The sequence below is a fragment of the Oncorhynchus gorbuscha genome, linkage group LG11, assembly GCF_021184085.1.
Source record: "Oncorhynchus gorbuscha isolate QuinsamMale2020 ecotype Even-year linkage group LG11, OgorEven_v1.0, whole genome shotgun sequence".
NCBI lineage: Eukaryota > Metazoa > Chordata > Actinopteri > Salmoniformes > Salmonidae > Oncorhynchus > Oncorhynchus gorbuscha.
In genome coordinates, this window is record NC_060183.1 from 8459442 (window position 1) to 8531530 (window position 72089).

A 72089-nucleotide genomic window follows, 5' to 3' on the forward strand; every position below is an offset into this window, starting at 1 on the left:
TGTCTGTTCAGCACCATGGAGTGCACTGGTATTACAGTCTGTCTGTTCAGCACCATGGAGTGCACTGGTATTACAGTCTGTCTGTTCAGCTCCATGGAGTGCACAGGTATTACGGTCTCTGTCTGTTCAGCACCATGGAGTGCACTGGTATTACAGTCTGTCTGTTCAGCACCATGGAGTGCACTGGTATTACAGTCTGTCTGTTCAGCTCCATGGAGTGCACTGGTATTACGGTCTCTGTCTGTTCAGCTCCATGGAGTGCACTGGTATTACGGTCTCTGTCTGTTCAGCTCCATGGAGTGCACTGGTATTACAGTCTGTCTGTTCAGCTCCATGGAGTGCACTGGTATTACGGTCTCTGTCTGTTCAGCTCCATGGAGTGCACTGGTATTACGGTCTCTGTCTGTTCAGCTCCATGGAGTGCACTGGTATTACGGTCTCTGTCTGTTCAGCTCCATGGAGTGCACTGGTATTACGGTCTCTGTCTGTTCAGCAACATGGAGTGCACTGGTATTACGGTCTCTGTCTGTTCAGCACCATGGAGTGCACTGGTATTACGGTCTCTGTCTGTTCAGCAACATGGAGTGCACTGGTATTACGGTCTCTGTCTGTTCAGCACCATGGAGTGCACTGGTATTACGGTCTCTGTCTGTTCAGCAACATGGAGTGCACTGGTATTACGGTCTCTGTCTGTTCAGCAACATGGAGTGCACTGGTATTACGGTCTCTGTCTGTTCAGCAACATGGAGTGCACTGGTATTACGGTCTCTGTCTGTTCAGCACCATGGAGTGCACTGGTATTACAGTCTGTCTGTTCAGCACCATGGAGTGCACTGGTATTACAGTCTCTGTCTGTTCAGCAACATGGAGTGCACTGGTATTACGGTCTCTGTCTGTTCAGCAACATGGAGTGCACTGGTATTACGGTCTCTGTCTGTTCAGCACCATGGAGTGCACTGGTATTACGGTCTCTGTCTGTTCAGCAACATGGAGTGCACTGGTATTACAGTCTCTGTCTGTTCAGCACCATGGAGTGCACTGGTATTACGGTCTCTGTCTGTTCAGCACCATGGAGTGCACTGGTATTACAGTCTGTCTGTTCAGCACCATGGAGTGCACTGGTATTACAGTCTCTGTCTGTTCAGCACCATGGAGTGCACTGGTATTACGGTCTCTGTCTGTTCAGCTCCATGGAGTGCACTGGTATTACGGTCTCTGTCTGTTCAGCTCCATGGAGTGCACTGGTATTACAGTCTGTCTGTTCAGCACCATGGAGTGCACTGGTATTACGGTCTCTGTCTGTTCAGCACCATGGAGTGCACTGGTATTACGGTCTCTGTCTGTTCAGCACCATGGAGTGCACTGGTATTACAGTCTCTGTCTGTTCTCCATGGAGTGCACTGGTATTACAGTCTCTGTCTGTTCAGCACCATGGAGTGCACTGGTATTACAGTCTCTGTCTGTTCAGCACCATGGAGTGCACTGGTATTACAGTCTCTGTCTGTTCAGCACCATGGAGTGCACTGGTATTACAGTCTCTGTCTGTTCAGCACCATGGAGTGCACTGGTATTACGGTCTCTGTCTGTTCAGCACCATGGAGTGCACTGGTATTACAGTCTCTGTCTGTTCAGCACCATGGAGTGCACTGGTATTACAGTCTCTGTCTGTTCAGCACCATGGAGTGCACAGGTATTACAGTCTCTGTCTGTTCAGCACCATGGAGTGCACTGGTATTACAGTCTGTCTGTTCAGCACCATGGAGTGCACTGGTATTACAGTCTCTGTCTGTTCAGCACCATGGAGTGCACTGGTATTACGGTCTCTGTCTGTTCAGCAACATGGAGTGCACTGGTATTACGGTCTCTGTCTGTTCAGCAACATGGAGTGCACTGGTATTACGGTCTCTGTCTGTTCAGCAACATGGAGTGCACTGGTATTACGGTCTCTGTCTGTTCAGTTCAGCAACATGGAGTGCACTGGTATGGAGTGCACTGGTATTACGGTCTCTGTCTGTTCAGCACCATGGAGTGCACTGGTATTACAGTCTGTCTGTTCAGCACCATGGAGTGCACTGGTATTACAGTCTCTGTCTGTTCAGCAACATGGAGTGCACTGGTATTACGGTCTCTGTCTGTTCAGCAACATGGAGTGCACTGGTATTACGGTCTCTGTCTGTTCAGCACCATGGAGTGCACTGGTATTACAGTCTGTCTGTTCAGCACCATGGAGTGCACTGGTATTACAGTCTCTGTCTGTTCAGCTCCATGGAGTGCACTGGTATTACGGTCTCTGTCTGTTCAGCACCATGGAGTGCACTGGTATTACGTCTCTGTCTCTGTGCTGGTATCAGTCACCATGGAGTGCACTGGTATTACAGTCTCTGTCTGTTCAGCACCATGGAGTGCACTGGTATTACGGTCTCTGTCTGTTCAGCACCATGGAGTGCACTGGTATTACAGTCTGTCTGTTCAGCACCATGGAGTGCACTGGTATTACAGTCTCTGTCTGTTCAGCACCATGGAGTGCACTGGTATTACAGTCTGTCTGTTCAGCACCATGGAGTGCACTGGTATTACAGTCTCTGTCTGTTCAGCACCATGGAGTGCACTGGTATTACGGTCTCTGTCTGTTCAGCACCATGGAGTGCACTGGTATTACAGTCTGTCTGTTCAGCACCATGGAGTGCACTGGTATTACAGTCTCTGTTCAGCTCCATGGAGTGCACTGGTATTACAGTCTCTGTCTGTTCAGCACCATGGAGTGCACAGGTATTACAGTCTCTGTCTGTTCAGCACCATGGAGTGCACTGGTATTACGGTCTCTGTCTGTTCAGCAACATGGAGTGCACTGGTATTACAGTCTGTCTGTTCAGCACCATGGAGTGCACTGGTATTACGGTCTCTGTCTGTTCAGCAACATGGAGTGCACTGGTATTACGGTCTCTGTCTGTTCAGCAACATGGAGTGCACTGGTATTACAGTCTGTCTGTTCAGCACCATGGAGTGCACTGGTATTACAGTCTGTCTGTTCAGCACCATGGAGTGCACTGGTATTACGGTCTCTGTCTGTTCAGCACCATGGAGTGCACTGGTATTACAGTCTGTCTGTTCAGCACCATGGAGTGCACTGGTATTACAGTCTCTGTCTGTTCAGCACCATGGAGTGCACTGGTATTACGGTCTCTGTCTGTTCAGCACCATGGAGTGCACTGGTATTACGGTCTCTGTCTGTTCAGCAACATGGAGTGCACTGGTATTACAGTCTCTGTTCAGCTCCATGGAGTGCACAGGTATTACAGTCTCTGTCTGTTCAGCACCATGGAGTGCACTGGTATTACGGTCTCTGTCTGTTCAGCACCATGGAGTGCACTGGTATTACGGTCTCTGTCTGTTCAGCAACATGGAGTGCACTGGTATTACAGTCTCTGTTCAGCTCCATGGAGTGCACTGGTATTACAGTCTCTGTCTGTTCAGCACCATGGAGTGCACTGGTATTACAGTCTCTGTCTGTTCAGCACCATGGAGTGCACTGGTATTACAGTCTCTGTCTGTTCAGCACCATGGAGTGCACTGGTATTACAGTCTCTGTCTGTTCAGCACCATGGAGTGCACTGGTATTACAGTCTCTGTCTGTTCAGCACCATGGAGTGCACTGGTATTACGGTCTCTGTCTGTTCAGCACCATGGAGTGCACTGGTATTACAGTCTCTGTCTGTTCAGCACCATGGAGTGCACTGGTATTACAGTCTCTGTCTGTTCAGCACCATCCATGGAGTGCACTGGTATTACAGTCTGTCTGTTCAGCACCATGTCTGTTCTGTCTGTTCAGCACCATGGAGTGCACTGGTATTACAGTCTCTGTCTGTTCAGCACCATGGAGTGCACTGGTATTAGTCTGTCTGTTCAGCACCATGGAGTGCACTGGTATTACGGTCTCTGTCTGTTCAGCACCATGGAGTGCACTGGTATTACAGTCTCTGTTCAGCTCCATGGAGTGCACTGGTATTACGGTCTCTGTCTGTTCAGCACCATGGAGTGCACTGGTATTACAGTCTCTGTCTGTTCAGCACCATGGAGTGCACAGGTATTACAGTCTCTGTCTGTTCAGCACCATGGAGTGCACTGGTATTACAGTCTCTGTCTGTTCAGCACCATGGAGTGCACAGGTATTACAGTCTGTCTGTTCAGCACCATGGAGTGCACTGGTATTACAGTCTGTCTGTTCAGTACCATGGAGTGCACTGGTATTACGGTCTCTGTCTGTTCAGCACCATGGAGTGCACTGGTATTACGGTCTCTGTCTGTTCAGCAACATGGAGTGCACTGGTATTACGGTCTCTGTTCAGCACCATGGAGTGCACTGGTATTACGGTCTCTGTTCAGCACCATGGAGTGCACTGGTATTACAGTCTGTCTGTTCAGCACCATGGAGTGCACTGGTATTACAGTCTGTCTGTTCAGTACCATGGAGTGCACTGGTATTACAGTCTGTCTGTTCAGCACCATGAGCCTGTCACCTTTGATATGACACCGGTGTTGTAGATATTTGTGACAGTTGCGTTAGACTATCATGGGTTGTGTAAACACAGTGTGTTTTTTTGTTTTGCTGGTTGCACTATTTTATGCTGTGTGTCACATGTTGTGTCAATAGGGGCGGCAGCGTAGCCTAGTGGTTAGAGCGTTGGACTAGTAACCGGAAGGTTGCGAGTTCAAACCCCCGAGGTGACAAGGTACAAATCTGTCGTTCTGCCCCTGAACAGGCAGTTAACCCACTGTTCCCAGGCCGTCATTGAAAATAAGAATATGTTCTTAACAGACTTGCCTGGTTAAATAAAGGTAAAATAAAATTTAAAAAATACAATTAAAATACGGGTTCTGTCTCTGTGTGTACGGCAGCCCGAAGAGCAGCCAGGCCTGTTTGAACTGTTCGAACACATTAAAAAGTGATGTTATGTAGATGATTTAGTTTGAGACAATGTGTTTAGTAGAGTCCTGTGTACCAGTACACCCGCTGGACAGGACACTATTCTGTCACAGGCCCTTACCCACAATCCATCTCCTTAATGCTGAGTGCCAAGCTGAGAGGTATCGGGTTCCATTTCTTTTGTTGAGTCTTTGGTATGACTTGTATCTTGTGATATGTTTATCTGACAGCTCAACTCTGGATTCTTAGATAACAAACTAAAACCCAACAAACCTGTTCCACCATCAGCGATTCAACCCAACACATTACTGCACAGCATGTCCTGAACTATAGAAACACTATACCACAATGAATCCTAGAAAGCTGCCCATTGTGTCTAGGACAGTGAGCGCATGGGGCCACATGTTTGGTCTGTGATCCCTGCGGGAAGTGAACCTACGACCTTGGTGTTTGTTAGTGTCATGCTCTTACCTACTGAACCACACAGGACTACTACACGAAGCTCAATAGGGAAACCCGTCCGCCGTGCTTCTGTTCTGTCTCAACATCTAGAACAACTACTGCATAGTAGGGCAGACCAACCAAGGGGTCTTACTGACACCTGAACCATAGAAATAGAATCACTAGAACCAGATCTCATTCTAATTACATAACTTGGAACACACCCTCGACAACGAACTCAATGGACACTAGGGCAGCGACCGACCGACCGACCGACCGACCGACCGCTACTGACTGACTGCTACTGACTGCTACTGACTGCTACTGACTGACTGACTGACTGCTACTGACTGCTACTGACTGACTGACTGCTGACTGACTGACTGACTGACTGACTGACTGACTGCTACTGACTGACTGACTGACTGACTGACTGACTGACTGACTGACTGACTGCTACTGACTGACTGACTGCTACTGACTGACTGCTGCTACTGACTGACTGACTGACTGACTGCTACTGACTGACTGCTACTGACTGACTGCTACTGACTGACTGCTACTGACTGACTGACTGACTGACGGACTGCTACTGACTGACTGACTGACTGCTACTGACTGACTGACTGACTGCTACTGACTGACTGCTACTGACTGACTGACTGACTGCTACTGACTGACTGACTGCTACTGACTGACTGACTGACTGCTACTGACTGACTGACTGCTACTGACTGACTGACTGACTGCTACTGACTGACTGACTGACTGACTGACTGACTGCTACTGACTGCTACTGACTGACTGCTACTGACTGACTGCTACTGACTGACTGCTACTGACTGACTGCTACTGACTGACTGCTACTGACTGACTGCTACTGACTGACTGCTACTGACTGACTCACTCCTACTGCCTGCCTGCTACTGACTGACTGACTGACTGCTACTGAATGACTGACTGACTGCTACTGACTGACTGACTGACTGCTACTGACTGACTGACTGACTGACTGCTACTGCCTGCCTGCTACTGACTGACTGACTGACGGCTACTGACTGACTGCTACTGACTGACTGCTACTGACTGACTGACTGCTACTGACTGACTGACTGCTACTGACTGACTGATACTGACTGACTGACTGACTGATTGACTGCTACTGCCTGCCTGCTACTGACTGACTGACGGCTACTGACTGACTGACTGACTGCTACTGACTGACTGACTGACTGCTACTGACTGACTGACTGACTGACTGACTGCTACTGACTGACTGACTGCTACTGACTGACTGACTGACTGACTGCTACTGACTGACTGACTGACTGACTCCTACTGCCTGCCTGCTACTGACTAACTGCCTGCCTGCTACTGACTGACTGACTGCCTGCTACTGACTGACTGCTACTGACTGACTGCTACTGACTGACTGATACTGACTGACTGATACTGACTGACTGACTGACTGACTGACTGACTGACTGACTGACTGACTGACTGACTGCTACTGACTGACTGCTACTGACTGACTGACTGACTGCTACTGCCTGCCTGCTACTGACTAACTGCCTGCCTGCTACTGACTGACTGACGGCTACTGACTGACTGACTGACTGACTGCTACTGACTGACTGACTGACTGCTACTGACTGACTGACTGACTGCTACTGCCTGCCTGCTACTGACTGCTACTGACTGACTGCTACTGACTGACTGCTACTGACTGACTGCTACTGACTGCTACTGACTGACTGCTACTGACTGACTGACTGCTACTGACTGACTGACTGCTACTGACTGACTGACTGCCTGCCTGCTACTGCCTGCCTGCTACTGACTAACTGCCTGCCTGCTACTGACTGACTGACGGCTACTGACTGACTGACTGACTGACTGCTACTGACTGACTGACTGACTCCTACTGCCTGCCTGCTACTGACTAACTGCCTGCCTGCTACTGACTGACTGCCTGCCTGCTACTGACTGACTGCCTGCCTGCTACTGACTGACTGCCTGCCTGCTACTGACTGACTGCTACTGACTGACTGCTACTGACTGACTCCTACTGACTGACTGACTGACTGACTGACTCCTACTGACTGACTGACTGACTCCTACTGACTCCTACTGACTGACTGACTGACTCCTACTGACTGACTGACTGACTCCTACTGACTGACTGACTGACTGACTGACTGACTGACTGACTGACTCCTGACTGACTGACTGACTCCTACTGACTGACTGACTCCTACTGACTGACTGACTCCTACTGACTGACTGACTCCTACTGACTGACTGACTCCTACTGACTGACTGACTCCTACTGACTGACTGACTCCTACTGACTCCTACTGACTGCATTCCAAATAGGTGATGGGACAGGCAGATTAATAATTGTTCAAGTCTGGCATCCTAAAGTCCTACTGACTCCTACTGAGTCTGGCATCCTAAAGTCCTACTGACTCCTACTGAGTCTGGCATCCTAAAGTCCTACTGACTCCTACTGAGTCTGGCATCCTAAAGTCCTACTGACTCCTACTGAGTCTGGCATCCTAAAGTCCTACTGACTCCTACTGAGTCTGGCATCCTAAAGTCCTACTGACTCCTACTGAGTCTGGCATCCTAAAGTCCTACTGACTCCTACTGAGTCTGGCATCCTAAAGTCCTACTGACTCCTACTGAGTCTGGCATCCTAAAGTCCTACTGACTCCTACTGAGTCTGGCATCCTAAAGTCCTACTGACTCCTACTGAGTCTGGCATCCTAAAGTCCTACTGACTCCTACTGACTCCTACTGTCTGGCATCCTAGAGTCCTACTGACTCCTACTGTCTGGCATCCTAGATTCCTACTGACTCCTACTGTCTGGCATCCTAGAGTCCTACTGACTCCTACTGTCTGGCATCCTAAAGTCCTACTGACTCCTACTGTCTGGCATCCTAGAGTCCTACTGACTCCTACTGTCTGGCATCCTAGAGTCCTACTGACTCCTACTGTCTGGCATCCTAGAGTCCTACTGACTCCTACTGTCTGGCATCCTAGAGTCCTACTGACTCCTACTGTCTGGCATCCTAGAGTCCTACTGACTCCTACTGTCTGACATCCTAGAGTCCTACTGACTCCTACTGTCTGACATCCTAGAGTCCTACTGACTCCTACTGTCTGGCATCCTAGAGTCCTACTGACTCCTACTGTCTGGCATCCTAGAGTCCTACTGACTCCTACTGTCTGGCATCCTAGAGTCCTACTGACTCCTACTGTCTGGCATCCTAGAGTCCTACTGACTCCTACTGTCTGGCATCCTAGAGTCCTACTGACTCCTACTGTCTGGCATCCTAGAGTCCTACTGACTCCTACTGTCTGGCATCCTAGAGTCCTACTGACTCCTACTGTCTGGCATCCTAGAGTCCTACTGACTCCTACTGTCTGGCATCCTAGAGTCCTACTGACTCCTACTGTCTGGCATCCTAGAGTCCTACTGACTCCTACTGAGTCTGGCATCCTAGAGTCCTACTGACTCCTACTGAGTCTGGCATCCTAAAGTCCTACTGACTCCTACTGAGTCTGGCATCCTAAAGTCCTACTGACTCCTACTGAGTCTGGCATCCTAGAGTCCTACTGACTCCTACTGAGTCTGGCATCCTAGAGTCCTACTGACTCCTACTGTCTGGCATCCTAGAGTCCTACTGACTCCTACTGTCTGGCATCCTAGAGTCCTACTGACTCCTACTGTCTGGCATCCTAGAGTCCTACTGACTCCTACTGTCTGGCATCCTAGAGTCCTACTGACTCCTACTGTCTGGCATCCTAGAGTCCTACTGACTCCTACTGTCTGGCATCCTAGAGTCCTACTGACTCCTACTGTCTGGCATCCTAGAGTCCTACTGACTCCTACTGTCTGGCATCCTAGAGTCCTACTGACTCCTACTGTCTGGCATCCTAGAGTCCTACTGACTCCTACTGTCTGGCATCCTAGAGTCCTACTGACTCCTACTGTCTGGCATCCTAGAGTCCTACTGACTCCTACTGTCTGGCATCCTAGAGTCCTACTGACTCCTACTGTCTGGCATCCTAGAGTCCTACTGACTCCTACTGTCTGGCATCCTAGAGTCCTACTGACTCCTACTGTCTGGCATCCTAGAGTCCTACTGACTCCTACTGTCTGGCATCCTAGAGTCCTACTGACTCCTACTGTCTGGCATCCTAGAGTCCTACTGACTCCTACTGTCTGGCATCCTAGAGTCCTACTGACTCCTACTGTCTGGCATCCTAGAGTCCTACTGACTCCTACTGTCTGGCATCCTAGAGTCCTACTGACTCCTACTGTCTGGCATCCTAGAGTCCTACTGACTCCTACTGTCTGGCATCCTAGAGTCCTACTGACTCCTACTGTCTGGCATCCTAAAGTCCTACTGACTCCTACTGTCTGGCATCCTAAAGTCCTACTGACTCCTACTGTCTGGCATCCTAAAGTCCTACTGACTCCTATTGTCTGGCATCCTAGAGTCCTACTGACTCCTACTGTCTGGCATCCTAGAGTCCTACTGACTCCTACTGTCTGGCATCCTAGAGTCCTACTGACTCCTACTGTCTGGCATCCTAGAGTCCTACTGACTCCTACTGTCTGGCATCCTAGAGTCCTACTGACTCCTACTGTCTGGCATCCTAGAGTCCTACTGACTCCTACTGTCTGGCATCCTAGAGTCCTACTGACTCCTACTGTCTGGCATCCTAGAGTCCTACTGACTCCTACTGTCTGGCATCCTAGAGTCCTACTGACTCCTACTGTCTGGCATCCTAGAGTCAAGTTAGATGGATAGGATGTAACTTCCAGTTACATTTGAATTGAAGACATTTCCTTTCTAAGCATAATCTCTTGAAATGTAATTGTAACAAGTATATGCATTATACATTAAGTGAAGCTTAATGGAAAAAGCTTTTGTCTTTAGCTCTGGAAAATCATGAATGAATGAATAACTCACCTGGAGAGTGCAGCAAGGTTACCTAGTGTGTAGAACACAGCAAATAGCTTGGTGCCGTTGGGTAAGAACAGCAGTGCAGTGCCCTGGATGAAACACACACACACAACATGAAATCATAACCATGTCCCCCTAGGCATCATCCTACCATCAGTCTGTATACCAGTCTGATCTGAACCAATCAGATCGTTTCCACTGTCTATAAAACTCCTGGAAGACAAGAGGAGAGGTAAGATAGATCTATGTAACCTGGAATTAGGCTATTTGGTAAATATCAGGTCGTTCAAATGTTTAAAATTGCTAATCATTGTATTGCTTTTGTATTGCATTTTCGACTTAAATTGCACGGTTCCCTGAAATAATGTGACACTATCGCCACCTAGTGGTAAAACCCCATATCAATCTCCACACTGACTTCCTGGTTCACAAAAACAGGATCCTTGACTCATTTAGGTTTCTTTTTTGTTGTTGATCATATAGGCTAGGGCTCTCCAACCCTGTTCCTAGAGAGCTACCCTCCTGTGGGTTTTAACTCCAACCCTGTTCCTAGAGAGCTACCCTCCTGTGGGTTTTAATTCCAACCCTGTTCCTAGAGAGCTACCCTCCTGTGGGTTTTAATTCCAACCCTGTTCCTGGAGAGCTACCCTCCTGTAGGTTTTAACTCCAACCCTGTTCCTAGAGAAAGACCCTCCTGTAGGTTTTAACTCCAACCCCGTTCCTGGAGAGACCCTCCTGTAGGTTTTAACTCCAACCCTGTTCCTGGAGAGCTACCCTCCTGTAGGTTTTAACTCCAACCCTGTTCCTGGAGAGACACCCTCCTGTAGGTTAACTCCAACCCTAATCTAGCCCCCTAAAATGAATCAGCTTAGTCCCAACCGGGGTTGGAGTGAAACCCTACAGTAGGGGTATCTCCCCGGGAACAGGGTTTGGAGAGCAGTGATATAGGCTATTAGATCAAGTGTGTCTCCTTGTGGAAGACACCATTGTAGTCAACACCAACCTTACCTCCTGTGATCCAGCTCCTTATGAAAGCATGTAAAGAGTAATGGAGAATAAAAATGCAGGATTAATGATTTAACACATTCCCCAACTTATCTTGTCTTATGTCCACACAACTTCACTTACAGCCTGCAGGCTTCATAACCTGTTACAAACATTCATGAACCTTAATAAATAAAAATATAAAAATGGTGTTATTCAAAATAGAACATTCTGTTGACTCATGAGTTGAGGTCTTCCGTTGTTAATGGCTCTCAGTGTTAAGAACATGGTGTGAATAATCAGTAGAGCTGTTATCAGGACAACTGTTCTGTCAGCAGGCCAGCCCATAACCACACTAACAGAGGAGACAACTGTTCTGTAGACAGGCCAGCCCATAACCACACTAACAGAGGGGACAACTGTTCTGTACCTGGTATCACATCGTGTTCTATTGTAGTTTAGAGCCATCAATGGTCTATTGTAGTGTACAGCCATCACCGGTATCATGCTGTGGACAGAGACTCGTTCATTGAGGTCTATAGCAGAAGGGAATATACTGTACACTGTAGATGAGGAAATGACTCCTATGAGAAAGTGTGGATGGAAACAGCTGTGGGCATTGGAAGGGAAGGCAGAATGTGCAAACGCATATGAAAACAGACAGAGATAATAAGTCCTTCCTGTATACTACATTACCTAAAGTATGTGGACACCTGCTCGTCCAACATCTCATTCCAAAACGATAGGCATTAATATGGAGTCCCCCCCTCACTTTGATGCTATAACAGCGTCAACTCTTCTGGGAAGGCTTTCCACTAGATGTTGGAACATTGCTGCGGGGACTTGCTTTCATTCAGCCACAAGAGCATTAGTGAGGTCTGGCAGTGATGTTGGGCGATTAGGCCTGGCTCGCAGTCAGCGTTTCCAATTCATCCCAAAAGGTCAAGTTCTTCCACAACGATCTCGACAAACCATTTCTGTATGGACCTCGCTTTGTGTACAGGGTCACTGTCATGATGAAACAGGAAAGGGCCTTCCTCAAACTGTTGCCACAAAGTTGGAAGCACAGAATCATCTAGAATGTCATTGTATGCTGTAACGTTAAGATTTCCCTTCACTGGATCTAAGGGGCCCGAACAATGAAATACAGCCCCAGACCATTATTCCTCCTCCACCAAACTTTACAGTGGGCACTATGCATTTGGGGAAGGTCGCGTTCTCCTGGCATCCGCAAAACTCAGATTAGTCCATCGGACTGCCAGATGGTAAAGAGTGATTAGTCACTCCAGCCGACGCTTGGCATTGCGAATGGAGATCTTAAGCTTGTGTGCCGCTGCATGGCCATGGAAACCCGTTTCACGAAGGTCCCCGACGAACAGTTGTTGTGCTGACGTTGCTTCCAGAGGCAGTTTGGAACTCGGTAGTGAGTGTTGCAACCGGGGACATACAACTTTGACACACCATGCGCTTCAGCACTTGGTGGTCCTGTTCTGTGAGCTTGTGTGGCCTACCACTTCAGGGCTGAGACGTTGTTGCTCCTAGACCTTTCCACTTCACAATAACAGCACTTACAGTTGACCGGGGCAGCTCTAACATGGCAGAAATTTCACAAACTGACTTGTTGGAAAGGTGGCATCCTACGTTGAAAGTCACTGAGCTCTTCAGTACGGGCCATTCTACTGGCAATGTTTGTCTATGGAGATTGCATGGCCATGTGCTTGGTTTTATTAACCTGTCAGCAATGGGTGTGGATGAAGTAGCCAAATCCACTCATTTGAAGGGGTGTTCACACACTTTTGTATTTGTATATATATATATATATATATATATAGTGTATAACAAGAGTTGCTTTACTGAAATGTCAACAACGCATAAACTCTCATGAAACTGTCTGAGTGGTCCAGACAGTGCTGGTACCACAGTAAATATAAATAAGAAATATGCCTGAAATAGACACAGGTAAAAGGCCTAAATAGGCCAGGGCCCGTATTCATAGTCTCTCAAAGTAGTGCTGATCTAGGATCAGTGTCACCTACTAAAGTACATGAACAGTGTGGGACATGTTCCTAGATTAGCAGCACTCGTATATAGAGTGTATGGGAACTCCCAAGTATAGAGCTAAAACAGCGGGATAGAGGTAGAGTCAACTTTAGTGACCTGTCAAAACAGGCTCATGAAGACTGCCAGTCTGTTTTAGGGGCTAGGACCAAACAGGAAGTACAAGGCATCATGCTGAGACAGTTTCTTAATAGCCTAGAGTAGCCTAGAGGCCCTTGCCTGTCTCAGAGTAGTACTGATCTCAGATCACTTTTGCCTTATAGATTATAATGAATTAGATTACATGGACAGGGGAGACCTGGTTCTATCCCATATGTAGAGTACAGCCAGGGTCAAAAGTAGTGAGGGAAAAGGGAGTCATTTCAGACTCACTATAATGCTGAAATAGGGCGAAATCTCACCAGTATGGAGCACAGGATCCCTGAAACGAAGCATATGACGAACCACTTCAGCCGGGTGCTGTAGCTGAGGGTCGAGGCATCCAGGACCTGAGGAGAGAACAATGGTAGGATGTCTCACAAGACAGCCGGGCAACGACCCAACGCAAGCACAGACCCAGGGACCCTTCCTACTGATGCTTCTACCATGCTGACCAGTGGCAAAGGGGAGAGAAAAATATAAACGTTTGACCTATTTGAACACACACAAAAACAAGACAACTAATATAACGTATCTTTAGAACTTCTATGACAGCAGCACTAATCAATCTTTGCTTCTGATGCCACATGACGGGAAAAAGAAAGCCATGGTTGTAGTGTAAATCAGCTGAGCGGCACTGAACTGGTTTGAACCAATGCACTGTTTTGAAGTGTAGCTAGTCTGGGAAATTACCACACGTGAATTCATTAGATAAAGGCGGACTTGTTGTGGGACAAAACCATGGTGTCCTTATGAAGGCATACAAAGAGCAGTGTTGCATACAAATACACAGGATTAAATGATAAGACATTGTTAGCTATCACAGCCATACAATTACATATATGATCAATGTACTCGCGAGCTAGCACGTGTGTCGTGAACAACAGCGTCAGCAACAACAGTAGAATCGATGGTTCGCCTTCAAAATAAAAGTCCTCCATTGAAACTGACGCAAACGGATAGAAATAGTGGAATCATACCACAATTGGAATAGACAACGCTAAACAAGGTTTGAATGTTGTTATATACATTTAACAAAATACAATTATTAGTTAGTTTGACCCAAAAAAACGTTTTAAAGACATGTTTTCACTCTGTCATGATAAAGAGTATTGTGTTTATATGGGTGAGAACTGTTTTTATTTAATCCATTTTGAATTCAGGCTCCAACAACAAAATGTGGAATAAGTTAAGGGGTATGAATGTTTTCTGAATGCAGCGTATGCACTGTACTGCCTAACCTATGAAATGGGGTTTCAGCCTACTCCGTGACACCCACAGAACACGACAATGCAGAGTTTACACAAATATTAGCGTCTCAGCTCTTATTGCAAGACATTCATATTGCACGGAATAGTGAGGTGACTGCCCACAGTCAAAGTCCTGCAATAAGAGCTAAGAGGCTAATAGTTGTTTAAATGCTACATAGTTGTGTTCTGTGGGTGTCATGGAGTAGGCTGAAAACCCATTTCATCAGTGCCCAATCCAAAGGTTAAGCAGTCCAGTGCATATTTATTTTATTTAACCTGTACTTATTATTGGTAGGGGGGTTATATAAGTATGCCTCCAATGCAACTGTCAATTCAAATACATCCCCAGTCTGATTTCAACTGACTTTCACACATTTTTTTCCGCCAAATGAAGTAACTGTCTTTTGTTGAATTGATTTAACATTCCAACCTTATGTTAGCATTATCTAGTCCAACTGTGGCATGTTTTCACAAATGGTATCCGTTTTCATCCGTTTCAATTGAGGACTTTTATTTTGACGACAAAAACCGCCGAGTCAAATGTTGTTCACGACACACTGGTCTAGCGACCAAACTATCTCAGCACAGTCGACACATATGTGAGGTGTATCAATGACAATAAGGTGCAAAGTGGTAGCTGAAATACTGGTGACGAACAACATTTAAATTATGCTTTTGATGTGATTAACGGAAATGCACCGTCACTCAAAACAAAACAAAAAAGATATATATATATAACCACTCGATTCGTCATGTGTCAAGCCAAGGTTTTGCGTTGGCAAGCTATCCGGGATCCTTGGGACGTCCCTATGCCAAATTAAAGTTGCAATGTACACAGGGTAGGGTTTAAGTAAGGGTCACGGGGTTAAGTTTAAGGTAGGGACATCTTAAGGTTTCATCATAGCACTAACTGATAAAGTACGTGGTTCTTGCTGTGTTACCTGCGCCGTGAGACCCGTTTCCTCGTTGTCTTCTCGCCCCCCCATCATACTACGAAGCTTGTCCATCGTCGATAATAACTATTTACGTGGATTATTATTTGTTTGTAGCTAAATGAGATAGCTAGACAGCTAAACTAAAATGCAATGCTCGATTGTCTAGTTTGCTAACTTCCTCCGACTTCACAGATGGGCGTATCTATGTCAAACGACGTATGCTTCCCAGGCAGCGCGACATAGAGTTTAAAACTAGATGTTCACTTCCATGAAAAATATTGGTGGTGTTCTTTACAAATATTTTTGTTTTAGTGGAAGAAGTTTTAAATGTTTTACTTAAGCCAATTAGTTCCATTTAATCCAAGTTACATTTAATAAAATATTGTATTTATTTGATATACTACACTATCGACCTTATTACTTTAGATTGTTGGGCAGTTAGAGCACATTATTTAATCACCAATAACTACACTCAGACTACTAAACTTGTGTACACTCTCCTACTAGATTACCACGGTATATGCAAACTGTAATAACAAAGTACAGAAGACAAGGAGGCATTGTTGAAGTAGTGTTCTGATATCAGATTTGAATATCAGAGAATTAGACCAAGGTGTTAATGAACCCTTTACCTTTTTATCTACAACACCTTGTTGAGAAAAGTGGTCCAGGTAGCTGATTTGTATCAAAAGTCACATTGTTTACTCATTATTTAATGCTTAGAATGTGCTCCCCATTGTTATAATTTGACAGTTCTGAAAAGTTGAATTACAGTTTAACTGTGGAAAGTTATCTGAACTAGGGTGTGTTTGTAAATTCAGAGCTTTGTCTGTTTTTTTAAAAACATTTCGCTCTAGGATAATTCAGAGCAGACACTGGAAGAGTCGGGTTGATCAGAGCGATCCGACCTCACAACCGCACCCAAGCCAACTGGCTAAAATTGGCCACCTTGCTAGCTCCTTCCAGACACAAATGAGAGAACACCTGACTCTGACCATTTTACTCGCCCTAGCAGAATTGGTCTGGCTTTTTTTTCATGTTATCTAGAGCATTGGTGACTGTAACTGTGCTGCTGGCAACAATTACGTTTTTGTCCTGTTTCCTATTGATTGGTGGTAGATATTTCTGTTATTCTGATTTGAATAGCAGAGAAGTAGACCAAGGTGTTCATACTCTTTAAGAGCTAGTCCAGGTTAGCCTAGAATCCTACTCTAGCCGCAAGTTTTCTGTCCAAAAACGTTCATTTAATAGCAACTGGTTCATATGAAGAGAGTGGCCGGGAATACTCTTGTTACTGCAGATGCTGCATTTTGGTTTTCCTATGTTCTGTATTGGATACAAAGCTAACACCCAAGGCAGCTATTCTAACTGGGAGCATGCTATCGATAGAACCAAAGGATTTGCTAGGGACACATCAAGCAAGGAGCATTTGTAATGCACTGCACTGTGGAAAGAAAACTGTGATTTATTCAGTTGCATTCATATAGGCTGATTGTAATAGGTGAATTACCCTATCTCTCTTGTAGCCTATATTCATGACCACATAGGCCTTGCTTTACTGTGTCGGACGCTGTCCATTATGCTGTTACAGTGGAGATGGGATACAGATTTCACTTCAAAAGCACTTAATGGAAACGGAAATTAAACTAATGTTTATTGTGGTATAGCGTGCAGGGGGTCTGTGGAGCCATATTAACCTGGCGACACTTATGGAAGGGGGGTAGACTCGGCACACGGAGCTAGCTGGAGCTCGGCAGCATCATCGCTGCTGGGCTTGGTGGCGGCCTCGGTGGTGTAATGTCATATCCAGATTAGCTGGTTAGCGCTAAATAGGCTAATAACAATAATGCCTTTTACTGCTAGCTCAGAAGCTAACTGAACTCTGTAGTGGTGGGGCATGAGGCAGAGTTGAGTGAAGCAGCTTCAACTGTAAACTTGAACCGTCCTTATAAATCTAAATCAAATATTACAGACGGGAAGCATATCTTTATTCATGTAGCCTTCCACGTTATTCACATAGCCTACCACAGATAATTTGTTTATATATATATACATACACACACTACTGTTCAAAAGTTTGGGGTCACATAGAAATGTCCTTGTTTTTGGAAGAAAAGCACATTTGTTGTCACCGGCTTATCATTTATCGCGCAGCCCAATCAGCCACCTAAAACGGTCTTGAGTTGCAACAAATCTTCCCAATGAGCAGATTCGCTTTCCATACACCCACTTCTTTCGTCACAGACACTTGCACTGAGGCTAGGTAACACTGTCACCACCGATAAATCCATGATTATCGAAAACTTCAATAAGCATTTCTCAACGGCTGGCCATGCCTTCCGCCTGGCTACTCCAACCTCGGCCAACAGCTCCGCCCCCCCCCCCGTAGCTCCTCGCCCAGGCCTCTCCAGGTTCTCCTTTACCCAAATCCAGATAGCAGATGTTCTGAAAGAGCTGCAAAACCTGGACCCGTACAAATCAGCTGGGCTTGACAATCTGAACCCTCTATTTCTGAAACTATCCCCCGCCATTGTCGCAACCCCTATTACCAGCCTGTTCAATCTCTCTTTCATATCGTCTGAGATCCCCAAGGATTGGAAAGCTGCCGCAGTCATCCCCCTCTTCAAAGGGGGAGACACCCTGGACCCAAACTGTTATAGACCTATACTTTGCAGACAGAGTTCAGTGTGTCAAATCGGAGGGCATGCTGTCCGGTCCTCTGGCAGTCTCTATGGGGGTGCCACAGGGTTCAATTCTCGGGCCGACTCTTTTCCCTGTATATATTAATGATGTTGCTCTTGCTGCGGGCGATTCCCTGATCCACCTCTACTCAGACGACACCATTCTATATACTTTCGGCCCGTCATTGGACACTGTGCTATCTAACCTCCAAACGAGCTTCAATGCCATACAACACTTCTTCTGTGGCCTCCAACTGCTCTTAAACGCTAGTAAAACCAAATGCATGCTTTTCAACCGATCGCTGCCTGCACCCGCATGCCCGACTAGCATCACCACCCTGGATGGTTCCGACCTTGAATATGTGGACATCTATAAGTACCTAGGTGTCTGGCTAGACTGCAAACTCTCCTTCCAGACTCATATCAAACATCTCCAATCGAAAATCAAATCCAGAGTCTGCTTTCTATTCCGCAACAAAGCCTCCTTCACTCACGCCGCCAAGCTTACCCTAGTAAAACTGACTATAGGTAGCCATGTATGTTACATTACGTTTTTCGTCAATGTTAACGCTAGCTAACGTTAGCTACCTTAACTTATAGAAAATACATTATTTTTTACAATGTACTTAACTTATTGTTGAATATTTGACATAATAATAATACGTGAAATATCAAGTCATGGCGTTTGTAAACTCAGCAAAAAAAAGAAGTGTCCTCTCACTGTCAACTGCGTTTATTTTCATTAAAGTTAACGTGTAAATATTTGTATGAACATAACAAGATTCAACAACTGAGACAAAACTGAACAAGTTCCACAGACTAACAGAAATGGAATAATGTGTCCCTGAACAAAGGGGGGGAGGGTCAAAACCAAAAGTAACAGTCAGTATCTGGTGTGGCCACCAGCTGCATTAAGTACTGCAGTGCATCTCCTCCTCGTGGACTGCATCAGATTTGACAGTTCTTGCTGTGAGATGTTACCCAACTCTTCCACCAAGGCACCTGCAAGTTCCCAAACATTTCTGGGGGGAATGGCCCTAGCCCTCACCCTCTGATCCATCTGGTCCCAGATGTGCTCAATTGGATTGAAATCCGGGCTCTTCGCTGGCCATGGCAGAACACTGACATTCCTGTCTTGCAGGAAATCACGCACAGAACGAGCAGTATGGCTGGTGGCATTGTCATGCTGGAGGGTCATGTCAGGATGAGCCTGCAGGAAGGTTACCACATGAGGGAGGAGGATGTCTTCCCTGCAACCCACAGAATTGAGATTGTCTGCAATGACAACAACAAGCTCAGTCCGATGATGCTGTGACACACCGCCCCAGACCATGACGGACCCTCCACCTCCAAATCGATCCCGCTCCAGAGTACAGGCCTCAGTATAACGCTCATTCCATCGACGATATATGTGAATCCAGCCATCACCTCTGGTGAGACAAAACCGCAACTCTTCAGTGAATTGCACTTTTTGCCAGTCCTGTCTGGTCCAGCAACCGTGGGTTTGTGCCCATAGGCGACGTTGTTGCCGGTGATGTCTGGTGAGGACCTGCCTTTCAACAGGTCTATAAGCCCTCAGTCCAGCCTCTCTCAGCCTATTGCAGACAGTCTGAGCACTGATGGAGGGATTGTGCATTCCTGGTGTAACTCTGGCAGTTGTTGTTGCCATCCTGTACCTGTCCCGCAGGTGTGATGTTCGGATGTACCGATCCTGTGCAGGTGTGGTTACATTTGGTCTGTCACTGCGAGGACGATCAGCTGTCCGGCCTGTCTCCCTGTAGCTCTGTCTAAGGCGTTTCACAGTACATACATTGCAATTTATTGCTCTGGCCACATCTGCAGTCCTCATGCATCCTTGCTGCATGTGCCAAAGGCACATTAACACAGATGATCAGGGACCCTGAGCATCTTTCATTTGGTGTTTTTCAAGGTCAGTAGAAAGGCCTCTTTAGAGTCCTAAGTTTTCATAATTGTGACCTCAATTGCCTACCGTCTGTAAGCTGTTAGTGTCTTAATGACCGTTCCACAGGTGCATGTTCCTTAATTGTTTATGGTTCATTGAACAAGCATGGGAAACAGTGTTTAAACCCTTTACAATGAAGATCTGTGAAGTTATTTGGATTTTTACAAATTATCTTTGAAAGACAGGGTCCTGAAAGAGGGACATTTTATTTTATGCTGCGTTTAGTAGTTATTGAATTCCAGCGCGTGTAGTGGTTCCTTTCGATACCCCCACTTTTCCTGAGAGATGCGCTGAGAGATGACATTTCAGTGGGTGGCAGCATAGAGACTGAGGGATGACGTCACTTTATTCGCCCCAATGAACTCTTCCGGTAAAAAAATAAATAAATAATCCCTCTCTCCCGATTGGTCGAATTTAAAAATAAAACCGGGACAGTTTGGGTTGAAGAAGGATTTTTGATGCGATCAATATTTTGGGAATCCGTTCTCTCACGTAAGTAGAAAATAAAAAGCCTGATGTCAATTACATTTTTTAATTGTATTTTTATCATTCAGACAGAGTAGCGTTATGCATGTTTCTTTATTCTGTTAGCGTTGCCATCTTCTGGATGTTGGTTTAGCCAAATTGACTTTGTCTCTTCCTCTCTCTGTTTTAGCTCATGTTAGCTGTAACACAGAGCTGTCAGTGCACATACCAAACAGTTTAAATTAATGCCAATATTTTTCTACTACCAACGCCACATGTTTTATTGTGCTGTTTATTAGCATTAGTGTTGTGATCTGCTTAGTTCCATGTGGGTGGTGCGCTTGCTGAACATTTAACTGTCTCTCTCCCACAACATTTATTTGACACAGGATGATGGAATCGTGTTTTTACAACAAATTGGAAAGCGTGGAGCGGGAAGTTAACTTCGACGACTTGAAGAAAAACCTATTTTCTGAGTTTAATTCCATAGACTCCCAGGAGTCTTGCCTTGAAGAGCATGAACACTTGCAGGTGTACCTTCGCATTCGACCATTCACAACAACTGAGAGTGAAAATGGCGAATCGCAGGTAATTGAACTCAACACACACAACCCTTTAGCTTGAAATCCAGGCAGGGGTGTATTCATTAACCTTAGCACACAGAATAATCGATCATTTATAGATCGTGCCAAACACTTCGCAGGCTATTCGGAATGGCGATGGTTTACATATCGGGATTTAAATCGATAGTTGCATATCGGGATTTAAATCGATAGTTGCATATCGGGATTTAAATCGATAGTTGCATATCGGGATTTAAATCGATAGTTGCATATCGGGATTTAAATCGATAGTTGCATATCGGGATATACATTTTTACATGTATCGTTTTTACTGTCGCAATATTATGTTTGCGCTATTTGGCTGTACCAGCACCAAAACTCCAGTAATTCCCTTCATAGCTTGTTCTCCATATTTTTAAATAGGGAGCCAATTTGTTTTCAGCGCTAATTTCCATTACGGATCAAAATGTGTTTCCTGATTGCTCTCTCTCTTGTCCCTCTGCAGTAGACATATGGCGAGCAATATGTTTGGAACAGCAAAACGAAATACACATTGAAACGTGAGAATTGTAATACATATCCTATTGGCACCAAGTGTCATGATAATATATCTTCAGGTCCCTGACAATTCCCAGCCCTCGTGGAAACCATACAATTAAAATGAACTACGACTTCCGTTTAAGAACCCAACAGCTGAGACAAACTGGGCAAGTTCATGTTGAAGAGTGTTTGAAATATATATCTGTTGCAAAATGTTTTTCGGCGTAATGAGTACACCCCGGTTTGTCACATAAACCATCTATATTGACCAAAAATATAAACGCAACATGCAATAATTTCAAAGATTTTACTTAGTTAAAGTTTATATAAGGAAATCTGTCAATTTGAAATGAATTCATTAGCCCGACTCTATGGATTTCACATGATTGCAAGTGGCCACCATGGGTGGGAATAGACTAACCCACTGGGGAGCCAGCCCAGCCAATCAGAATATTATTTTTCCAGCCCAGCCAATCAGAATATTATTTTTCCAGAGCTTTATTACAGACAGGAATACTCTGCAGCACCCTCCTCAGATGATCCTGCAGGTGAGGAAGACCGATGTGTCGGTCCTGGGTTGGCGTGGTTAAACATGGTCTGCAGTTGTGAGGCCGGTTGGCCATACTGCCAAATTCCCTTAAAATGACATTGGAGACGGCTTATGGTAGAGAAATAAACTAATTCTCTGGCAACAACTCTGGTGGACATTCCCTGCAGTCATCATGCACACTCCCTCAACTTGAGACGTCTGTGGCGTTGTGACAAAACCGCACATTTTTAGCGGCCTTTTATTGTCCCCAGCACAAGGTGCATCTGTAATGATCATGCTGTTTTAATCAGCTTCTTGATAATCCAACCACCTGACAGGTGTGGCATTTTAATCAGCTTCTTGATAATCCAGCCACCTGACAGGTGTGGCATGGGTGAAATGCTCACTAACAGGGATATAAACAAATTAGTGCTCTATTTGAGAGTTTTTTTAAAATGTGTATGGAAAATGTCTGCCGTCTTTTATTTCAGCTCATGAAACATGGGACCAACATTTTTGTTGAATATAGATAGCCGTTACCTCACCACCGCGCGCACACTTCCCGATTTTTACAATAGACTTGGAAACATAATAACTGTTGAGCTTTGACTATGACTTGCTGTCTTTTCCCTGTACACATCCAAGGACTGCGTTTCCATCGAGCTCCCGGACACTGTCCTCCTGAAGGCTCCAAGGACTTCGCTCTCAGCACGGCTCCATGACAAATCGGCTCAACGGTTTCAATTCTCACAGGTCAGTCAGCAGGGTTTGTTGGAGACACCCATGACTCTTTTGCTAGGAACCAAAAAAAAAAAAAATGAAGGTTCTTCCTACATTATTGTTTTTTTTTGTTGTCCTCAGGTCTTAGGGCCAGAAACCACTCAGAGGGAGATGTTTGACAGCACAGTGAGAGGCCTCGTCAAGGAGGTTCTGGAAGGAGGAAATTCTCTCGTGTTTACGTATGGAGTTACCAATGCGGGGAAGACATTCACTTTTCTAGGTTTGATTTCTTGATTATTTGCAGAGTTGGACAGATGCAAAATGATGTGTTGATGTAATATCCAACTCCAACCTGAATTAACACAGATTCACTGTTAGGATTTTCACATTGCTGATATTCTATGTTCAGACTTAAATCCTCTGATGGTGCTTCTAGGTTTCTATCGCAATCAAAAACCTGTTGTCGGTATGAGCTGATAATGCTCTTTATGGTGAACACCTGCTAACAAACCACTGAGACAAAGAGATTGAGAAATGAAGAGATCCTCAACACCTGTTGGGTTTTTTTTAGGTCCAGAGGCCAATGGAGGGATCCTCCCCAGGTCTTTGAATGTCATCTTCAACAGCATTGAGGGCCGTGTTTACGACCAGATGACTATCAAGCCACAGCGATGCAGAGAGTTCATCAGACTGACTAAAGACCAGCAGAGGGAAGAGGCCACTAACAAGAGAAATCTCTTCAGGCTCATCAAGGAGGTACTGGGTTGGTTCATTGACCTGATAAAAGCCATTGCATTACTCAGCAGGTTCTTTGTTTCTAGTCATGTATATTAAATTATGTCCCTTATTGCTCTTCTCCCATAGAGTGATAACCAGAAAAGCTTCACCAACAAGACAACCTTGGAAGGCAAGGAAATGTATTCTTTTATATACCATTCAGCAGATGCTTTTTATCCAAAGCGACTTAGTCAAGAGTTCATACATTTTTACATATTTTTTGTTTTTATTTCACCTTTATTTAACCAGGTAGGCTAGTTGAAAACAAGTTCTCATTTACAACTGCGACCTGGCCAGTTGGTCGGTCCTGGGAATTGAACCCACTATCCTGGCATTGCAGGGTTCTACTTTGTGATAATTTTACTCTAACATGCGCCTAAATATTTTGCTATGAAATCTGTATTTTTATTTAGCACTAGTGCTAAAGGATTCTAACTTTATTACTTCCAAATATTTTTCATTGTGATCCTACATTTCTTTATGCACTCCTATGTTTATCAACTTGGTCGCATACTGGCTCCTTTAAAAAAAAAAAAAGGTTGCTGTAGAGACCCCTGCGTTGTGAACACCAAGCTCCCGGTGTAGGGTGCAGTCTTTCGGCTGGGACGTTAAACTGGTTTCCTGACTTCCTGGGGTCATTAAAAGATCCCATGGCACTTATCATATGAGTAGGGAGGGGTGTTAACCCCTGGTGTCCTGTCTAAATTCCCAATCTGTCCATCAAACCATTACGGTCAACTAATAATCCCCAGTTTACAATTGGCTCATTCACCCTCCCTCCTCTCCCCTGTAACTATTCCCCAGGTCGTTGCTGTAAATGAGAATGAGTTCTCAGTCAACTTACCTGGTAAAATAACAGAAAAATAAATAATTGACATGAGACCAAATGATTTATGTTATCGTTCCATGTAGTCCTGACCTGCATTTAGACATGATTGTCACATCCCACATGTCCATCTCTCCGGTACTTTGGCGTATCATTAGCCATTTACAATGGCCTTCTATCCAACCAGAGGTTTGTAACAGGTTAACACCACCACCACCTGTTTCTCTGACAGGGTCCACACTAAATGACATCGAGGGGACTGTGACAGAACAACGTTTCAGTCTGGTTGTTGAAGCACACACCAAGTTCTCTGTCTGGGTGTCCTTCTGCGAAATCTACAACGAGAACATTCACGACCTGCTGGAGCCCGTTCCGATCGGAGCCCAGAAGAGAACCACGCTGCGGCTGTCGCAGGATGTCAAAGGCAACTCCTTTGTAAAAGGTAACGGCTGCAGATTGTGTACTTTTTTTAAATATATGTTTTTTTATTTATCCAGTGAGACTTAGTCAGGTGTGTGTTTGACGTCCGGGTGGTCCCAGGAATCGAACCCACAATCTTGTCGTTGTAAGCACCACGCTCTACCGACTGAACTGGAGATGACCAAATGTTCCTGCGTGTAATTTCAGATCTGAAGTGGATGCAAGTGAACAACGCGGAGGAAGCCTACAAGGTGATGAAGCTAGGAAAGAAGAACCAGAGCTTCGCCAGCACAAAGCTCAACCTCCTCTCGAGCCGGAGGTGATTATTAAGCACGTCAATCATTCCCTTTTTTTGGGGGGGGGCTGGTAATAACTTGCATGAGCGGAGTTCACACAGTAGCTTGACCGCTGTGCTCTTATAGAAATCTGTTCCTATGCTCAGCCACAGCATATTTTCTGTTCGTATCCTGCGGCTGGAAGATGCTAGGATTCCTCGTGTTAACTCTATCAGCGAGTAAGTGAAATTGATTTTTTTATTTTATTCATTTGGACAAAAACAATATCCTTAGAAGACCTATGCAGTATGTGTGTGTGTGTGTGTGTGTGTGTGTGTATTAAGGCAGGGTTTGTTTATGTTCAGGCTGTCCTTGTGTGACCTGGCTGGGTCTGAGAGGTGCGCTAAAACTCAGAATAAAGGGGAGCGTTTGAAAGAGGCTGGAAACATCAACACTTCCCTGATGACACTGGGCAAGTGCATCAACACGTTACGGCAAAGCCAGCAATCCAAGTGAGCCTTGAATGTCTGCTTTCAGAAAATATTTGATGGTTATGCAAATATACATTTTACAAAGTGGGGGGGGGGGTTTACAAATCTGTAGCTTGGAATTGTTGATGTTCTGACCTGATGAGGACCACAGTGGAAATAAGTCAAACTTCTTATTCTGCCAGTCATGTTTTTCGGTGTACTGGATGTATAGATCATATTATTATTTTTTTTTTTTACTGACAAATGTTATCAATCAAACCCTTGTTGCTAGGCTACCACAGCACGTCCCCTTCAGGGAGAGCAAGCTGACCCACTACCTACAGGGCTTCTTCTGTGGCCGGGGCAAAGCCTGCATGATAGTCAACATCAACCAGTGTGCCTCCATGTACGATGAGACGCTCAACGTGCTGAAGTTCTCCGCCGTGGCTCAGAAGGTGGTGGTGCTGACCACCAAGACCGTCCCCCACCTCGCCACCAAGAGGTCTGCCCGGGAACTGTCCATGATCATCAACAACGCAGACAGGAAGTACCTGTTGGGTCAGAAGAGAAGGAGCTCCCTGGTTGGCTGGGAGACCAGTCTGGAGGACGTGCAGGAGCATGACGACACTGAAGAGGAGAGCGTGATGGAGACCATGCAGAAAGTGGACGATGATGAAAAGGTTCTCATCAATAAAGACACTTATGAGGTAAGTCTCTCCCCCCAACTACTTCTGTGGCTATTTTTAGTTGATTCTTACACAGAAATTCCAATTGGCTCACCAATGCTAAAAGAAAACTACATTTCCAGGCCCTGATTTGATTGAGACAGTAAGATTTAGCCCTGCTAATAGTAAATGGACCAGAGTTTCGCCCATCGGGTGAAATGGTCAACTCTGGGGCCCTAATTAATGTCAATTTAATCTCCAGTTAACCAAGAACTAAAGTGTCACGTAATTCTCAATGACATCTGTCCACAAGAGGTAAATGTCTGTCAACCCTTCAGAGCCAGCTCCTCCAGTTGACGGCTCTCCGGGAACAGCTCCAGAAAGAGAGGTCTGAAAACATTGCTTTGGAATCCCGGATCCGTGACGAGGTCACCAAGGAGTTCTCGGAGTTCTTCTCTGAAATGCAGACCGGTTACAAGTGAGTCCTTCTGTGCCTCGTTTCAATCATTTATTTTTGTTTGAGTGTTTTTCTACCAACTGAGGTACTCAACACTTTACATAGTAGCTTTTTAAGGGTAGATGTTTTTTAAATATCTTTTGATACATAACTGAACAAGATCTAGCTATAATATTTGGGGTGGCAGTTAGCCTAGTGGTTAGTGTTGGACTTGTACCTGAGCTGACAAGGTACAAATCTGTCGTTCAGCCCCTGAACAAGGCAGTTAACCCACTGTTCCTAGACCAGTTAACCCACTGTTCCTTGGCCGTCATTGAAAATAAGAATTTATTCTTAACTGACTTGCCTAGTTAAATAAAGGTCAAAAAAATATATCTATCTATCTCTCTGTCTTACAGGGATCGTCTGGCCGAAGAGGAGAAGAATGTCGAGGAGAGAGCAGAGAAGCGTCTAGAGATCCTGAGAAATCTTGTGAACATTAACACCAGTCAAGAGGAGTTGGACAGAGTAGAGCGAGCCACAGTAATGCATCCTGCTTAATGTTGGACATGAACAGTGTCAACCTTCATGATGTAGCCATGTCTCTCGTCCTTTACCTTGCTGTTCAAACTGCGGTGACAAAAGAGAACCTAACTCGTCTTTTCTTAGTAGTGCTGTCTTTGCTGATGGCTACATTATTGAGGAATAATGTATTCACTATGAGAGCGATATGTGCTTGTCTCACCTAGCTATCTTAAGATGAATGCACAAATTGTAAGTGTCTCTGGATAATAGCATCTCCAAAATGACTCAAATATGTCTTCTCTGCTGCAGGAGGACAGCTCGCCATTGGGAGAGATGTTTGACTCCATGTGCAGTGACCTGGCGGGCATAAAGAAGGCGGCTTTGGAGGCCAAGACGTGTCTGGTGGTCACCCAACCCAGTGGCGAAACCATCTCCAATCTGGAAAAGAGAGTGGACGATCTCTCGGCGCTGTTGAACCAAGCCCGGGAGCAGCTCACTGTCAAAACCAATGGTAGCCAACTGATAACCAGTTGCCTCGTTTTAAAAATGTTTTATTTGATCTTTTTATAGCCCAGTGTTTCTTCATTGTGGTCGTCGGGACCCACAAGGGATCACATAAAAAATGTTTGCCCAAGCATTACACCTATTTACAATAAAGCCGTGTTCACAGCCAAGTGGGACGGTTGTATTTATCACATACAACTTGGGGTTGTATGAAATCCACTTGAATGGCCGCTCCAACTGGTAACACCTAGTGGGGAAACTATGATTCATCCCAGATCTCTGTCTTCTCACACTTGCTGACCTCTGACATCACCTACTAAGAAAATTACCTTGGTAACAGCATTTTTAAATGCAACAACAAAACATTTTTTTTTTTAATGTAAAAAGTTAGCTGCTTTGAAACTAATTTGTTTATAAACATGATCGGTGTACTTTAAGTTGATGGTTGACGCAGCTTGTTGGCCATTTTAGCCAATCGGCTTTCAACAAGTTCAGATCATTACCCACTTTCCCACTTGGTTAAGAACGCACCGTAAGCAAAGGCTTGAACAGTTGAATATTTGAATCTGGTGTGTAATGCTAAGGCAGGAACTAAAATGGGACACCCCTTTTGTTTCCCCTGGGAACAGGATTATGAAACACAGGTGTAGCCTATCCCTTTCACATACGCTTTAGCTCTTTCAGCAATCACCTGTTAATCACCTGTCTTCACTATCCATCAACTACTGCTCCGGATGGGTTTGACTAATCCCATAACAGTGGCTGTGATGGAATGCACACAATGTTTCCCTTCTGTTGAGTAGTCTTCTGTTCCATTTCAGAACTAGAACATTGTTGCAAACAAGCGCGGCAATCGAACGAACAGCTTGAAGAGGCTAGAAAGGTATTGTGCAATTTTGTTTTTGGTTCTTTTCCAGCAATGGGGACTTATTGTTCTGGGTTGTCTGTTCTACATAAAACCAAATTCCGCTCGGGTTTTAGTTCACGGTTAACAGACTAGTTCTGACAGACTTTTTTTTTTTTCTCTCTCTTTTTAGACTCTTGATTCTCAGGAGCTGAAATTCTCCCACTTCCTGGAGATGTGTCACGAGAAGGATGAGATGATTACCACGCTTCAGAACACCGTAGACCAACAGGTCCAAGCCACCATCAAGAATATATGTAGATGTTTTTTAAAGTGGCGCTTAGATCTGACTAGCTAATGGACATCCGCCTGTTTCATACTTAGTATTTGTCCTTTACATCTCCCATTTATACTGAACTGGTGCCTATTTCCCATCCTTATATCACATTATAAATGTTCATATCCAGAATGTCATTTTTTCAATTTTGAATATACATTTTTTTTATTCCAGCTTGAGTAGGCCATGCTTGACCTCTAACATTTGTTGGGTTTTTCTTTGACAGAAGGCTACATTTGACGACATCAAAAATGAGATCCTGCAACTGAAGAGCAGCTGCTCTTGCTCCAGAGGGGAGAGGCCCAGCTCTCGCGCAGAGAGCCGCAAACGGCTGGTGGACCTCCAGGCCAACCTGGAGGACCAGCCCCCCAGCAAGAAAGGTACAGGGTGGGCTCCGAGCACTGCCGGGAAGCCCCTCCCACCGTTTGTTGGGGTGAGAGCAGGGTGTAGAGGGAACACAGCCAAAAGTCGCAAAAACATCCGTTTAAAGAGGCGACTGTCTGCGCTCAAGAACTAATGCTGCCCAAAGTCTCAGACACAGGAGCATTTTTCATCATGTATCCATGTTTGTGTTCCCCATTTCTGGCTTGATGATTTTTAAGTGGTTGTATTCCATATGATTTTGATTATGAATAAAGTTTTTGTTGTTGCTGTGCTCAGATATTTTCCAGACGTTGGATAGCATTGGTAGGACTTATTGTTGTCTCATTGGTGGAGAGACACCACTTCATATCCTGGGAAATGGTCTTCACTGACCAAACACTCACTATATTGACATGGTTATTAAAAGACTGATTTTTTTTCACATTGTTTGCTGACCAAAATGCAGTTTTGATATTTAACAAACTGTTCTAATCTCAATCCACTGGCTAATGCTTAAGGAGCTCACTAAATTTAGTTTTGACACTGTGCATCATGTCAGCATAAACTAAAATCCCCACCATAACTCAGAAGCTTTGCATCACCTTCAAAGATAATTCAACAAGTGTCCATGTCTTTGTTAGGGTCCCTGGGGAGAGGCGAGGAGATGGACAGATTACGCAGGGAGCTGGTGGAGGTACAAAAGGACAGTGGGCTTCTCCGAGACAAGCTGACAGAACAGAAAAGAGAATTCCCAAAGACTCTAGTAGAGGAGAGTGAGAAAAGGCCCCTGCAGAAAAAGGGTCTGGGAGAGAAACTGACCCAACAGCAGATCTCAGAACAGCAGCTGGAGGTGCTAAAAGAAAAACTGGCCCCACAGGAACTCAACTTGGAGCAGCTCAGGGCAGAAATGGAGGAGGCAAAAGCCATGGCCCACATCGACAGCGAGAACTCTGTTGCTGAGGTCGTGACCTTGAAGGGAAAGATGGCTGCACTGAAGGAGAAGCAGTGCACCCACCAAACTGAGAGGGAGGCGGTCGTAACCGTGTCCCAGTCGTATAACGACGAGCTCATGTCCCAAACGGAGAGAGTGGCAGAGTTGGAGAAGATGCTGTTTGAGAAGGAGGCGCAGGTGTCAGGCCTGCAGAGGAGCCTGAGGGAGGTACGGGAGGATGAGGAGACCGCTACGGTACAGGACGCTCGTAAGAGGGAGGTGGAGAGGAGGTGGGAGTTGCTGGCTGTGGCTGAAGAGGCCATCACTCAGAAGAACGCTGAGCTGGAGAGGAGAGAGCAGGTCATCACCAGGTTAGTGGGCTGGCTGGTACCTTTCACTCTGGCTACTGGGGAGGCCTACGTGCCAATCCCAAATCATAACCTACGCCCTATGCACGTGTGGCAATCCGAGAGGATTTGATTGGTATAAGCAATATGGTGAAACATCTGCCTAGCCTATCAGGGAGCAAGGTGTAGCTATTACAAGACTGATTATGCTTGTCCTCTCATATCTCCACGAGTGCGTAGTGCACAGGGGACGATTTGGGATTGGCCTAAATGGTTCTTCCTTTCCCCTGCTCCTCTTTACTGGTAAAACCTCTCTAATGTAGCTGCTGTTTGAGTTTACCTCTCGTGTTGATGACCACAGATTGAAGGAGACGGCTAAACTTGACTCCGACAAAGTGAAGAGTTTGAGCCTGGACCTTGAGAGGAAAGACGATGACGTTTCTGATCTCAAAGAGAAGCTGTCCGACTCTAAAAAACAGATACAGCAAGTTCAAATAGAGGTAAAAGCTGATTTGATCTTTATTTATGCAACCGATACTATCATAGTAGGTCCATAATTACGATCACTAATGACATCAATCACTATTCAAAACGTATGAATCACTATAACCTATGAACCACTATACTAACTTATCTCTCCCTATAATAACATATGGATCACTATAATAACATATGGATCACTATAATAATGTATGGATCACTATAATAACATATGGATCACTATAATAACATATGGATCACTATAATAACGTATGGATCACTATAATAACGTATGGATCACTATACTAAAGTATGGATCACTATACTAATGTATGGATCACTATACTAAAGTATGGATCACTATACTAATGTATGGATCACTATACTAACGTATGGGTCGCTATACTAACGTATGGGTCGCTATACTAACGTATGGGTCGCTATACTAACGTATGGATCGCTATAATAACGTATGGGTCGCTATAATAACGTATGGGTCGCTATACTAACGTATGGGTCGCTATACTAACGTATGGATCGCTATAATAACGTATGGATCGCTATACTAACGTATGGATCGCTATAATAACGTATGGGTCGCTATAATAACGTATGGGTCGCTATAATAACGTATGGGTCGCTATACTAACGTATGGATCGCTATAATAACGTATGGATCACTATAATAACGTATGGATCACTATAATAACGTATGGATCACTATAATAACGTATGGGTCACTATAATAACGCATGGATCACTATAATAACGTATGGATCACTATTAATAACGTATGAATCACTATTAATAACGTATGGATCACTATAATAACGTATGGATCACTATAATAACGTATGGATCACTATAATAACGTATGGGTCACTATAATAACGCATGGATCACTATTAATAACGTATGAATCACTATTAATAATGTATGAATCACTATTAATGTTTCAATCACTATTAATAAACGTATGGATCACTATTAATGTTTCAATCACTATTAATAACGTATGAATCACTAATGTATGAATCACTATTAATAACGTATGAATCACTATTAATAACGTATGAATCACTATTAATAACATATCGCCCCTTTTGTTTTCCTACCCAAGATCATCTCCATGCGAGAAGAGGCGAAATCTCTCAAATTTAAACTGCAGGACTTGGAGAAAGTGAAGAAACGGCAGCAGGCAGACTTGGCTAATAAAGACAGGACCATACAGCAACTGAAAACGGTATGTTGTTTAAATCTCGGTTGTTTTACTGTTGACCGGAGTTTGATCTGTCTCTTTCTCTTTCCAGGAACAGTCTGCTGACGAGAACCTCAAGCTCAATCCCAACGCCTGTAAAGGTACATAAAGCCTGTTGATCCATACTGTTCTACTCTGTATTTCTGTGTGCCATACATGGGCTGTGTTCTTGCCAACTACTTAGTAAAATGACATACTGTGTATTTATTGTCCAACATACTCTTTGGAACACACTGTTTAGTTCAAATGTATGCAGTAAGCAACAAATATCAACATACTAGACTCCCCCCATACTGAGAATGTGTAATCTAATACTAGACTCCCCCATACTGAGAATGTGTAATCTAATACTAGACTCCCCCATACTGAGAATATATAATCTAATACTAGACTCCCCCATACTGAGAATGTGTCATCTAATATTAGACTCCCCCCATAATGAGAATGTGTAATCTAATACTAGACTCCCCCCATACTGAGAATGTGTAATCTAATACTAGACTCCCCCCATAATGAGAATGTGTAATCTAATACTAGACTCCCCCATACTGAGAATGTGTCATCTAATATTAGACTCCCCCCATAATGAGAATGTGTAATCTAATACTAGACTCCCCCATACTGAGAATATATAATCTAATACTAGACTCCCCCATACTGAGAATGTGTAATCTAATACTAGACTCCCCCATAATGAGAATATATAATCTAATACTAGACTCCCCCAGAATGTGTCATCTAATACTAGACTCCCCATACTGAGAGACTCCCCCATAATGAGAATGTAATCTAATACTAGACTCCCCCATACTGAGAATGTGTCATCTAATACTAGACTCCCCCCCATAATGAGAATGTGTAATCTAATACTAGACTCCCCCATAATGAGAATGTTCTAATACTAGACTCCCCCCTACTGAGAATGTGTAATCTAATACTAGACTCCCCCATAATGAGAATGTGTAATCTAATACTAGACTCCCCCCATACTGAGAATGTGTAATCTAATACTAGACTCCCCCATAATGAGAATGTGTAATCTAATACTAGACTCCCCCATACTGAGAATGTATAATCTAATACTAGACTCCCCTACTGAGAATGTGTAATCAATACTAATCCCCCCATACTGAGAATTCTAATCAAGATGAAACTGAGAATGTGTAATTTTAGACTCCCCCAAATGAGAATTCTAAAAAAATATTCTCCCCCATACTTTTTCTAATACTAGACTCCCCAAAAATGGCTAATACTAGACTCCCCCATACTGAGAATGTGTAATCTAATACTAGACTCCCCCCATACTGAGAATGTGTAATCTAATACTAGACTCCCCCATACTGAGAATATATAATCTAATACTAGACTCCCCCATACTGAGAATATATAATCTAATACTAGACTCCCCATACTGAGAATGTGTAATCTAATACTAGACTCCCCCATACTGAGAATGTGTAATCTAATACTAACTCCCCCATACTGAGAATGTGTAATCTAATACTAGACTCCCCCATACTGAGAATGTCCTAATAATCATGGAGTTGAATGCTGTAATCTTCTCTCCCCTGTCCTGTAATCTAATACATGGACTCCCCCATACTGAGAATGTGTAATCTTACTAGACTCCCCCATAATGTCCTAATAATCATAATGTATAATCTTACTAGGCTCCCCTAATGTATAATCTAATACTGACTCCCCCATAATGTAAATCAATGGAGTTGGGCTCCCCCATACTGAGAATGTGTAATCTAATGTCCTATAAATCTAATACTAGAGTTACTGAGAATGTGTAATCTAATACTAGTCTCAAACATACTGAGAATATATGATCGAATACTAGTCTCAAACATACTGAGAATATATAATCGAATACTAGTCTCCCCCATACTGAGAATGTTTAATCCTGTAATCATGGAGTTGGGCTCTGATCATCAGCTGTTGACACACGTGGGTTTTATGATGATCTCCTTTCAATAGAATGCAGGGAATTCTACAAGATGAAAAGATGAATTTTCTAAATATCATTCTATAAAAAATATTCTTATTTTTTTTCTCACAAATCCAAAATGGCTACTGTTTAGAACGCAAATAAGGGTATTGGGACAGGACCATAGTGCTGACATTACCATATGCTCTTAGACTGGCTTCTCTCTGTCCTGTAATCATGGAGTTGGGCTGCTCTTCTCTCTGTCCTGTAATCATGGAGTTGGGCTGCTCTTCTCTCTGTCCTGTAATCATGGAGTTGGGCTTCTCTGCTCTCTGTCCTGTAATCATGGAGTTGGGCTGCTCTTCTCTCTGTCCTGTAATCATGGAGTTGGGCTGCTCTTCTCTCTGTCCTGTAATCATGGAGTTGGGCTGCTCTTCTCTCTGTCCTGTAATCATGGAGTTGGGCTTCTCTTCTCTCTGTCCTGTAATCATGGAGTTGGGCTGCTCGTCTCTCTGTCCTGTAATCATGGAGTTGGGCTTCTCTTCTCTCTGTCCTGTAATCATGGAGTTGGGCTGCTCGTCTCTCTGTCCTGTAATCATGGAGTTGGGCTGCTCTTCTCTCTGTCCTGTAATCATGGAGTTGGGCTTCTCTTCTCTCTGTCCTGTAATCATGGAGTTGGGCTGCTCTTCTCTCTGTCCTGTAATTATGGAGTTGGGCTGCTCTTGTCTATTTTTAATTTAAATGTAACCTTTATTTAACCAGGCAAGTCAGCTAAGAATAAATTCTTATTTATTTAGTGACGCCTCTTGCATTGAGATGCAGTGCCTTAGACCGCTGCGTCACTCAGGAGACATAAAATGTATCTCTGTCTTGTATTCATGGGGTTCATTGTGCTTCCCCAGACCTTCAGGCTAAGGAGCGTATGATGGAGGACATGCGTCTGGCTCTGATTGAACAGGAGGATACCCAGACCCAACAGGAGCAGGTGTTAGAGGCCAAACTGGATGAGATTGACGCCCTCATTGAAGGTGGGATTATTTCAAGAGGTAGTTTTCCATGATGGTGTATATTTGGTGTTTTAAGTTTATTTATTGGTTTGCTTTTCATAGCCGATCATTCAGAGTTAGAGACAGTAGGTGCGTTAGAGAGTCCAAAACAGCAGGGACGGGACAAGGAAGCACATCCTGTGAACAGGTCAGGGTTCCACAGCCGCAGGAAGAACAATTGAAACTGGAGCAGCATCATGACCAGGTGGACTGGGGACAGCAATGAGTCATCCGGCCAGGTAGTCCTGAGGCATGGTCCTAGGTGTGTGTGTGTGTGTGTGTGTGTGTGTGTGTGTGTGTGTGTGTGTGTGTGTGTGTGTGTGTGTGTGTGTGTGTGTGTGTGTGTGTGTGTGTGTGTGTGTGTGTGTGTGTGTGTGTGTGTGTGTGTGTGTGTGTGTGTGTGTGTGTGTGTGTGTGTGTGAGACTAAAACGGAACCTTGAGGAACACTGAAATTTACAGTTGATTTGTCATAACCAGGCCAGAACATGTCCGTGTAGACCAATTTGGGTTTCCAATCTCTCCAAAAGAATGTGGTGATTGATGGTATCAAAAGCATCACTAAGGTCTAGGAGCACGAGGACAGATGCAGAGCCTTGGTTTGACGCCATTAAAGGGTCATTTACCACCTTCACGAGTGCAGTCTCAGTGCTATGATGGTGTCTGCTGCTGAAAAACATCCCCACAGCATGATGCTGCCACCACCATGCTTCACCGGAGGGAGGGTGCCAGGTTTCCGCCAGACGTGATGCTTGGCATTCAGATCAAAGAGTTTCATCAGACCAGAGATTCTTGTTTTTCATGGTCTGAGTCCTTTAGGTGCTTTTTGGCAAATTCCAAGTGGGCTGTCATGTGCCTTTTACTGAGGAGTGAATTCCATCTGACCACTCTTCCATAAAGGCCTGATTGGTGGAGTGCTGCAGAGATGGTTGTCCTTCTGGCAGGTTCTCCCATCTCCACAGAGGAACTCTGGAGCTCTGTCAGAGTGACCACTGTGTTCTTGGGGACCTTCAATGCTGCAGAAATGGTTTGCTACCTTTCCCCAAATCTTGCTCTGACATGCACTGTCAACTGTGGGACCTTATATAGACAGGTGTGTGCCTTTCCAAAACATGTCCAATCAATAGAATTTACCACAGGTGGACTCCAATCACAGTTGTAGAAACACCTCAAGGACGATCAATGGAAACAGGATGCACCTGAGCTCAATTTCGAGTCTCATAGCAAAGGGTCTGAATACTTATGTAAATAAAGCATTCCTGTTTTTTTGTTTTTTTAAAATGAATTTGCAAAAAAATCGAAACCGTTTTTCGGTTTGTCATGATGGGGTATTGTGTGTAGATTGATGAGGAACATTTTTTAAAATTTAATCCATTTTAGAATTAAGGCTGTAATGTAACAAAATGTGGAAAAGGGGGAAGGGGTCTGAATACTTTTCCAATGCACCTAACCCTAACCCTAACCCTAACCCTATATATATATATGCGCGTGTAAATGTATTTGAAATACTCTAAATAATATTTGACCCCAGATCTGAATACTGTCCACGCTGGTTTCGACTGAGATTGACGTTGTCTTGAATGGATTGGGGCTGTTCTCACAGCTAAAGGAAGGGGTGCAACTCAATATTAGGAAGGTGTTCCTAATGTTCGTATACTCAGTATATACAAAACATAGAATGGTAAGTACAACTGAACATGGTGATAGTACTCAAGTGGTCTTGTTTTTTTTTTGTCCCCCCCCCCCCCAACAGAGGTGGATAAACTGAAAGGACTGTTACGCTACCAAGACAGTGGGAAAGACACTGGAGCCCTGAGAGACAGCCAATCGGACGAGGCCAAGCTAGCCATACAGGAAGCAGTTCAGGCTCAAGTGACCTTGAAGGTGGACATCTCAATATGTGACTCACCACCTGGATTTGGTCTTATGTAGCAACATTTGAAATAGTGTTTAAAAAAATATATATATATATATATATTACATTGGATAAAAGTAGAGATTCAGAGCTACAAAATGGTACATCATAAACTGAGGAACAACGAAAAAGTAATTCTGCTTTGAAAGATTAACTTCACTCTCCTATGAAGTCGCGACATACGCCTAGTTTCCTGAAACGGGTCACACATGTAGTTGTTGTTAGTGTGTATTTTCTCAGTTTATTTTTTTAATCTTGGATTAGTCAGTACGTGTAAGTGTACTTCCAAGTATAAGTAATCATGTGTGTTTTCTAGCTGTGTACTGAGAAACACCAAGCTGACAAGAGGAAGTGGCTCGAAGAGAAGACTGTTCTGATCCGGCTGGCCAAGGAGGCCGAGGATAAGAGGAACCAGGAGATGAGGAAGTTTGCAGACGGCCGCAAGCGTCACGCCAAGCAGCAAGCCCAAGTGGTAAAACAACCCCCCCCCCCCCCCCCTGTTGACCCCCTGATTCAACTAATCATCAAGCCCAAGTGGTAACCCCCCCCCCCGGGGGGACCCCCAGCCGTTCCACGTATGAACTAATTCCACAGTTATCAAACCTGATTCAACTAATCATCAAGCCCTTTACAAGGTGAATCAGGTGAGCCAGTTCAACAACATTGTGAAACGTCTGGGGATCCCCTAGGAGAGGTTTTCCTTGGAATAAAAGCTACAATACCCTCTACAGACAGAGCCTACAAAGGCTGCATTTACACAGATCAGATCTTTAATAATTGGTTTAAAGATAATTGGTTTAAAAGGTCAGAGTTGGGCTGCCTGTGTAAAACGCAGCCTAAGAAACCACTGCCTGTTGCCCTGTAGGAAGGTCTGGTGGCCCAGCTCAGTGAGAAGGAGCAGGACCTAGTGAAGTGGAGGAAAGAGAGGGACTCCCTGGTGACCGCTCTGGAGGTCCAGCTAACCAAACTTCTCTCCAGCAACGCAGACAAGGATGAACAGATAGCCAGTCTCCGCTGCCACGCCTCCTCTCAGCCAGCAGAGGTCAGTTCAAACACGCGTCGGACTGTTTAGTCGGTTGGGACTTGTCAGACTATTCTCCTTTGGAACAAATGAGCTCTGTCAACTCCCCCAGTCCCAAAACCCCAACAGAAATGGGCTTTTCATTTATCTGACTGTCATTTATCTCCATGTCCAGCCCTTATGTTAAGTGTTGTTTTCAGGGCTACAAGTAGAACACATAACTTAACAAACCGTTGCCTTCATGTTTAAAAAAATAAATAAAAATCAAATCAAATGTATTTATAAAGCCCTTCGTACATCGGCTGATGTCTCAAAGTGCTGTACAGAAACCCAGTCTAAAACCCCAAACAGAGAGACAAAGAGAGAATTAGAGAGAGCATACTTCAATTCACACAGGACACCGGATAAGACGGGAGAAGTACTCCAGATATAACAGACTACCCTCCCCCGAGATAAATAACAGACTGACCCTAGCCCCCCCCCGCACATAAACTACTGCAGCATAAATACTGGAGGCTGAGACAGGAGGGGTCAGGAGACACTAACACTACAGACTGACCCTGCAGCATAAACTACTGGCATAAATACTGGCTGAGACAGGAGGGGTCAGGAGACACTGTGGCCCCATCCGATGAGACAGGGCCAAACAGGAAGGATATAACAGACTGACCCTAGCCCCATAATTGCAGAATAAATACTGGAGGCTGAGACAGGAGCGATCAGGAGACACTGTGGCCCCATAATTTAAAAATGTAATTAAAAAATGACTGCCAAAGCAGAATACCTGATCAAATGTATTTGTATTTATGGGGGTCAAACAAAATTAAGGCAGTTTTAAAAACATTTACAATACATAACAGATTTCACAAAATATTAAGTGTGTGCCCTCAGTCTACTACCACATATCTATAACACCATATTCATGTGTGTATAGTGCATATGTTATCTTGTGTTTGTGTGTCATTTAATATTTTCTACATTGTAAACCTTTTGACTGGTACTGTATGTGGCAGGGTCTAGTGTACAGACTGCTACTGTACATTATCAAGCATTTCACAAGTTATCCAGATACTGACTGTTAGCACTTGGTGGTCTACAGCAGCTTCCCACCAGAATGGGCTTTAGGTGAGGCAGAGGAACCTGTAGCCAACATCACTTCAACAGTATTTAATATGAATGCTGTAAATACAAAAGTTGTTTTCTCACTGGGAAATGAATATCCAATACAGGAAGTTGGTGGCACCTTAACTGGGGACGATGGGCTCTTGTTAACGGCTGGAGCCGGAATCTGTGGAATGGTATCGAACAGACGGTTTCCATGGTTACCACGTGTTCCATTCCATTCACTCTATTCCAGCCATTATTATGAGCCGTCCCTCCCCTCAGCAGCCTCCACTGATATCCAACTAGTCAGTGACAACTGTGTGGAGTTTGGAGTCTTTGGCAGTGTGAAGTTATAACAGCATAATAGACATTCTGTCCTGGGGATTTCTTATGGATAGTCTATGTGTAGCTTGTGAGCGTCGTAAGAGATAATCACGTTACATGTGTTTTATGAGACTTTCAGCTTCTCATTGTAGTGTTCAATACTTTGTAGCTCTAACCATTCGGACTCTACAGACGTTTTTGTAAAAAAAATCAAATAGACCCCGACCCCCTTTGCGGGATCTGCCGTTGTGGCAAACACCGCTCGGCCCTGTTAATCACACCGATGCAGAGGAAAGACACAAATCCAATGTTTTTAATCCAGAACGCATGATGTTTAGAAGGGGTTAGAAGACACGCCAGCGTTACGGTTGGAATCGTTGGGTTAGGGTTGGGTGCAGGGTTCTTGGTCATTTTAATTATTTGTATTTTTGCACTTAACCTTATTGAAAGATGTTGCACTTATTTTATGCGGGTTGAAATGCGCTCTACAAATGAATTATTTTTTACATTATTACCATCAATTATTTTTGAATTTGAAAGAAAAAAGAGACAAACTCTGTATAGGGTCACTGTTCACTTTCAGTGACCTTTTGTGGTACTGTAGCATGATAAAAACACCATGTTGATAGGTAGCACTGTTGTACCCCCCCCCCCAGGGGGACCATGTTGATAGATAGCATTATTGGTCCCCTGTTTCCTCACTGTTGTATCCCCCCCCAGAGGGAACATGTTGATAGATAGCATTATTGGTCCCCTGTTTCCTCACTGTTGTATTCTCCCCCAGGGGAACATGGTGATAGATAGCATTATTGGTCCCCTGTTTCCTCACTGTTGTATCCCCCCCCCCCCCAGGGACCATTGTGATAGATAGCATTATTGGCCCCCTGTTTCCCTACTGTTGTATCCCCCCCCAGAGGGACCATGGTGATAGATAGCATTATTGGTCCCCTGTTTCCTTACTGTTGTATCCCCCCCCCAGAGGGACCATGGTGATAGATAGCATTATTGGTCCCCTGTTTCCTTACTCTTGTATCCCCCCCCAGGGGACCATGGTGATAGATAGCATTATTGGTCCCCTGTTTCCTTACTGTTGTATCCCCCCCAGAGGGACCATGTGTGATAGATAGCATTATTGGTCCCCTGTTTCCTTACTGTTGTATCCTCCCCCAGAGGGACCATGTTGATAGATAGCATTATTGGTCCCCTGTTTCCTTACTGTTTTATCCCCCCCCAGAGGGACCATGGTGATAGATAGCATTATTGGTCCCCTGTTTCCTTACTCTTGTATCCTTCCCCCTCCCCCAGGGGGACCATGGCCAGGTGGAGGTAGTGGAGCTGCGGGGCCTTCTGTCTGACAGAGACACTGAGATTCTTAACCTGAAGGAACAACTGAAAACTGCATTCAAAGCCAGCAGCGATGCCTCGGTCCTTACTAAACACAGAGAGACAGCCAATCAGGTGAGGGAGCAGTCCTCCTTCATAACGAATAAAATCTTACATTTATTGGTCTCGTGCACAGGATACAGGGTGTAAACAGTACAGTGAAACGCTTACTTGCAAGCTCTCCTCAACAGTGCAGTACACATTATCCAAAAATATAACATTGTATTCAATCCCCTATCCATATTGTAGTATGTTGGTCTTGTTAATACAATGGATGTTGTTCATGATAGCTCTCACAGACTGAAGCAGAGGAGTGCCCTTCCAAAGTCCGTGAGAGGACTCTCCATGACAACGGTCAACTTGTACGCGACGTAAAGACGTCGAAGAGGACCAGTCAGGTAATCTCCTTTAGACATCTCCTGCAATGTTTCAATCTCTCCGGTTTAACGCGTCTGTACGTAACAAAACGTCAATTTGGCATAGAGGAAGTATGTCATCCGCCTGTTGCTCCACCTGTTAATCACGTCCCTCCGACAAAATAGTAGCTATCGAGATGGAGTTCACTGAGGTTATTTTTTTTTAATGAGTGCATTTTACAAATGTATATATGCCATTTAGCAGACGCTTTTATCCAAAGCGACTTACAGTCATGTGTGCATACATTCTACGTATGGGTGGTCCTGGGGATCGAACCCACTACCCTGGCGTTACAAGCGCCATGCTCTACCAACTGAGCTACAGAAGGACCACGAGGGACCTTCTGTAGCTCAGATATATATATATATATATTTTACAAGTGGCTAGTTCGCATCAACTACTTTCGCTAAAACCACTGCAAATGTTTAGCCTGCAAACCTTGGTTTCGAGTTGCGACGTTCTGGCATGTCTGCCTCGTGGTTTGTTGGGAGTCACTGCTGTTGCCTAGGGTTCCGGTTTCCAAGGCTAGGTTCTCATCTGCAGGTCTGCCTCGTGGTTTGTTGGGAGTCACTGCTGTTGCCTAGGGGTTCCGGTTTCCAAGGCTAGGGTTCTCATCTGCAGGTCTGCCTTGTGGTTTGTTGGGAGTCACTGCTGTTGCCTAGGGGTTCCGGTTTCCAAGGCTAGGTTCTCATCTGCAGGTCTGCCTTGTGGTTTGTTGGGAGTCACTGCTGTTGCCTAGGGGTTCCGGTTTCCAAGGCTAGGTTCTCATCTGCAGGTCTGATGGAAGTCTACGAATGGAACCACAGTTATGTGAGCTATTGAATCAATCCAATATGGTTCCCTTCGTGCGTCAGGAGACACTCCCGACTAAGGATTTTTTGTTATAAAAACATGAATTACTGCAGAAACAATAGATGGTAGGGAGAGAGCCTCATTCTAGTCCACACTCATTTTTGCAGTGAGTAAAAAAAACAAATATATATATTTTTGGCATATCTCGTTATTTTGTCAGATAATGATTTATTTGAACTGGCATTTCACACAATCTGACATGGTAGGCAATGTTTTAGGCTTTAAATTAGACATAGACAATTTTGTCCATGTCTATTATTATTTTAAGCACTACTGAACAAAGAGCCGTTTGAGAGCCGAGCCAAATGAACAAGTCTTTTAGGTGAATGGAGCCAAATGAACGAGTCTTTTAGGTGAATGGAGCCAAATGAACGAGTCTTTTAGGTGAATGGAGCCAAATGAACTAGTCTTTTAGGTGAATGGAGCCAAATGAACGAGTCTTTTAGGTGAATGGAGCCAAATGATCCGGCTCACTGAAAAGACTCGGAATGCCCATCACTAGTTCCATAGCTACGGTAGTCAAGGGGGAGCACAGTGATTTAAGAGCTATTTTCACACTGACACTCCTGTAGGTTAACCCAACTGACTAGTCACTCCTGTAGGTTAACCCAACTGACTAATCACTCCTGTAGGTTAACCCAACTGACTAGTCACTCCTGTAGGTTAACCCAACTGACTAGTCACTCCTGTAGGTTAACCCAACTGACTAGTCACTCCTGTAGGTTAACCCAACTGACTAGTCACTCCTGTAGGTTAACCCAACTGACTAGTCACTCCTGTAGGTTAACCCAACTGACTAGGCACTCCTGTAGGTTAACCCAACTGACTAGGCACTCCTGTAGGTTAACCCAACTGCACTCCTGTAGGTTAACTCACTCTCACTGTCATCCTGTGTACCCCTGTCTGTCTGTCTGTAGGGGTCTGGGGGCTACCCATCGGTGCTAGACTCCTCAGAGATCTCCACAGAAGGAGGCAGGACCAGCCGCTTCCCCAAGCCTGAGCTCGAGATCTCCTTCAGTCCGCTGCAGCCCAACAGGATGGCCCTGAAACGCCAGGGAGGGGCTGTGGTCAACGTCAAAATCACCCGCAAGAGGAAGAGCTCTGAGATCGACAAGGTAGACCGTGTTCACTTGCAGTGAGGGACGTACTGAAGGTTCAGTCCAGGGTACAACTGTGTGGTCCGTCCGCCCCTGCAGACCCTGTCCATCTTACCATTCAGGTGGTGGTCTCTCTTCTGTCAGTCATCTGAAATACATTTTACAGAGAGAGCATTAGTACTGCAACAGTTCTGTTTATCCCATGTCCAAAGTCAGGAGTCACTCACCTAACTAATTGCAATGGCATAAGAAACCATGCAAGAAGCAAACATTTTTAAATAGCCTCAGATCAGCTATAATGAAGTGTTTAATTAGGTTCATCTGAAGAGCAAGTTGTTCAACATATGAATAGTTTACTGCTCCATCTGACATTATGCATTGAACTGAAAGGCTTGTGCTTCTTTTTATGGAAGTACATTTATACAGTTTCCTATTACATGTGGTGGGTTCTAACACACGCATGGTTGTTGCCCCTACACTAACCACTAGGCTACCTGCTGTCCCTATACTCTAACCACTAGGCTACCTGCCATCCCTACACTCTAACCACTAGTCTACCTGCCGTCCCTAAACTCTAACCACTAGTCTACCTGCCGCCCCTACACTCTAACCACTAGGCTACCTGCCCCCCTACACTCTAACCAATAGGCTACCTGCCTACACCTAACCACTCTAACCACTAACCAATAGGCTACCTGCCGTCCCTACAACCACTCTAACCAACCACTAGGCTACCTGCCCCCCTACACTCTAACCACTAGGCTACCCCCCCCTACACTCTAACCACTAGGTTACCTGCCGTCCCTACACTCTAACCACTAGGCTACCTGCCCCCCTACCTCTAACCAATAGGCTACCTGCCCCTACACTCTAACCACTAGGCTACCTGCCCTACGCTAACCACTAGGCTACCTGCCGCCCCTACACTCTAACCACTAGGCTACCTGCCGCCCCTACACTCTAACCACTAGGCTACCTGCCGTCCCTACACTCTAACCACTAGGCTACCTGCCATCCCTACACTCTAACCACCACTAGTCTACCTACCTCCCTAACCACACTCTAACCACTAGGCTACCTAACCACTAGCCCTGCCGTACACTCTAACCACTAGGCTACCTGCCGCCCTACACTCTAACCACTAGGCTACCTGCCGTCCCTACACTCTAACCACTAGTCTACCTACCGCCCTACACTCTAACCACTAGTCTACCTACCGCCCCTACACTCTAACCACTAGTCTACCTACCGCCCCTACACTCTAACCACTAGGCTACCTGCCGTCCCTACACTCTAACCACTAGGCTACCTGCCGTCCCTACACTCTAACCACTAGTCTACCTACCGTCCCTACACTCTAACCACTAGGCTACCTGCCGCCCCTACACTCTAACCACTAGACTACCTGCCGTCCCTACACTCTAACCACTAGGCTACCTGCCATCCCTACACTCTAACCACTAGGCTACCTGCCGTAGATTCACAACAAACACAATAACAGGGCAATGGTTTTAGCATTACAGATAAATGCATTTGAAACACCAGAAGTTGAAGCATCTTAACTTTTTTTAAATGTGCTGTTGAAGTATTTAACGTGACATTATGACACGCCCGCGTAGCCTTTCAGTCCTGATGTAATTCACGTGTCAATATAATATCAATGTCTGATTTTATAGGCGTCTTTGTGGTTGGTTAGTTACCTGGTACATGGTTGATACATATTGACCTCGGTGTATTAGACTCGGGTTATTCTTGCTAACTTTATAACAAACCTCCTTCTTTTTCTTTTTAAGAAGATCGGATGGCGCAGTCCAGCTAAAAGGAGAGCAACGCATGAGCTCCCGTCTCAGGTACCTCTCTCCTCTCGGGTACCTCTCCCCTCTCGGGTACCTCTCCCCTCTCGGGTACCTCTCCCCTGTCGGGTACCTCTCCCCTGTCGGGTACCTCTCCCCTGTCGGGTACCTCTCCCGTCTCGGGTACCTCTCCCGTCTCGGGTACTGAGGTACCTCTTCATGCCTGTTACCCCATCCATCGCCATCCCCTCTCAATTTTCTATTGCTTTGGTCGGTAATAGCTCGGTTGGCGTAATGGCATAGCTATGGAAGTCCTCTGAGAGATGACATGGAATGGTTGTGATTTAAAATGACGGGTTGTTTCAGCGTTGGGTATTTCCTGCTGTTCAGTGGTAAATAATATATACCCATTGATTATTGAAGATTATAAACTGGGTGGTTCCAGCCCTGAATGCTGATTGGCTGACAGCCGTGGTATATCAGACCATATACCACGGGTATGACAAAACATTTATTTTTACTGCTCTAATTACGTTGGTAACCAGTTTATAATATCAATAAGGTACCTCTGAGTATTGTGGTATATGGCCAATATACCACGGCTAAGGGCTGTGTCCAGGCACTCCGCGTTGTCGTGCGTAAGAAAATCCCTTAGCCGTGGTATATTGCCCATATACCACACCCCCCCATGCCTTATTGCTTAAATATAACATATAAAATACAGAAACACAAAGTCCAGAAGTTTGAAACATGCTTAATGATTCATACAGCATCCCATTTAAAAGCTAAATGCGGAGTTGGACAGATGTTACCAATAAGTTATTGAAGGTGCTTTTATTTTGGAGTACACATTTAGATGAGGGTTTCTTTTGCCGTGAGCTGAACAGTTCAAACTAGATGTGTCAGGGATGGCCTACACTGGAGCTGGGAAACATCCATTGTTCATCCACATCAATCATTTTGGAAATCTACTGATTTATTCAACCTGAAATTGCATGGGACTCTTAAAAAATGTAAATTGATCTCTCAATGTCATAACATTCATAAAACTAAATCCTCACCATGGAGTTTTAATTTCTCTCCCTGGTCTCCTAAATCTCATTTCTCTTTCCCTGGTCTCTTAAATCTCATTTCTCTCTCCCTGGTCTCCTAAATCTCATTTCTCTCCCTGGTCTCCTAAATCTCACTTCTCTCTCCCTGGTCTCTTAAATCTCATTTCTCTTTCCCTGGTCTCCTAAATCTCACTTCTCTCTCCCTGGTCTCTTAAATCTCATTTCTCTCTCCCTGGTCTCCTAAATATCATTTCTCTCTCCCTGGTCTCCTAAATCTCACCTCTCTCTCCCTGGTCTCCTAAATCTCACCTCTCTCTCCCACCTCTCTCTCCCTGGTCTCCTATCTCTCGTCTCTGTGCTGCTGTTCCTCAGGATGAGGTGCACAAGGAGAACCATAGAAACCCCAGAACCAGACTGGCTCCTAAACTGGCTGTGCATCAAGAGGTGGTGAGACACACAGCTTTTATGTTTTAACAGATACAAACATGACTTTGTCCCCCTGTCAATAAATCTGTTTAATCCGAGGCTGTTAATGGACTGAAACCTGGCCTGTAGGGTCTCATCATATGGATGTGTCATCTCGTCACATTCTTGCCTGGCATGAACTCATGGCAGTTTGTGTGAGTGTGGAGGGGGTGTACATTATGATGACAGTGTACATTGTGTCAATCGATGTGTTTATGTGGAAGCTCTGTCAGATTTCCCCTCGGGGATAATAAAGTATATCATCTCACCTTTAGTCTTTATATTACTTATTGGTTTACTTTGAGTCTCCCGAGTGGTGCAGCGGTCTAAAGGCTTCACTACAGACCGTGGTTTGAATCCAGGCTGTATCACAACCGGCTGTGATTTGGGAGTCCCATAGGGCGGCGCTCAATTGGCCCAGCGTCGTCCGGGTTTGGCCGGTGTAGGCCGTCATTGTAAATAAGAATTAGTTCTTAACTGACTTGCCTACTTAAGTTTTTATTTATTTATTTATGTCATGGTTTCTCCTCCATCTACAGCCATCTCCGGCCAGGGGCAGTGAAGACCAGGGATCCATAAGGCCCCAGGACTCCCAGTCCAGCTTGCATAGCAGGAAAGAAGGAACGATGCAGAAGATCGGAGTCTTCGGTAGCAAAGGTAAGAGTTGACACTAACAGCAGCACGGAATGGCTTGGTGCAAGTCTACACTGACAGCATGACCGTCTATCCCACACAGAACAGCACTGCAGAGTAGAGAGCACAAACTACATGATCATCATCATGACCAAAGAGCTAGAAACTGAAACCAAACTGGAGTCAAAGTAACATCTGCAGTTGAACAAAACACACCTTAATGTTCAATATAACCGGCCACAATCCCTCTGTCCAGAACTAGTCCATGGATACTGCCTGGTCTCTCAGTCCACAGTTAGTCCATGGATACTGCCTGGTCTCTCTGTCCAGAACTAGTCCATGGATACTGCCTGGTCTCTCAGTCCACAGCCTGGTCTCTCAGTCCACAGTTAGTCCATGGATACTGCCTGGTCTCTCTGTCCAGAACTAGTCCATGGATACTGCCTGGTCTCTCTGTCCAGAACTAGTCCATGGATACTGCCTGGTCTCTCTGTCCAGAACTAGTCCATGGATACTGCCTGGTCTCTCAGTCCACAGCCTGGTCTCTCAGTCCACAGTTAGTCCATGGATACTGCCTGGTCTCTCAGTCCACAGCCTGGTCTCTCAGTCCACAGTTAGTCCATGGATGCTGCCCGGTCTCTCAGTCCACAGCCCGGTCTCTCAGTCCACAGCCTGGTCTCTCAGTCCACAGTTAGTCCATGGATACTGCCTGGTCTCTCAGTCCACAGCCTGGTCTCTCAGTCCACAGTTAGTCCATGGATACTGCCTGGTCTCTCAGTCCACAGCCTGGTCTCTCAGTCCACAGTCTGGTCTCTCAGTCCACAGTTAGTCCATGGATACTGCCTGGTCTCTCTGTCCAGAACTAGTCCATGGATACTGCCTGGTCTCTCAGTCCACAGCCTGGTCTCTCAGTCCACAGTTAGTCCATGGATGCTGCCCGGTCTCTCAGTCCACAGTTAGTCCATGGATGCTGCCCGGTCTCTCTCTGTCCAGAACTAGTCCATGGATGCTGCCCGGTCTCTCTGTCCAGAACTAGTCCATGGATACTGCCTGGTCTCTCAGTCCACAGCCTGGTCTCTCAGTCCACAGTTAGTCCATGGATACTGCCTGGTCTCTCTGTCCAGAACTAGTCCATGGATACTGCCTGGTCTCTCTGTCCAGAACTAGTCCATGGATACTGCCTGGTCTCTCTGTCCAGAACTAGTCCATGGATACTGCCTGGTCTCTCAGTCCACAGCCTGGTCTCTCAGTCCACAGTTAGTCCATGGATACTGCCTGGTCTCTCAGTCCACAGCCTGGTCTCTCAGTCCACAGTTAGTCCATGGATGCTGCCCGGTCTCTCAGTCCACAGCCCGGTCTCTCAGTCCACAGCCTGGTCTCTCAGTCCACAGTTAGTCCATGGATACTGCCTGGTCTCTCAGTCCACAGCCTGGTCTCTCAGTCCACAGTTAGTCCATGGATACTGCCTGGTCTCTCAGTCCACAGCCTGGTCTCTCAGTCCACAGTCTGGTCTCTCAGTCCACAGTTAGTCCATGGATACTGCCTGGTCTCTCTGTCCAGAACTAGTCCATGGATACTGCCTGGTCTCTCTGTCCAGAACTAGTCCATGGATACTGCCTGGTCTCTCAGTCCACAGCCTGGTCTCTCAGTCCACAGTTAGTCCATGGATGCTGCCCGGTCTCTCTCTGTCCAGAACTAGTCCATGGATGCTGCCCGGTCTCTCTGTCCAGAACTAGTCCATGGATGCTGCCCGGTCTCTCAGTCCACAGTTAGTCCATGGATGCTGCCCGGTCTCTCTCTGTCCAGAACTAGTCCATGGATGCTGCCCGGTCTCTCTGTCCAGAACTAGTCCATGGATGCTGCCCGGTCTCTCAGTCCACAGTTAGTCCATGGATGCTGCCCGGTCTCTCAGTCCACAGTTAGTCCATGGATGCTGCCCGGTCTCTCTCTGTCCAGAACTAGTCCATGGATGCTGCCCGGTCTCTCTGTCCAGAACTAGTCCATGGATACTGCCTGGTCTCTCAGTCCACAGCCTGGTCTCTCAGTCCACAGTTAGTCCATGGATGCTGCCCGGTCTCTCTCTGTCCAGAACTAGTCCATGGATGCTGCCCGGTCTCTCTGTCCAGAACTAGTCCATGGATGCTGCCAGAACTGTCCATGGATGCTGCTGTCCAGAACTAGTCCATGGATGCTCCCGGTCTCAGTCCACAGTTAGTCCATGGATGCTGCCCGGTCTCTCAGTCCAGAACTAGTCCATGGATGCTCCATGGATACTGCCTGGTCTCTCAGTCCACAGTTAGTCCATGGATGCTGCAGTCCAGTCCAGTTAGTCCATGGATGCTGCCTGGTCTCTCAGTCCACAGTTAGTCCATGGATGCTGCCCGGTCTCTCAGTCCACAGTTAGTCCATGGATGCTGCCCGGTCTCTCAGTCCACAGTTAGTCCATGGATGCTGCCCGGTCTCTCAGTCCACAGTTAGTCCATGGATGCTGCCTGGTCTCTCAGTCCACAGTTAGTCCATGGATGCTGTCTGGTCTCTCAGTCCACAGTTAGTCCATGGATGCCATCTCTCTGTCCAGATGTCCATGGATGCTGCCCGGTCTCTCTCAGTGCCACAGTTAGTCCATGGATGCTGCCTCAGGTCCATGGATGCTCTCTCAGTCCACAGTTAGTCCATGGATGCTGCCCGGTCTCTCAGTCCACAGTTAGTCCATGGATGCTGCATGGTCTCTCAGTCCACAGTTAGTCCATGGATGCTGCCCGGTCTCTCTGTCCAGAACTAGTCCATGGATGCTGCCCGGTCTCTCAGTCCACAGTTAGTCCATGGATGCTGCCCGGTCTCTCAGTCCACAGTTAGTCCATGGATGCTGCCCGGTCTCTCAGTCCACAGTTAGTCCATGGATGCTGCCCGGTCTCTCAGTCCACAGTTAGTCCATGGATGCTGCCTGGTCTCTCAGTCCACAGTTAGTCCATGGATGCTGTCTGTTCTCTCAGTCCACAGTTAGTCCATGGATGCTGCATGGTCTCTCAGTCCACAGTTAGTCCATGGATGCTGCCCGGTCTCGCTCTGTCCAGAACTAGTCCATGGATGCTGCCCGGTCTCGCTCTGTCCAGAACTAGTCCATGGATGCTGCCCGGTCTCTCTCTGTCCAGAACTAGTCCATGGATGCTGCCCGGTCTCTCAGTCCACAGTTAGTCCATGGATGCTGCCCTGTCTCTACTCCATTGTCCTTGTCAAGCATAGCAATTCCATAAGGAGTAGACAAGAGTGCGGAAACAGACCGGCACCCAGGCTAGTTTTTTTCTGGCCTACAGTAATGGTTTGCTCTGGCTTTAACTTTTTAATGGCCTATGCTGCTCAGCTTTTTTAAAAGCCCTTATGTCCCTCTTTCTCTCTGCAGCTAAAAAGATAATGGGATTGGTGAGTGTGAAATCCCCAGAGATGGAAGGGGGTTCGTCCATGAGCTTTAGACCCATGAAGTCCAAGTGGAAGCTGTACAGACCAGAGATCTCTTCCGCGATAGACTTCTCCTCCCACCCGGTGAGAACCCATAGCCAGCTACACGTCCGTCTGATTAGGCCTGGGCAATATGGCCAAAGTATATCACAATATTTGTCTTATTGTTGATGGTATAGCTGTATTTAATGTTTCTGAATAATACAAGTTTTAAATATGTTTTTATGAGTAGCAGGGGTTGGAAGCGGTTCAGGGAACAGAACACTGGGAAATGACATTTTTCAAGGAACAGAAACAGAACCGGGAATGGAGGTTATCTATAGTGTTCCAGAACAGAACCGTTACTTTAAAAGCATGGCAACCAGCTAATAACGTTCTTTTAGGTTACGTGCATTTTTCTATAGTTGTATCTTGCGCCATAGGCCACACTTGTTTGTCCATCATGCATGTAAACAACTAGCTTGCCTGCTCTATGAAGTCATTTAATGAACTAAATGTAAACATCTGTCGATTTTTCACAGATTAATTTTAAAAAAGGAACAGAATGGAACAATATACACCGGTACTTTTTTGGGGGGGGTTCAAAACCGGTTCAGAACTTTATTTTGCCGATTGGAACAGTGGAACGGAATTTTAAAAATAATGGTTCTGTTCAGAACGAACCGATCAGTTCCAACCCCTGATGAGCAGTGCAGGACCACCTAGGATGGCTACAAATAAATTCTACATGGTTTTAATGAGCTTTCTCTCTTCTGATTGGTTTATACTCAACCAAAACTGACAGTGAAGTAGCCCAATTTGTAGAACTTATTTATGTAATATTGTATCAAGAAGTCGTTATAGACTCTATTGTAAAAAAAACATTTATTCATCAGCAGGGTTGTTGATATCCGCCCTAAAAATGTATGTTGTTTATCGCAGATGTGTACCCAAATTAAAAGGTATGCACGAAGGCAAACCTATAGGCTCAGGTCCTATCCCGCGGATAGTGATTCCCATTAATTTGAGGTTGATATGGTGGGTGTCATGTAAGAGGTACTTGTTGATTAACTTTGGTTGTAAACCTCTGTCTCAGATCAGTGGAGTTCCAGACGAGAAAGAGTGTGACCATCTCATCGTCAAGAGAGAACTCTGGACCGAAGTCAAAGACGCTGCTCTTTATGGTACAGGGAAATGAATTAATAGATTTTTTTATTTTTATGAAGGACATCTTGAAGTTTTACTTTATTGTTAAGGCTGTTTTTCTTTCCAGAAGACGTGTATTTTCTGAAGTCACTTCCTCTTCCTCTTAGCTGCCTGTTTTCTTTCATATAGTCTTCATTTATCACTTCATTCTATTGTATTTCTACGTCTTTAACGTTGCACATATTATGATTTTTTCTCTCCATTCTGTGCTATGTATAATATGATTTAACAGAATATAATCACGTTTTATTATTCTCAGTCCAGAACATCATCGTGGTGATGCAGTAATCTGAAGATTTAGTATAGTACTTTATAAAAACACAGTATAGTACTTTATAAAAGCACAGTATAGTACTTTATAAAAGCACAGTATAGTACTTTATAAAAGCACAAAGTACTTTATAAAAGCTTTATAAAAGCACAGTATAGTACTTTATACAAGCACAGTATAGTACTTTATACAAGCACAGTATAGTACTTTATAAAAGCACAGTATAGTACTTTATAAAAGCACAGTATAGTACTTTATAAAAGCACAGTATAGTACTTTATAAAAGCACAGTATAGTACTTTATAAAAGCACAGTATAGTACTTTATAAAAGCTCAGTATAGTACTTTATAAAAGCACAGTATAGTCCCTTATAAAAACACAGTATAGTGTCTTATAAAAACACAGTGTAGTACTTTATAAAAGCACAGTATAGTACTTTGTAAAAACACAGTATAGTGTCTTATAAAAACACAGTGTAGTACTTTATAAAAACCTAGTATAATACCTTATAAAACACTTTACTGTGATCATCTCAGATGTTCATGGGTTTTTTTCACATCTGTATGCTGATGACACAATTATTAATTTATGCATATCTAATATTCAGAAGGCTTTTCAGGACTTACAGTACAGACTTACAGGCTTTTGATGTTATTCAAAGGCAGCTTTTCCAATTGAAACGTAATGCAAGGAAAGCAAAAATGCATGGGTTTCTCTTCCCTGAAAGTTAACACATTGAGTCAACTATACAATTCCAGCAAATTGATAGGTTCACCTCCTATAAGTATCTTGGGATTTAATACTTTATTGTGATCATCTCAACAATGTTCATGTAAAAATAAAAATAAACACTAGTTTCTTTTTGTAGAGCAGAATGAATATCTCACGAGGGACAACCACTACCAAGTTCTATTTTTGTTGATAAGGCATGGTGCAACGTAGATATAGGGCCCTATTCAATCAGATCTGCTAATCAGCGTAGTATCTGGGATAAGACGGAACACCATCACAAACTGCTCTTTTGGTTTAACTCAGTAAACCTTTATTTTTTTTAAACTAAATTATTCTAAATGTCTTTCCCAGTCTCCTTTTCAATACCACTGCTAACATATACCAAGTTGGTTGAATAAAACACTACGATTCTTTTAAATAGTTAAACACTACTATTCCTTTGTAATACTGTACTGCTAACATATACCAAAATGGTTGAATATAAAACACTACCATTCCTTTGTAATACTGTACTGCTAACATATACCAAAATAGTTGAATATAAAACACTACCATTCCTTTGTAATACTGTACTGCTAACATATACCAAAATGGTTGAATATAAAACACTACCATTCCTTTGTAATACTGTACTGCTAACATATACCCAGGTGGTTTAATAAAACACTACCATTCCTTTGTAATACTGTACTGCTAACATATACCCAGGTGGTTTAATAAAACACTACCATTCCTTTGTAATACTGTACTGCTAACATATACCCAGGTGGTTTAATAAAACACTACCATTCCTTTGTAATACTGTACTGCTAACATATACCCAGGTGGTTTAATAAAACACTACCATTCCTTTGTAATACTGTACTGCTAACATATACCCAGGTGGTTTAATAAAACACTACCATTCCTTTGTAATACTGTACTGCTAACATATACCCAGGTGGTTTAATAAAACACTACCATTCCTTTGTAATACTGTACTGCTAACATATACCCAGGTGGTTTAATAAAACACTATAACCTGGTTGAGCCATCCATTGTTTTAAGTGTTGTGCATACAAAGCCTTGCCTACTAAAATCTAACTTTCTAGTTTGCTGAATTATTGCAGTGACTGAGGCTAGCTACAGTAACTAAGTATATACTGAGTGGTGTAAAGTACTTAAGTAAAAAATACTTTAAAGTACTATTTAAGTAGTTATGGGTATCTTCACTTTACTATTTATATTTTTGACAACTTACTTCACTACATTCCTAAAGAAATAATGTACTTATTACTCCATACATTTTCCCTGACACCTAAAAGTACTTACTACATTTTGAATGCTTAGCAAGACAGGAAAATTCACGCACTTATCAAGAGAACATCCCTGGTCATCCCTACTGCCTCTGATCTGGAGAGGACTCACTAAACAGAACATCCCTGGTCATCTCTACTGCCTCTGATCTGGAGGACTCACTAAACAGAACATCCCTGGTCATCCTCTAAACAGAACATCCCTGCATCCCTACTGCCTCTGATCTGGAGGACTCACTAAACAGAACATCCCTGGTCATCCCTACTGCCTCTGATCTGGAGGACTCACTAAACAGAACATCCCTGGTCATCTCTACTGCCTCTGATCTGGAGGACTCACTAAACACATGCACTGAGTTTTGCCCCTGGCTCTCCGTAAAGAAAAAGGTTTCCGTCTGGTTTACTTAATAAAAGGAATTTGAAATTATTTTTACTTTTAATACTTAAGTATATTTTAGCTATTGCATTTACTTTTGATACTTAAGTTATTTTTAAAAAAAAATATTTTATTGAAGTAGAATTTTACTGGGTGATTTTTACCAGAGTCATTTTCTATGAAAGTACTTTTGCTCATGTATGACAATTGGGTACTTTTTCCTCCACTGTATTACAAACCACTCCAAGTATTGTGACCATCTGTTTGTGTACTCTGAAATCAGCTCAGCAATCACTGTTTTGGGACATAATGGATGTTTCTTTTTTTTACAATTTTATTCATAGAATATTTGAATTGCATCCGAATACGCTAAGTGATTAAGTGACACATCAAGACAAGGCAGCTGCCGGGCTGGCAGTATTGAAACGGTTTTGTTCTGGGACGGATGTCACAGTTATGGCCGTTCATCTATCATGGGGGGGGGGGGTTCTTGTGCTTTTTCTTTCTCTGCTAAGCTGTAAATGTGTGGAAGTGATATAATGAGCCTGATTCTCATTCATAGCACAATCATGTTTTGAAATGAGATAGCTATGAGGAAGATAATCATCTGGCAAGAGTTCTGGGTTTGGCAGTTGATATCAGCTCAGACCTAGAGACGGGCCTTTATAGTCAGCTAATTATATATTACAGCACCATCGAATCCAGCTAAAAGATTTTCAGAGTGCTTAGTGCTTCGTGAACCAGGAGAGAAGGGAAGGAGCCTTCATCCAAAGGCCTCATCAGGAAACTATTGGTATTTTATTAGGATCCCCCTTAGCGGTTGCAAAAGCTACACACAAAACATGAACCATAATACAGAATGACATAATAAAGTACATCAATAGACAAGAACAGCTCAGACAGAACTACATCAATTGAAATACATGTTTTTTTTTTAAAGGCACATGTAGCCTACATATTAATACCAATACATACAAACATACTATCTAGGTCACATGGGGAAGAGGCGTTGTGCCGTGAGGTGTTGCTTTATTTATTTTTGAAACCAGGTTTGCTGTTTATTTGAGCAATGTGAGATGGAACGGAGTTCCATGCAATAATGCCTCTATATAATACTGTACCATTCCTTGAATTTGTTCTGGATTTGGGGACTGTGAAAAGACCCCTGATGGCATGTCTGGTGGGATAACTGTGTGTCAGTTGACTATACAAACAATTTGGGATTTAACACATTCGTGTTTCTTATAAAAAGAAGTGATGCAGTCAGTCTCTCCTCAACTCTTAGCCCAGAGAGACTGGCATGAATAGTATTTATATCAGCCCTCTGATTATGGTTCATCTTGCATTTTTTACAGAGATTGAGCTTTCAGAAGTTTTAAATACACTCAAATCTATTGATATTAAGAAAGTGTCTGGTCCGGATGAATTAAACCCTTATTTTCTATGAATTGGCACAGAGATCATCGCTGTCCCTCACTCGTATATTAAACCTTTCATTGGCGAGGAATACCATTCCAAAAGTCTGGAAAGCAGCCTATATAAGGGTGGCGATCCGTCCCAGTTGGATAACTGACGTCCCATATCTAAACGGTCTGCACTGGCAAAAGTTTTGGAAAAACTGGTGAACTCACCAGTTGAAAGACTTTCTTTATAATAACTCAGTTTTATCTCGATTTTAGAGCCAAGCGTAGTACAATTACTGCAATAAGTAAGGTTATAGGTCATATTCTAGATGCTCAGGACAAGAAAACTCACTGTGTTTCACTTTTTATTGACTTATCGAAGGCCTTTGACACGGTTGACCATGCCCCGTGGTTGTATAGACAAAAAAAAAATTGGTTTAAGTGTTGATGCATAGGATTGGTTCCAAAACTGCCTTTCTGACAGAACACAGTGTGTAGCTCAGGAGGGTATGGAATTGGAGTTTACAAGGCTTAGAAAATGAGTTCCCCAGGGCTCAATTGTAGGTCTGATAATTTTTACACTTGTGTAAATGATATAGGAAAGACTATTGACTCTGCAAATTTCCATCTGTATGCTGATGACACATTTATTTATGCGTATCTAATATTGAGAAGGCTTTTCAAGACTTACATTTGGCTTTTGATGTTATTCAAAGGCAGCCTTTCGAATTGAAACTTGTGCTTAAAATGCAAGGAAAACAAAATGTATGGTTTGAAAGAAAACCGATGGGAGTCACTTGCAGATTTGATCTATAAAATGCCAAAGAATTAATAGGGTCACCTATAACTATCTTGGGATTTGGTAAGATGAAAATATGACTTTTAAACAGCACATTTATAAGAGCCATTGCGTTTCTATTTTAGGCACAAATCTTGTTTTTCAATGTTAGTCAGAAAGGATAATGTTCAAGGCACTTTTGTGTACAAAGCATTGATGGGACAACTCCCTTTGTATCTCTGTTCTTTACTGACCAGATCAGTCACTCAATACAGTCTTCGTTCACAGTCGCTGCTGTCCTTGTCTGTTCTTAAGGCTAGAACTGAGATGGAGAAACAAATCATTTTCCCATAATGCCCCTTCATCCAGGAACATGTTTCAAAAGATATTAACGTTTGGTGAGTTGGTGTCCTCGCCTGTTTTTAAGACTCTGATCGAAACAACACTGTTTGTGACAGCTGCTGTTTCGAATCTTCAATTGTATCTTTAACTTGTGACATGTTGTCTTTTGTGTGTATTCTGTGTTTTCTATAATGTTTTATGGACACGCTGCTATTTCCCCGTTTTGCCTTCTTGCCAGGTCGCCCTCACAAAAGACTGTTTTAACCTCAATGGGTTTTTACCTGGTTAAATATTTTGATTTTTTGATTTTTTAACAATGAAGAGCAAAACTTGCCGCTCTGTTCTGGGCCAGCTGGGGTTTAACTAGGTATTTCCTTGCAGCACTAGACCATATGACTGGCCAATAATCAAGATAAGACAAAACTGGAGCCTGCAGGACTTGCTTTTTGGAATGTGGTGTCAAAAAGCAGGGTATCTCTATCTCTTTATTACTGCCAGACCTCTCCCCATATTTAATCCATTTAATCCAGATTCAGCTGAGCTCTAGAATTTAGGGAATGATTTGTACCAAATCCAATGCTCTTAGTTTTAGAGATGTTCAGGACCAGTGGGGGCTGTGCTTTGGCAAAGTGGGTGGGGTTATATCCTTCCTGTTTGGCCCTGTCTGGGGGTGTCCTCGGATGGGGCCACAGTGTCTCCTGTCCCCTCCTGTCTCAGCCTCCAGTATTTATACTGCAGTAGTTTGTGTCGGGGGGCTAGGGTCAGTTTGTTATATCTGGAGTACTTCTCCTGTCCTATTCGGTGTCCTGTGTGAATCTAAGTGTGCGTTCTCTAATTCTCTCCTTTCTTTCTCTCTTTCGGAGGACCTGAGCCCTAGGACCATGCCCCAGGACTACCTGACATGATGACTCCTTGCTGTCCCCAGTCCACCTGGCCATGCTGCTGCTCCAGTTTCAACTGACCTGAGCCCTAGGACCATGCCCCAGGACTACCTGACATGATGACTCCTTGCTGTCCCCAGTCCACCTGGCCATGCTGCTGCTCCAGTTTCAACTGACCTGAGCCCTAGGACCGTGCCCCAGGACTACCTGACATGATGACTCCTTGCTGTCCCCAGTCCACCTGACCATGCTGCTGCTCCAGTTTCAACTTTCCTGCCTTACTATTATTCGACCATGCTGGTCATTTATGAACATTTGAACATCTTGGCCATGTTCTGTTATAATCTCCACCCGGCACAGCCAGAAGAGGACTGGCCACCCCACATAGCCTGGTTCCTCTCTAGGTTTCTTCCTAGGTTTTGGCCTTTCTAGGGAGTTTTTCCTAGCCGCCGTGCTTCTACACCTGCATTGCTTGCTGTTTGGGGTTTTAGGCTGGGTTTCTGTACAGCACTTTGAGATATCAGCTGATGTACGAAGGGCTATATAAATAAATTTGATTTGATTTGACAATGAGACAACTTTCACTTCTATTTATCAAAATATCTGTTTGTAAATGTACCATTAAAAAGTAACATGATCACCTTAAGGCACTTAAGGAAATCATGAATGTCATGGATATATTGGAATTAGTGGATATGTGGAGACTTAAATATCCTGACCTAGTGAAATATACATGGAGGAGGTTTAATACCCTGTCCTAGTGAGATATACATGGAGGAGGCTTAATATCCTGACCTAGTGAGATATACATGGAGGAGGTTTAATACCCTGTCCTAGTGAAATATACATGGAGGAGGTTTAATACCCTGTCCTAGTGAAATATACATGGAGGAGGTTTAATACCCTGTCCTAGTGAGATATACATGGAGGAGGTTTAATACCCTGTCCTAGTGAGATATACATGGAGGAGGCTTAATATCCTGACCTAGTGAGATATACATGGAGGAGGTTTAATACCCTGTCCTAGTGAAATATACATGGAGGAGGTTTAATACCCTGTCCTAGTGAAATATACATGGAGGAGGTTTAATACCCTGTCCTAGTGAAATATACATGGAGGAGGTTTAATACCCTGTCCTAGTGAGATATACATGGAGGAGGTTTAATACCCTGTCCTAGTGAGATATACATGGAGGAGGCTTAATATCCTGACCTAGTGAGATATACATGGAGGAGGCTTAATATCCTGACCTAGTGAGATATACATGGAGGAGGTTTAATCAAGCTAGTCGTCTTGACTACTTTCTTATACCATTCTCTCTGGCACCAAAAGTTTTTTTTTTTTTAAGTGTTGATAGGGGACAGAATGCGGTCGGATCATCACATAATTGGCATATATATTACTCTTACAGAATTTCCACGTGGGCGAGGATATTGGAAATTTAATCAAAGCCTACTAGATGATGAATTGTTTAACTAGGACAGAAGAATTTATAACAGACTTTTTCAGACATAACATAGGTACAGCAGATCCCCTTATTGTATGGGACACTTTTAAGTATGTCTTTAGAGGCAATGCAGTTCAGTACTCATCTATAAAACAAAAGCACCTTAGATCAAGAGTCCATATTAACAAAGGAAATTGAAGGACTAACAGTACAGTTAGATAGCAATAAAAACTGTACCATAGAGACACAGAATAAGTTAGAGGAAAAACAAAAAGAAATGGAGGAATTTATTCCAGAAAGATCCAGTGTAATAGATTAGTTGGTAGAGCATGGCGCTTGTAACACCAGGATAGTGGGTTCGATCCCCGGGACCACCCATACGTAGAATGTATGCACACATGACTGTAAGTCGCTTTGGATAAAAGCGTCTGCTAAATGGCATATATTATTATATTATTATTATATATATTTAAAGCATACTGGATGGAATATGGGGGAAAATGCACCTAATTATTTTTCAATCTTCAATATAGAAATGCTACCCCCCCAAAAAATGTATTAATAATAATATAATAATAATAATATATGCCATTTAGCAGACGCTTTTATCCAAAGAGACTTACAGTAAAACTTGTAACAAATGATGAAGTCATTCATGATTCACAGAATATTTGGAAAGAGGAAGTAAAGTACTTTAAAAGAATATGTTTTCATTTCAGTCTCCTCCATCTCCACTAACTGAAACGAATTGTATGGATTTGTTTCCTAATAATAATGTAAAGTTCACATGAGTCTTCCTGAACAGATGTTAAGGCCAAATTATAGAGGAGGAAATTTCTGATGCAATTAAAGCCTTTAGGGCTGGGAAAACTCCAGGACTGGATGGCATACCAGTGGAGGTATACCAAACTCCAGGGCTGGATGGCATACCAGTGGGGGTATACCAAACTCCAGGGCTGGATGGCATACCAGTGGGGGTATACCAAACTCCAGGGCTGGATGGCATACCAGTGGGGGTATACCAAACTCCAGGGCTGGATGGCATACCAGTGGGGGTATACCAAACTCCAGGGCTGGATGGCATACCAGTGGAGGTATACCAAACTCCAGGGCTGGATGGCATTCCAGTGGGGGTATACCAAACTCCAGGGCTGGATGGCATACCAGTGGGGGTATACCAAACTCCAGGGCTGGATGGCATACCAGTGGAGGTATACCAAACTCCAGGGCTGGATGGCATACCAGTGGGGGTATACCAAACTCCAGGGCTGGATGGCGTACCAGTGGAGGTATACCAAACTCCAGGGCTGGATGGCATACCAGTGGAGGTATACCAAACTCCAGGGCTGGATGGCATACCAGTGGAGGTATACCAAACTCCAGGGCTGGATGGCATACCAGTGGGGGTATACCAAACTCCAGGGCTGGATGGCATACCAGTGGAGGTATACCAAACTCCAGGGCTGGATGGCATACCAGTGGGGGTATACCAAACTCCAGGGCTGGATGGCATACCAGTGGAGGTATACCAAACTCCAGGGCTGGATGGCATACCAGTGGGGGTATACCAAACTCCAGGGCTGGATGGCATACCAGTGGGGGTATACCAAACTCCAGGGCTGGATGGCATACCAGTGGAGGTATACCAAACTCCAGGGCTGGATGGCATACCAGTGGAGGTATACCAAACTCCAGGGCTGGATGGCATACCAGTGGGGGTATACCAAACTCCAGGGCTGGATGGCATACCAGTGGGGGTATACCAAACTCCAGGGCTGGATGGCATACCAGTGGGGGTATACCAAACTCCAGGGCTAGATGGCATACCAGTGGGGGTATACCAAACTCCAGGGCTGGATGGCATACCAGTGGAAGTATACCAAACTCCAGGACTGGATGGCATACCAGTGGAAGTATACCAAACTCCAGGACTAGATGGCATACCAGTGGAAGTATACCAAACTCCAGGGCTGGATGGCATACCAGTGGAGGTATACCAAACTCCAGGGCTGGATGACATACCAGTGGAAGTATACCAAACTCCAGGGCTGGATGGCATACCAGTGGAAGTATACCAAACTCCAGGGCTGGATGACATACCAGTGGAAGTATACCAAACTCCAGGGCTGGATAACATACCAGTGGAAGTATACCAAACTCCAGGGCTATATGGCGTACCAGTGGAGGTATACCAAACTCCAGGGCAGGATGGCATACCAGTGGAAGTATACCAAACTCCAGGGCTAGATGACATACCAGTGGAGGTATACCAAACTCCAGGGCTGGATGGCATTCCAGTGGAGGTATACCAAACTCCAGGGCTGGATTGCATACCAGTGGTGGTATACCAAACTCCAGGGCTGGATGGCATACCAGTGGAAGTATACCAAACTCCAGGGCTGGATGGCATACCAGTGGTGGTATACCAAAGTCCAGGGCTGGATGGCATACCAGTGGAAGTATACCAAACTCCAGGGCTGGATGGCATACCAGTGGAAGTATACCAAACTCCAGGGCTATATGGCGTACCAGTGGAGGTATACCAAACTCCAGGGCAGGATGGCATACCAGTGGAAGTATACCAAACTCCAGGGCTAGATGACATACCAGTGGAGGTATACCAAACTCCAGGGCTGGATGGCATTCCAGTGGAGGTATACCAAACTCCAGGGCTGGATGGCATACCAGTGGTGGTATACCAAACTCCAGGGCTGGATTGCATACCAGTGGTGGTATACCAAACTCCAGGGCTGGATGGCATACCAGTGGAAGTATACCAAACTCCAGGGCTGGATGGCATACCAGTGGTGGTATACCAAAGTCCAGGGCTGGATGGCATACCAGTGGAAGTATACCAAACTCCAGGGCTGGATGGCATACCAGTGGTGGTATACCAAACTCCAGGGCTAGATGGCATACCAGTGGAGGTATACCAAACTCCAGGGCTGGATGGCATTCCAGTGGAGGTATACCAAACTCCAGGGCTGGATGACATACCAGTGGAAGTATACCAAACTCCAGGGCTGGATGACATACCAGTGGAAGTATACCAAACTCCAGGGCTGGATGACATACCAGTGGAAGTATACCAAACTTTTTTTGATATACTCCGAGGACCATTATTAGCATGTTGTAACCACTCCTATATAAATGGTAGATTATCAGACATTCAACAAGAAGGTCTGATATCATTATTACTGAAACAGGACCCAAGTGGTATATATAAAGATCCAGTCCATTTCAAAAATTGGAGACCTCTTATACTTCAGTGTTGTGATGCAAAAATCCTAGATACAATCTTCCCAGCTCTGCAGATTTGCTGTGAGGAAGCAGGCTCATTAGATAATTTATTTTGGTATTGTCCATATGTAGCTCGTTTTTGGTCACAGGTCCAGGAATGGCTGAAGAATTGCAACATTTGCCCCGAACCAACACTGCAGATAGCAATACTGGGTCATTTGAAAAGCCATAGTCACTCAATCAATAATATAATTATTTTTGCAAAAATGTTTATCTTTAATGTACAATCTGTAGAAGCTATGAGAATAGAAAGGTTCAGTACTTTTGTAAAGCATCACAGCACAGTTGAAAAATATATGGCAAATAGAAATCCAATATGGATGATGTTGAGAGACAGATGGGAGAGGTTGAATGGAGCTGAAGGGACTGGATGGTGTTGAGAGAGAGATGGGAGGTTGTTGAATGGAGCTGAAGGGACTGGATGATGTTGAGAGATAGATGGGAGAGGTTGAATGGAGCTGAAGGGACTGGATGGTGTTAAGAGATAGATGGGAGGGGTTGAATGGAGCTGAAGGGACTGGATGGTGTTGAGAGATAGATGGGAGGGGTTGAATGGAGCTGAAGGGACTGGATGGTGTTAAGAGATAGATGGGAGGGGAAGAATGGAGCTGAAGGGACTGGATGGTGTTGAGAGAGAGATGGGAGGTTGTTGAATGGAGCTGAAGGGACTGGATGATGTTGAGAGATAGATGGGAGGTTGTTGAATGGAGCTGAAGGGTGGGACTAATAACAAGATAAACCATGTTAAACCTACGGGGTCTGTAAAATGTATACAGGTTCAGAACTTTTGTCAAATAGCACAGTTACAAACAGAAATCAAACTGGACGGACATCAGAAATAGAGGAAGGACTAAAAACATACTAAATATGAAGATTGTAAAATTGATTGCGTCTGTAAAATGTGTATAAGATGTATAAAGCCTAAGCCTGGGTGTTATTGTTTATTAGTTTACTCCAATTGGAGGAGGGGTGGTAGGGTTTGGGGAATAATAAAGGTATATTCTTTAAAACGTATGTATGTCTATATAGGTATGTGTATGTATATATGCATATGTGTATGTATATGTATATGTATATGAATATATATATTTACCACCCCAAAATATATGGGGGAAAGGAAATGATGCAGACAATTACATTGATGGAAGCAACAATCTATCTGCAATATTAAGCTGATCCAACCCTTAAAATGTATAAAAAAATGTAAAATACATTTTTAAAAAGCTTATAGGTCTGCTGTTAGAACCAGTAAAGTTCGCTTTACCACTCTTGAGTAACATAATGACTTTGGCTTCCCTCCATGCCTGAGGACAAAGACTTTCCTCTAGGCTCAGATTAAAGATATGACAGATAGGAGTGGCTATAGAGTCAGCCACCATCCTCGGTAGCTGTCCATCTAAGTTGTCAATGCCAGGAGGTTTGTCTTTATTGATCGTTAACAATAAGTTTTCCACCTCTCCCACACTAACTTTACAAAATTCTAATTTGCGATGCTTTTCTTTCATTATTAGATTTTTTTTATGCATGAATACGATGACTCACTGCTCGTTGTTGGCATTTCCCACTCAGGTTTTCATGAAAATAATTGGCAATATCAAATGGTTTTGTGATGAATAAGCCATCTGATTCATTGAAAGATGGAGTTGAATTTGTCTTGCTGCCCATAATTTCAGTTAATGCACTCCAAAGCCCCCCCCCCCCCATCATTCTTTATATCATTGATCTTGGCTTCATAATACAGTTCAGTCACATAATTTCTTCATTTGCAGTAAGTCAGCCAGTCAGATGTGTTTTTCAATTCCTCATTAATCCATGGAGCTCTAACAGGTGCATGTTTATCAATAATTGGAAGAAGCCATTTCAATGCAGCTTCTGGATTCTCCTTATTATTCACAATCAGAACAACAAATATGTTTAACATCATCCACATAAGAGTCACAGCTAAATATTTTGGTATGACTAACCACATAACGGCACATACAGCACTGTAGAACTTAACATAACATACAGATAGGCTACAGCACTATAGAGCTAGAGATAACAGATAGGCTATATCACTGTAGAGCTAGAGATAACAGATAGGCTATAGCACTGTAGAGCTAGAGATAATAGATAGGCTATAGCACTGTAGAGCTAGAGATAACAGATAGGCTATAGCACTGTAGAACTTAACATAACATACAGATAGGCTACAGCACTATAGAGCTAGAGATAACAGATAGGCTATAGCACTGTAGAACTTAACATAACATACAGATAGGCTACAGCACTATAGAGCTAGAGATAACAGATAGGCTATAGCACTGTAGAACTTAACATAACATACAGATAGGCTACAGCACTATAGAGCTAGAGATAACAGAAAGGCTATAGCACTGTAGAGCTAGAGATAACAGATAGGCTATAGCACTATAGAGCTAGAGATAACATACAGATAGGCTAGAGCACTATAGAGCTAGAGGCTACAGCACTGTAGAGCTAGAGATAACAGATAGGCTATAGCACTGTAGAGCTAGAGATAACAGATAGGCTATATCACTGTAGAGCTAGAGATAACAGATAGGCTATAGCACTGTAGAGCTAGAGATAATAGATAGGCTATAGCACTGTAGAGCTAGAGATAACAGATAGGCTATAGCACTGTAGAGCTAGAGATAACAGATAGGCTATAGCACTGTAGAACTTAACATAACATTCAGATAGGCTATAGCACTGTAGAGCTAGAGATAACAGATAGGCTATAGCACTGTAGAACTTAACATAACATTCAGATAGGCTATAGCACTGTAGAGCTAGAGATAACAGATAGGCTATAGCACTGTAGAACTTAACATAACATTCAGATAGGCTATAGCACTGTAGAGCTAGAGATAACAGATAGGCTATAGCACTGTAGAACTTAACATAACATACAGATAGGCTATAGCACTATAGAGCTAGAGATAACAGATAGGCTACATCACTGTAGAACTTAACATAACATTCAGATAGGCTACAGCACTATAGAGCTAGAGATAACAGATAGGCTACAGCACTGTAGAGCTAGAGATAACAGATAGGCTACATCACTGTAGAACTAAAGATAACATACAGATATATGTGTGACTGGAAGGCCACGCTCCTAAATCAATGCTGCTCCATCTTCCCCATATACAGTGCATTCGGAAAGTATTCTGAAAACTTGACTTTTTCGACATTTTGTTACGTTACAGCCTTATTCTACAATGGATAAAATGATGACAAAATAACAGAAACACCTTATTTCTGTAAGTATTCAGACCCTTTGCTATGAGGCTCAGAATAGAGTTCAGGTGCATCACGTTTCCAATGGGATGTTTCTACAACTTGATTGGAGTCCACCTGTGGTAAATTCAATTGATTAGACGTGGGGTACCAAAACATTTCTGCAACATTGAAGGGCCCCAAGAACACAGTGGCCTCCATCATTCTTAAATGGAAGACGTTTGGAACCACCAAGACTCTTCCTAGAGCTGGCCACCCGGCTAAACTGAGCAATCGGGGGAGATGGGCCTTGGTCAGGGTGGTGAACAAGAACCCGATGGTCGCTCTGACAGAGCTCCAAAGTTTCTCTGTGGAGATGGGAGAATCTTCTAGAAGAACAACCCTCTCTGCAGCACTCCACCAATCAGGCCTTTATGGTAGAATGGCCAAATGGAAGCCACTCCTCAGTAAAAGGCCCATAACAACCCACTTGAAGTTTGCCTAAAGGCACCTAAAGGACTCTCAGACAATGAGAAACAAGATTCTCTGATCTGATGAAACCAAGATTAGACTCTTTGGCCTGAATGCCAAGCGTCACTTCTGGAGAAAACCTGGCACCATCCCTATGGTGAAGCATGGTGATGGCATCATCCTGTGGGGATGTTTTTCAATGGCAGGGACTGGGAGACTAGTCAGGATCGAGGGAAAGATGAATGGAGCAAAGTACAGAGAGATCCTTGATGAAAACCTGCTCCAGAGCACTCAGGACTTCACCTTCCAACAGGACAACAACCCTAAGCACACAGCCAAGACAACGCAGCAGTGGCTTCGGGACAAGTCTCTGAATCTCCTTGTGGCCCAGCCAGAGCCCAGACTTGAACCCGATCATACATCTCTGGAAAGACCTGAAAATAGCTGTGCAGCGACACTCCCCATCTAACCTGACAGAGCTTGAGAGGATCTGCAGAGAAGAATCTGAGAAACTCCCCAAATACAGGTGTGCCAATCTTGTAGTGTCATATCCAAGAAGACTCGAGGCTGTAATCGCTGCAACAAAGTACTGAGTAAATAGTTTGAATACTTATGTAAATGTGATTTCTGTTTTTTATTTGTAATACATTTTCAAAAATGTCTAAACCTGTTTTTGCTTTGTCATTATGGGTTATTGTGTGTAGATGGTGGGGGGGGGGGGACTATTTAATCAATTTTAGAATAAAGGCTGTAATGAACAAAATGTGGAAGAGGCCAAGGGATCTGAATATTTTCCGAATGCACCGTAGCCTACTCAGAGCCAAGTCAGAGTCTTCCCACACAGCCGTTGTACCTTCTGAATGTCAGCTCCAGCTTCTTGTTCTCCGAAGGACAGAGTGAGAGTGTCTGTGTCACACTAGCATGATTCCAAACAGAGAAGTGAGGATCGAAGGAAGATAAGCCACTTCAGACATGTAATACATGTATCACTAGCCACTTTAAACTATGCCACTTAATGTAATGTTTACATACCCTACATTATTCATCTCATATATATATATACCATCTACTGCATCTTTATGTAATACATGTATCACTAGCCACTTTCAACTATGCCACTTTGTTTACATACTCATCTCATATGTATATACTGTACTCGATACCATCTACTGCATCTTGCCTATGCCGCTCTGTACCATCACTCATTCATATATCTTTATGTACATATTCTTTATCCTTTTACACTTATGTGTATAAGGTAGTAGTTTTGGAATTGTTAGGTTAGATTACTCGTTGGTTATTACTGCATTGTCGGAACTAGAAGCACAAGCATTTCACTACACTCGCATTAACATCTGCTAACCATGTGTATGTGACAAATACAATTTTATTTGATTTTTTCATTAACTTACTCACAGTGGAGATGCAGCTTCTGCTGTGAGCTCAAAAGAGGACCTGGGAAAGGAGGGGGGGGGGGGAATCCATTCTAAAGACCACAGGATCTACTGTTATGTTTGCATGGCAGGCTGTTCTGTGTGTGTTGAATCAGAATGGGTAAAATGAGTTAAAATATTTGGAGTCCCAAACTCCCAGCAGGAGATTGACATTCAAGTGCATTAAAGGAAAAATCCACCCAAAACCACTCATTCCTTTAATTTAGTGTTAAATATCACTAGGTGAGAACAATATTTTTTGTGAACAAATGTTTCATTTAGGAGTTATAATAAGGTTGATATCAACATGGAAAATCATTGTGGAAACCTGTTGCACCACTAGTCGACTACAAAATCCACAATGCAATGCTCTCTCTATGGGCTTGCTGGCTCCCTAGCTAGGTAGCTAGCTAGCAAACGTAGCTACACACAATAAAACCAAAGACAATATCATCATGTGTTAGCTGTAAAATTGCCTAAAAAAACCTGCACTATCAATTTAGGAGTCTATAATCTCCCCATATTCAACCTGCAGATCGATGTGCTTCACAGAGTGGAGTCTGACATTCACAACAGCAAATAAAATTTGAGGAGATGGGAAACGTTGCCCATGCTAAGGTAATGGGCCGCGCGGTGCATTCTGGGCGACTCTTGGACAAGGAGCGCCTCTCCTTCAAGGAGTGAACGGGAGTTTATTGGGCGCAAGCTCAGAACCCTACATTAGCACAAATTTTGCCAACAATAAGTCCATAATTACAAATCTTTTCTGAGATCTGAGATAATTAACTTGCTATATGGAGTATCGTATAGCTTTGTAATCGTGACATTGTGTATTTTTGAGGAAAATAGGCACGTTTCTCGGAATACTCTGACTTTGAGAAGGGATTGCGTGAAAATTAGCTTAGCAACCGCGTGACAGCTGGGTGTGGCGCTATGATAAAGTACACATTTCTTGAGGTAGGAATATCGCAAAAATATGATCAATGGCTCATTCAAGAGAAGACAACCTACCGCGTTATGACACCAGCCAGTATTGTATTCTGACATGTATGATCTAAAACTCGTATTCCTATACACTTATAGTGTAATGAGAGAGACTTTATCTCAGTGCTACGTCATACCGGCCGGATCTCTGCCTGCTTGAACGCCAATAACTCAGATACACATGAAAACATGAAATGACCCAGGGAATCGATATAACATCACTCAGATACACATGAAAACATGAAATGACCCAGGGAATCAATAGAACATCACTCAGATACACATGAAAACATGAAATGACCCAGGGAATCGATATAACATCACTCTGATACACATGAAAACATGAAATGACCCAGGGAATCGATAGAACATCACTCAGAGATGCACAGAAACAACATAACTTTCCAAATTGGGTGAAGCTTTTCTTTAAACAGGAAAGAGCGATGTCAGATTCCCTTTTCTCCTTCACTTTGTTTCAGAGTAAGCCACAGCTATCGGTAGCCATCTTTACCCTGGTCCTTTTAATATTCAAGAGTCTGGAGGTGTCTATACTGTTTCACTAAGAACCAAGAACCCTGGGATCGCTGTGTGTAGTTCAGTTAGTAGAGCATGGTGCTTGCAATGCTAGAGTAGTGGGTTTGATTCCCGGGACCACTCAAACATAAACAATGTATGTATGCGTTACTGTAAGCCACTTTAGAAAGAAGCGTCTACTAAATGGCATATACGCGGAACTCAAATATAAACGCAACATGTAAAGTGTTGGTCCCATGTTTCATGAGCTGAAATAAAAGATCCTAGACATTTTCAATACGAACAAAAAGCTTATTTCTCTAAAATGTCTCACAAATGTGTTTATATCCCTCTTATTGAGCATTTATGGTCCTTCTGTAGCTCAGTTGGTAGAGCATGGCGCTTGTAACGCCAGGGTAGTGGGTTCGATTCCCGGGACCACCCATACGTAGAATGTATGCACACATGACTGTAAGTCGCTTTGGATAAAAGCGTCCGCTAAATGGCATATATTATTATTATTATTATTTATGCCTTGCCAAGATAATCCATTCACATGACAGGTGTGGCATCGTGATCATTTCACAGGCCGCTCTAAAAATGTGCAGTTTTGGCACACAACACAATGCCACAACACCAGATACTGACTGGTTTTCGGATTCACGCCCCTACCTGTTTTTTTAAGGTATCAGTGACCAACAGATGTATATCTGTATTCCCAGTCATGTCAAATCCATAGATTTGGGTCTAATTTATTTATTTGAATGGATTGATTTCCTAATTGTGAACTGTAACTCAGTAAACTCTTTGAAATTGGTGCATGTCGCGTTTCTATTTTTTCTTTCCAGTGTATTATTGTTTTCCTCGCTCTGGTGATTCATCCACCGTTGAAAGGCTTGATTTTTCTGTGCATTTTTTCGGAACACGAGATAATTCGCACGACCGTCAAACAGATATGATATTAATCCAATAGAGGATTGTTTTTTTTCGCGTGGGGAAAGTGAGGATGGCACCTTCATCCCTAAGAGGCAACATCCTGCTCTGATTGCGTCACATTTCCATGGTAACACACCAACCCAGACATCCATATGGCTGGTTGCCAACAGTGAACGCCTTTTGTAACTAGATAATGTAGATCCGCAGTGTAGCTGTAGGCCTATTGTGTCAGTAGATGGCTACAAACTGCGGGCTAATTTCACTGAAAAGACCAGAGAGAGAGAGAGAGAGAGAGAGAGAGAGAGAAGAACAGTTCTCTGAGATGAACCTTGCGTCGGTCTGCCAGATGGCCACAAATGGGCTCTACTTCTACCACCACAACGATGCGGTTACTGTTTTAAAGATGGATTTAACTCAAAAAATGACAGCAAATCAACAAAAACACATTGCCTCTAAATTACCGCTAAATAAATGTTCTATGGGTTGACGACTCTAATCGTGTTTGCATGACAACTAAACTCACTACTGGTTCTCAGGCCTGCTGAGACCCGTTTTATGGTGTGTAATTTTCAATTGAATATATTTGGGTAAAAAAAATCATATACAGTAGGATGTACATTGTATTCCCAGAGGATATTACTGGAAAGTATTCCTAAAAACACTTCTTTCCAAAGTAGTCCTCGATCTATGGTTAAAATAAATAAAACATCTAATGATTGAAAGACAAGACAAGATTACAAACAACCACATTATAATTCAAATTGTCGTACCAAAAGAAAGTGCCACTATATATCTGGTGAATCTGATTAATGATAGAGACGTCCCATACACAGACACAATGCTCTCAGCCTTCTGGGTTTCTGATTTATTGGGGATAACACTATTTACAGGGAGGAAAATCACAATGTGTCTTATCAGTGTCCCCAGGCAGTCTGCAGATCGCCTTACAAACCCCATTCATCACACCTGAATGCTGAACACCAATAGAGTGACTGGCACTTTGATTAATGTACCTCCCTTTTCCTGAAACACATTTTAGGCAGAAACAGAAGAGGAGATTCAGTAAAACTTTGAGTTATTTGTACAATGGGGAATTTGAACAAAGTGCTCAATTGAATGAAGGCCTATATCAGATAAGTTGCTAATTACGGTATTATTCTAATATAATGTAGATCAGGTGCTAAGGGTAGGTAACAACACATCTGCCACACTGATCCTCACCTAGGGGGCCCCTCAGGGGTGTGTGCTCAGCCCCCTCCTGTACTCCCTGTTCACTCATCACTGCACAGCCAGGCACGACTCCAACACAGTCATTAAGTTTGCCAATGACACAACAGTGGTAGGCCTGATCACCGACAATGATGAGCCTATAGGGAGGAGGTCAGAGACCTGACCGTGTG

The 72089-nt window shown here is 43.9% G+C and overlaps 2 protein-coding genes across 5 annotated transcripts in view; one reads left to right on the forward strand and one right to left on the reverse strand.

The window, feature by feature from the left end:
* The window catches only part of sft2d1 (SFT2 domain containing 1), a 58765-nt gene extending 42854 nt beyond the window's left edge, over window positions 1-15911 (reverse strand). The window contains exons 1-3 of the mRNA XM_046368475.1: window positions 15717-15911; window positions 13789-13875; window positions 10352-10434 (exon numbers count right to left, since the gene is read on the reverse strand). Coding sequence (XP_046224431.1) covers window positions 10352-10434; window positions 13789-13875; window positions 15717-15782 — 236 coding nt within the window. The 5' untranslated portion in view covers window positions 15783-15911. The remainder of the gene's footprint in view (window positions 1-10351; window positions 10435-13788; window positions 13876-15716) is intronic.
* A 4849-nt stretch (window positions 15912-20760) lies between these two features.
* kif20ba (kinesin family member 20Ba) lies at window positions 20761-52704 on the forward strand. 4 transcript variants are annotated; one of them, XM_046368477.1, is made up of 33 exons: window positions 20761-20846; window positions 21209-21407; window positions 23097-23204; window positions 23313-23451; window positions 23743-23927; window positions 24036-24078; window positions 25007-25216; window positions 25402-25513; window positions 25637-25708; window positions 25835-25981; window positions 26232-26646; window positions 26943-27082; window positions 27460-27583; window positions 27875-28076; window positions 28891-28952; window positions 29107-29205; window positions 29477-29630; window positions 30255-30915; window positions 31253-31391; window positions 32492-32614; window positions 32682-32730; window positions 35465-35590; window positions 37360-37490; window positions 37838-37993; window positions 38387-38563; window positions 41276-41428; window positions 41644-41751; window positions 43540-43737; window positions 45513-45569; window positions 46937-47011; window positions 47569-47686; window positions 51063-51202; window positions 52194-52704. In XM_046368477.1, exons 2-33 carry the CDS (start codon window positions 21210-21212, stop codon window positions 52293-52295), a joined length of 4923 nt encoding a protein of 1640 aa, XP_046224433.1. In that variant the 5' UTR covers window positions 20761-20846; window position 21209; the 3' UTR covers window positions 52296-52704. The 4 variants fall into 4 exon arrangements, with proteins under 4 accessions (XP_046224433.1, XP_046224435.1, XP_046224434.1 ...); XM_046368479.1 differs by having other exon boundaries at window positions 46937-47008; XM_046368478.1 differs by having other exon boundaries at window positions 45516-45569.
* Window positions 52705-72089: the final 19385 nt, after the last annotated feature.

What these genes read in the sequence shown, in the direction of transcription:
- kif20ba (XM_046368477.1), top strand. Translation starts at nt 21,210, where the DNA reads ATGATGGAATCGTGTTTTTACAACAAATTGGAAAGCGTGGAGCGGGAA. An exon ending in GAAGACATTCACTTTTCTAG is followed by an intron (nt 23,452 to 23,742) that starts GTTTGATTTCTT and finishes GGTTTTTTTTAG; the next exon opens with GTCCAGAGGCCAATGGAGGG. An exon ending in CAATCCCAACGCCTGTAAAG is followed by an intron (nt 32,731 to 35,464) that starts GTACATAAAGCC and finishes GTGCTTCCCCAG; the next exon opens with ACCTTCAGGCTAAGGAGCGT.